Genomic DNA, 62,389 nt, shown 5'->3' on the forward strand with positions numbered 1-62,389 from the left:
TGAGATAGGATCCATGTATGAAACAAAGTATGGACTTTGGTGGACTTGCTCGATGATCAGCAAACCATTGAGAATAAATGGATCTTCGAGAAGAAGACAGACACTGATGGTAATGTCACCATCTACAAAGCTCGACTTGTCGCAAAAGGTTTTCAACAAGTTCAAGGGGTTGACTACGATGAGACCTTCTCACCAGTAGCGATGCTTAAATCAGTCTGAATCATGTTAGCAATTGCCACATTTTATAATTATGAAATCTGGCAAATGGACGTCAAAACTGCATTCCTAAATGGATTTCATAAAGAAGAGTTGTATATGATGCAACCAGAAGGTTTTGTCGATCCTAAGGGTGCTATTGAAGGAAATATGCCCTAGAGGCAATAATAAAGTTATTATTTATTTCCTCATATCATGATAAATGTTTATTATTCATGCTAGAATTGTATTAACCGGAAACATGATACATGTGTGAATACATAGACAAACATAAAGTCACTAGTATGCCTCTACTTGACTAGCTCATTAATCAAAGATGGTTATGTTTCCTAACCATAGACATGTGTTGTCATTTGATTAATGGGATCACATCATTAGGAGAATGATGTGATTGACATGACCCATTCCGTTAGCCTAGCACTTGATCGTTTAGTATGTTGCTATTGCTTTCTTCATGACTTATACAAAGTTCCTGCAACTATGAGATTGTGCAACTCACGTTTACCAGAAGAACACTTTGTGTGCTACCAAACGTCACAACGTAACTGGGTGATTATAAAGGTGCTCTACAGGTGCTTCCGAAGGTGCATGTTGGGTTGGCATAATTCGAGATTAGGTTTTGTCACTCCGATTGTCGGAGAGGTATCTCTGGGCCCTCTCGGTAATACTCATCACCTAAGCCTTGCAAGCATTGTAACTAATGAGTTAGTTATAAGATGATGTGTTACAAAACGAGTAAAGAGACTTGCCGGTAACGATATTGAACTAGGTATTGGATACCGATGATCAAATCTCGGACAAGTAACATACCGATGACAAAGGGAACAGCGTATGTTGTTATGCGGTTTGACCGATAAAGATCTTCGTAGAATATGTAGGAACCAATATGGGCATCCAGGTTCCGCTATTGGTTATTGACCGAGAATAGTTCTAGGTCATGTCTACATAGTTCTCGAACCCATAGGGTCCGCACGCTTAACGTTACGATGACAGTTTTATTATGAGTTTACAAGTTTTGATGTACCGAAGTTTGTTCGGAGTCCCGGATGTGATCACGGACATGACGAGGAGTCTCGAAATGGTCGAGACATAAAGATTGATATATTGGACGACTATATTCGGACACCGGAAGTGTTCCGGGTGATTTCGGAGAAAACCGGAGTGCCGGAGGGTTACCGGAACCCCCCCCCCCGGAGAGTTAATGGGCCACATGGGCCTTGGTGGGAAGAGAGAGGGGCGGCCAGGAAGGGCCACGCGCCCCCTCTCCCTCTGGTCCGAATTGGACTAGGAGGGGGGGCGGCACCCCCCTCTTTCCTTCCCCTCTTCTCCCCCTTCCTTCCCCTCCTAGTAGGAGTAGGAAAGGAGGAGTCCTACTCCTACTAGGAGGAGGACTCCTCCTCCTAGCGCGCCCAACAAGGGCCGGTCGGCCTCCCCCTGCCTCCTTTATATACGGGGGCAGGGGGCACCACAAAGACACACAAGTTGATCTACGGATCGTTCCTTAGCCGTGTGCGGTGCCCCCCTCCACCATATTCCACCTCGGTCATATCGTCGCGGAGTTTAGGCGAAGCCCTGCGCTAGTCGAACATCATCATCGTCACCACGCCGTCGTGCTGACGGAACTCTTCCCCGAAGCTTTGCTGGATCGGAGCCCGGGGATCGTCATCGAGCTGAACGTGTGCTGAACTCGGAGGTGCCGTACGTTCGGTGCTTGGATCGGTCGGATCGTGAAGACGTACGACTACATCAACCGCGTTGTCATAACGCTTCCGCTTACGGTCTACGAGGGTACATGGACGAACACTCTCCCCTCTCGTTGCTATGCCATCACCATGATCTTGCGTGTGCGTAGGATTTTTTTTGAAATTACTACGTTTCCCAACAGTGGCATCCGAGCCTGGTTTTATGCGTAGATGTCATATGCACGAGTAGAACACAAGTGAGTTGTGGGCGATATAAGTCATACTGCTTACCAGCATGTCATACTTTGTTTCGGCGGTATTGTGAGATGAAGCGGCCCGGACCGACATTACGCGTACGCTTACGCGAGACTGGTTTCACCGCTACGAGCACTCGTTGCTTAAAGGTGACCAGCGGGTGTTTGTCTCTCTCGGTTTAGCTGAATCGAGTGTGGCTACGCCCGGTCCTTGCGAAGGTTAAAACAGCACCAACTTGACAAACTATCGTTGTGGTTTTTGATGCGTAGGTAAGAACGGTTCTTGCTAAGCCCGTAGCAGCCACGTAAAACTTGCAACAACAAAGTAGAGGACGTCTAACTTGTTTTTGCAGGGCATGTTGTGATGTGATATGGTCAAGACGTGATGCTATATTTTATTGTATGAGATGATCATGTTTTGTAACCGAAGTTATCGGCAACTGGCAGGAGCCATATGGTTGTCGCTTTATTGTATGAAATGCAAACGCCCTGTAATTGCTTTACTTTATCACTAAGCGGTAGCGATAGTCGTAGAAGCAATAGTTGGCGAGACGACAACGATGCTACGATGAAGATCAAGGTGTCGCGCCGGTGACGATGGTGATCATGACGGTGCTTCGGAGATGGAGATCACAAGCACAAGATGATGATGGCCATATCATATCACTTATATTGATTGCATGTGATGTTTATCCTTTATGCATCTTATCTTGCTTTGATTGACGGTAGCATTTTAAGATGATCTCTCACTAAAATTATCAAGAAGTGTTCTCCCTGAGTATGCACCGTTGCCAAAGTTCGTCGTGCCCAGACACCACGTGATGATCGGGTGTGATAAGCTCTACGTCCATCTACAACGGGTGCAAGACAGTTTTGCACACGCGGAATACTCAGGTTAAACTTGACGAGCCTAGCATATGCAGATATGGCCTCGGAACACGGAGACCGAAAGGTCGAGCGTGAATCATATAGTAGATATGATCAACATAGTGATGTTCACCATTGAAAACTACTCCATCTCACGTGATGATCGGTTATGGTTTAGTTGATTTGGATCACGTGATCACTTAGATGACTAGAGAGATGTCTGTCTAAGTGGGAGTTCTTAAGTAATATGATTAATTGAACCTAAATTTATCATGAACTTAGTACCTGATAGTATTTTGCTTGTCTATGTTTGTTTGTAGATAGATGGCTCGTGCTGTTGTTCCGTTGAATTTTAATGCGTTCCTTGAGAAAGCAAAGTTGAAAGATGATGGTAGCAATTACACGGACTGGGTCCGTAACCTGAGGATTATCCTCATTGCTGCACAGAAAAGTTACGTCCTGGAAGCACCGCTGGGTGCCAGGCCTGCTGCTGATGCAACTGACGACGTTAAGAACGTCTGGCAGAGCAAAGCTGATGACTACTCTATAGTTCAGTGTGCCATGCTTTACGGCTTAGAACCGGGTCTTCAACGACGTTTTGAACGTCATGGAGCATATGAGATGTTCCAGGAGTTGAAGTTAATATTTCAAGCAAATGCCCGGATTGAGAGATATGAAGTCTCCAATAAGTTCTACAGCTGCAAGATGGAGGAGAATAGTTCTGTTAGTGAGCATATACTCAAAATGTCTGGGTATAATAATCACTTGATTCAACTGGGAGTTAATCTTCCGGATGATAGCGTCATTGACAGAATTCTCCAATCACTGCCACCAAGCTACAAGAGCTTTGTGATGAACTATAATATGCAAGGGATGAACAAGACTATTCCCGAGCTCTTCGCAATGCTAAAAGCTGCGGAGGTAGAAATCAAGAAGGAGCATCAAGTGTTGATGGTCAACAAGACCACTAGTTTCAAGAAAAAGGGCAAAGGGAAGAAGAAGGGGAACTTCAAGAAGAACAGCAAGCAAGTTGCTGCTCAAGAGAAGAAACCCAAGTCTGGACCTAAGCCTGAAACTGAGTGCTTCTACTGCAAGCAGACTGGTCACTGGAAGCGGAACTGCCCCAAGTATTTGGCGGATAAGAAGGATGGCAAAGTGAACAAAGGTATATGTGATATACATGTTATTGATGTGTACCTAACTAGAGCTCGTAGTAGCACCTGGGTATTTGATACTGGTTCTGTTGCTAATATTTGCAACTCGAAACAGGGACTACGGAATAAGCGAGCACTGGCCAAGGACGAGGTGACGATGCGCGTGGGAAACGGTTCCAAAGTCGATGTGATCGCGGTCGGCACGCTACCTCTACATCTACCTTCGGGATTAGTTTTAGACCTGAATAATTGTTATTTGGTGCCAGCGTTGAGCATGAACATTATATCTGGATCTTGTTTGATGCGAGACGGTTATTCATTTAAATCAGAGAATAATGGTTGTTCTATTTATATGAGTAATATCTTTTATGGTCATGCACCCTTGAAGAGTGGTCTATTTTTATTAAATCTCGATAGTAGTGATACACATATTCATAGTGTTGAAACCAAAAGATGCAGAGTTAATAATGATAGTGCAACTTATTTGTGGCACTGCCGTTTGGGTCATATCGGTGTAAAGCGCATGAAGAAACTCCATACTGATGGACTTTTGGAATCACTTGATTATGAATCACTTGGTACTTGCGAACCGTGCCTTATGGGCAAGATGACTAAAACGCCGTTCTCCGGAACTATGGAGCGAGCAACTGATTTGTTGGAAATCATACATACTGATGTTTGTGGCCCAATGAATGTTGAGGCTCGCGGCGGGTATCGTTATTTTCTCACCTTCACAGATGATTTGAGCAGATATGGGTATATCTACTTGATGAAACACAAGTCTGAAACATTTGAAAAGTTCAAAGAATTTCAGAGTGAAGTGGAAAATCATCGTAACAAGAAAATAAAGTTTCTACGATCTGATCGTGGAGGAGAATATTTGAGTTATGAGTTTGGCCTACACTTGAAACAATGTGGAATAGTTTCGCAACTCACGCCACCTGGAACACCACAACGAAATGGTGTGTCCGAACGTCGTAATCGTACTTTACTGGATATGGTGCGATCTATGATGTCTCTTACTGATTTACCGCTATCATTTTGGGGTTATGCTTTAGAGACGGCCGCATTCACGTTAAATAGGGCACCATCAAAATCCGTTGAGACGACGCCTTATGAACTGTGGTTTGGCAAGAAACCAAAGTTGTCGTTTCTTAAAGTTTGGGGCTGCGATGCTTATGTGAAGAAACTTCAACCAGATAAGCTCGAACCTAAATCGGAGAAATGTGTCTTCATAGGATACCCAAAAGAGACTATTGGGTACACCTTCTATCACAGATCCGAAGGCAAGACATTCGTTGCTAAGAATGGATCCTTTCTAGAGAAGGAGTTTCTCTCGAAAGAAGTGAGTGGGAGGAAAGTAGAACTTGATGAGATAACTGTATCTACTCCCTTATTGGAAAGTAGTTCATCACGAGAACCGGTTCCTGTGACAACTACACCAATTAGTGAGGAAGCTAATGATAATGATCATGAAACTTCAGATCAAGTTTCTACTGAACCTCGTAGGTCTACCAGAGTAAGATCCGCACCAGAGTGGTACGGTAATCCTATTCTGGAAGTCATGTTACTTGACCATGATGAACCTACGAACTATGAGGAAGCGATGATGAGCCCGGATTCCGCAAAATGGCTAGAAGCCATGAAATCTGAGATGGGATCCATGTATGAAAACAAAGTATGGACTTTGGTTGACTTGCCCGATGATCGGCAAGCCATTGAGAATAAATGGATCTTTAAGAAGAAGACTGACGCTGATGGTAATATAACTGTCTATAAAGCTCGACTTGTTGCAAAAGGTTTTCGACAAGTTCAAGGGGTTGACTACGATGAGACTTTCTCACCCGTAGCGATGCTTAAGTCCGTCCGAATCATGTTAGCTATTGCTGCATTTCATGATTATGAAATTTGGCAAATGGATGTCAAGACTGCATTCTTGAATGGATTTCTAGAAGAAGAGTTGTATATGATGCAGCCGGAAGGTTTTGTTGATCCAAAAGGTGCTGACAAAGTGTGCAAGCTCCAGCGTTCCATTTATGGACTGGTGCAAGCATCTCGGAGTTGGAATAAACGCTTTGATAGTGTGATCAAAGCATATGGTTTTATACAGACTTTTGGAGAAGCCTGTATTTACAAGAAAGTGAGTGGGAGCTCTGTAGCATTTCTAATTTTATATGTAGATGACATATTATTAATTGGAAATGATATAGAATTTCTGGATAGCATAAAAGGATACTTGAATAAAAGTTTTCAATGAAAGACCTCGGTGAAGCTGCTTACATATTGGGCATCAAGATCTATAGAGATAGATCAAGACGCTTAATAGGACTTTCACAAAGCACATACCTTGACAAAATTTTGAAAAAGTTCAAAATGGATCAGGCAAAGAAAGGATTCTTGCCTGTGCTACAAGGTGTGAAGTTGAGTCAAACTCAATGCCCGACCACAGCAGAAGATAGAGAGAAAATGAAAAATGTTCCCTATGCTTCAGCCATAGGCTCTATCATGTATGCAATGCTGTGTACCAGACCTGACGTATGCTTAGCAATAAGCTTGGCAGGAAGGTACCAAAGTAATCCAGGAGTGGATCACTGGACAGCGGTCAAGAACATCCTGAAATACCTGAAAAGGACTAAGGATATGTTTCTCGTATATGGAGGTGACAAAGAGCTAGTCGTAAACGGTTACGTCGATGCAAGCTTTGACACTGATCCGGACGATTCTAAATCGCAAACCGGATACGTGTTTTTATTAAACGGTGGAGCTGTAAGTTGGTGCAGTTCTAAACAAAGCGTCGTAGCGGGATCTACATGTGAAGCGGAGTACATAGCTGCTTCGGAAGCAGCAAATGAAGGAGTCTGGATGAAGGAGTTCATTTCCGATCTAGGTGTCATACCTAGTGCATCGGGACCAATGAAGATCTTCTGTGACAATACTGGTGCAATTGCCTTGGCAAAGGAATCCAGATTTCACAAGAGGACCAAGCACATCAAGAGACGCTTCAATTCCATTCGGGACCAAGTCCAAGTGGGAGACATAGAGATTTGCAAGATACATACGGATCTGAATGTTGCAGACCCGTTGACTAAGCCTCTCTCACGAGCAAAACATGATCAGCACCAAGACTCCATGGGTGTTAGAATCATTACTATGTAATCTAGATTATTGACTCTAGTGCAAGTGGGAGACTGAAGGAAATATGCCCTAGAGGCAATAATAAAGTTATTATTTATTTCCTCATATCATGATAAATGTTTATTATTCATGCTAGAATTGTATTAACCGGAAACATGATACATGTGTGAATACATAGACAAACATAAAGTCACTAGTATGCCTCTACTTGACTAGCTCATTAATCAAAGATGGTTATGTTTCCTAACCATAGACATGTGTTGTCATTTGATTAATGGGATCACATCATTAGGAGAATGATGTGATTGACATGACCCATTCCGTTAGCCTAGCACTTGATCGTTTAGTATGTTGCTATTGCTTTCTTCATGACTTATACAAAGTTCCTGCAACTATGAGATTGTGCAACTCACGTTTACCGGAAGAACACTTTGTGTGCTACCAAACGTCACAACGTAACTGGGTGATTATAAAGGTGCTCTACAGGTGTTTCCGAAGGTACATGTTGGGTTGGCATAATTCGAGATTAGGTTTTGTCACTCCGATTGTCGGAGAGGTATCTCTGGGCCCTCTCGGTAATACTCATCACCTAAGCCTTGCAAGCATTGTAACTAATGAGTTAGTTATAAGATGATGTGTTACAGAACGAGTAAAGAGACTTGCCGGTAACGAGATTGAACTAGGTATTGGATACCGACGATCAAATCTCGGGCAAGTAACATACCGATGACAAAGGGAACAACGTATGTTGTTATGCGGTTTGACCGATAAAGATCTTCGTAGAATATGTAGGAACCAATATGGGCATCCAGGTTCCGCTATTGGTTATTGACCGAGAATAGTTCTAGGTCATGTCTACATAGTTCTCGAACCCGTAGGGTCCGCACGCTTAACGTTACGATGACAGTTTTATTATGAGTTTACAAGTTTTGATGTACCGAAGTTTGTTCGGAGTCCCGGATGTGATCACGGACATGACGAGGAGTCTCGAAATGGTCGAGACATAAAGATTGATATATTGGACGACTATATTCGGACACCGGAAGTGTTCCGGGTGATTTCGGAGAAAACCGGAGTGCCGGAGGGTTACCGGAACCCCCCCCCCCGGAGAGTTAATGGGCCACATGGGCCTTGGTGGGAAGAGAGAGGGGCGGCCAGGAAGGGCCGCGCGCCCCCTCTCCCTCTGGTCCGAATTGGACTAGGAGGGGGGCGGCGCCCCCCTCTTTCCTTCCCCTCCTCTCCCCCTTCCTTCCCCTCCTAGTAGGAGTAGGAAAGGAGGAGTCCTACTCCTACTAGGAGGAGGACTCCTCCTCCTGGCGCGCCCAACAAGGGCCGGCCGGCCTCCCCCTCCCTCCTTTATATACGGGGGCAGGGGGCACCCCAAAGACACACAAGTTGATCTACGGATCGTTCCTTAGCCGTGTGCGGTGCCCCCCTCCACCATATTCCACCTCGGTCATATCGTCGCGGAGTTTAGGCGAAGCCCTGCGCCGGTAGAACATCATCATCGTCACCACGCCGTCGTGCTGACGGAACTCATCCCCGAAGCTTTGCTGGATCGGAGCCCGGGGATCGTCATCGAGCTGAACGTGTGCTGAACTCGGAGGTGCCGTACGTTCGGTGCTTGGATCGGTCGGATCGTGAAGACGTACGACTACATCAACCGCGTTGTCATAACGCTTCCGCTTACGGTCTACGAGGGTACGTGGACGAACACTCTCCCCTCTCGTTGCTATGCCATCACCATGATCTTGCGTGTGCGTAGGAATTTTTTTGAAATTACTACGTTCCCAACAGTGGCATCCGAGCCTGGTTTTATGCGTAGATGTCATATGCACGAGTAGAACACAAGTGAGTTGTGGGCGATATAAGTCATACTGCTTACCAGCATGTCATACTTTGGTTCGGCGGTATTGTGAGATGAAGCGGCCCGGACCGACATTACGCGTACGCTTACGCGAGACTGGTTTCACCGCTACGAGCACTCGTTGCTTAAAGGTGACCGGCGGGTGTCTGTCTCTCTCACTTTAGCTGAATCGAGTGTGGCTACGCCCGGTCCTTGCGAAGGTTAAAACAGCACCAACTTGACAAACTATCGTTGTGGTTTTTGATGCGTAGGTAAGAACGGTTCTTGCTAAGCCCGTAGCAGCCACGTAAAACTTGCAACAACAAAGTAGAGGACGTCTAACTTGTTTTTGCAGGGCATGTTGTGATGTGATATGGTCAAGACGTGATGCTATATTTTATTGTATGAGATGATCATGTTTTGTAACCGAAGTTATCGGCAACTGGCAGGAGCCATATGGTTGTCGCTTTATTGTATGAAATGCAAACGCCCTGTAATTGCTTTACTTTATCACTAAGCGGTAGCGATAGTCGTAGAAGCAATAGTTGGCGAGACGACAACGATGCTACGATGAAGATCAAGGTGTCGCGCCGGTGACGATGGTGATCATGACGGTGCTTCGGAGATGGAGATCACAAGCACAAGATGATGATGGCCATATCATATCACTTATATTGATTGCATGTGATGTTTATCCTTTATGCATCTTATCTTGCTTTGATTGACGGTAGCATTTTAAGATGATCTCTCACTAAAATTATCAAGAAGTGTTCTCCCTGAGTATGCACCGTTGCCAAAGTTCGTCGTGCCCAGACACCACGTGATGATCGGGTGTGATAAGCTCTACGTCCATCTACAACGGGTGCAAGACAGTTTTGCACACGCGGAATACTCAGGTTAAACTTGACGAGCCTAGCATATGCAGATATGGCCTCGGAACACGGAGACCGAAAGGTCGAGCGTGAATCATATAGTAGATATGATCAACATAGTGATGTTCACCATTGAAAACTACTCCATCTCACGTGATGATCGGTTATGGTTTAGTTGATTTGGATCACGTGATCACTTAGATGACTAGAGAGATGTCTGTCTAAGTGGGAGTTCTTAAGTAATATGATTAATTGAACCTAAATTTATCATGAACTTAGTACCTGATAGTATTTTGCTTGTCTATGTTTGTTTGTAGATAGATGGCTCGTGCTGTTGTTCCGTTGAATTTTAATGCGTTCCTTGAGAAAGCAAAGTTGAAAGATGATGGTAGCAATTACACGGACTGGGTCCGTAACCTGAGGATTATCCTCATTGCTGCACAGAAAAGTTACGTCCTGGAAGCACCGCTGGGTGCCAGGCCTGCTGCTGATGCAACTGACGACGTTAAGAACGTCTGGCAGAGCAAAGCTGATGACTACTCTATAGTTCAGTGTGCCATGCTTTACGGCTTAGAACCGGGTCTTCAACGACGTTTTGAACGTCATGGAGCATATGAGATGTTCCAGGAGTTGAAGTTAATATTTCAAGCAAATGCCCGGATTGAGAGATATGAAGTCTCCAATAAGTTCTACAGCTGCAAGATGGAGGAGAATAGTTCTGTTAGTGAGCATATACTCAAAATGTCTGGGTATAATAATCACTTGATTCAACTGGGAGTTAATCTTCCGGATGATAGCGTCATTGACAGAATTCTCCAATCACTGCCACCAAGCTACAAGAGCTTTGTGATGAACTATAATATGCAAGGGATGAACAAGACTATTCCCGAGCTCTTCGCAATGCTAAAAGCTGCGGAGGTAGAAATCAAGAAGGAGCATCAAGTGTTGATGGTCAACAAGACCACTAGTTTCAAGAAAAAGGGCAAAGGGAAGAAGAAGGGGAACTTCAAGAAGAACAGCAAGCAAGTTGCTGCTCAAGAGAAGAAACCCAAGTCTGGACCTAAGCCTGAAACTGAGTGCTTCTACTGCAAGCAGACTGGTCACTGGAAGCGGAACTGCCCCAAGTATTTGGCGGATAAGAAGGATGGCAAAGTGAACAAAGGTATATGTGATATACATGTTATTGATGTGTACCTAACTAGAGCTCGTAGTAGCACCTGGGTATTTGATACTGGTTCTGTTGCTAATATTTGCAACTCGAAACAGGGACTACGGAATAAGCGAGCACTGGCCAAGGACGAGGTGACGATGCGCGTGGGAAACGGTTCCAAAGTCGATGTGATCGCGGTCGGCACGCTACCTCTACATCTACCTTCGGGATTAGTTTTAGACCTGAATAATTGTTATTTGGTGCCAGCGTTGAGCATGAACATTATATCTGGATCTTGTTTGATGCGAGACGGTTATTCATTTAAATCAGAGAATAATGGTTGTTCTATTTATATGAGTAATATCTTTTATGGTCATGCACCCTTGAAGAGTGGTCTATTTTTATTAAATCTCGATAGTAGTGATACACATATTCATAGTGTTGAAACCAAAAGATGCAGAGTTAATAATGATAGTGCAACTTATTTGTGGCACTGCCGTTTGGGTCATATCGGTGTAAAGCGCATGAAGAAACTCCATACTGATGGACTTTTGGAATCACTTGATTATGAATCACTTGGTACTTGCGAACCGTGCCTTATGGGCAAGATGACTAAAACGCCGTTCTCCGGAACTATGGAGCGAGCAACTGATTTGTTGGAAATCATACATACTGATGTTTGTGGCCCAATGAATGTTGAGGCTCGCGGCGGGTATCGTTATTTTCTCACCTTCACAGATGATTTGAGCAGATATGGGTATATCTACTTGATGAAACACAAGTCTGAAACATTTGAAAAGTTCAAAGAATTTCAGAGTGAAGTGGAAAATCATCGTAACAAGAAAATAAAGTTTCTACGATCTGATCGTGGAGGAGAATATTTGAGTTATGAGTTTGGCCTACACTTGAAACAATGTGGAATAGTTTCGCAACTCACGCCACCTGGAACACCACAACGAAATGGTGTGTCCGAACGTCGTAATCGTACTTTACTGGATATGGTGCGATCTATGATGTCTCTTACTGATTTACCGCTATCATTTTGGGGTTATGCTTTAGAGACGGCCGCATTCACGTTAAATAGGGCACCATCAAAATCCGTTGAGACGACGCCTTATGAACTGTGGTTTGGCAAGAAACCAAAGTTGTCGTTTCTTAAAGTTTGGGGCTGCGATGCTTATGTGAAGAAACTTCAACCAGATAAGCTCGAACCTAAATCGGAGAAATGTGTCTTCATAGGATACCCAAAAGAGACTATTGGGTACACCTTCTATCACAGATCCGAAGGCAAGACATTCGTTGCTAAGAATGGATCCTTTCTAGAGAAGGAGTTTCTCTCGAAAGAAGTGAGTGGGAGGAAAGTAGAACTTGATGAGATAACTGTATCTACTCCCTTATTGGAAAGTAGTTCATCACGAGAACCGGTTCCTGTGACAACTACACCAATTAGTGAGGAAGCTAATGATAATGATCATGAAACTTCAGATCAAGTTTCTACTGAACCTCGTAGGTCTACCAGAGTAAGATCCGCACCAGAGTGGTACGGTAATCCTATTCTGGAAGTCATGTTACTTGACCATGATGAACCTACGAACTATGAGGAAGCGATGATGAGCCCGGATTCCGCAAAATGGCTAGAAGCCATGAAATCTGAGATGGGATCCATGTATGAAAACAAAGTATGGACTTTGGTTGACTTGCCCGATGATCGGCAAGCCATTGAGAATAAATGGATCTTTAAGAAGAAGACTGACGCTGATGGTAATATAACTGTCTATAAAGCTCGACTTGTTGCAAAAGGTTTTCGACAAGTTCAAGGGGTTGACTACGATGAGACTTTCTCACCCGTAGCGATGCTTAAGTCCGTCCGAATCATGTTAGCTATTGCTGCATTTCATGATTATGAAATTTGGCAAATGGATGTCAAGACTGCATTCTTGAATGGATTTCTAGAAGAAGAGTTGTATATGATGCAGCCGGAAGGTTTTGTTGATCCAAAAGGTGCTGACAAAGTGTGCAAGCTCCAGCGTTCCATTTATGGACTGGTGCAAGCATCTCGGAGTTGGAATAAACGCTTTGATAGTGTGATCAAAGCATATGGTTTTATACAGACTTTTGGAGAAGCCTGTATTTACAAGAAAGTGAGTGGGAGCTCTGTAGCATTTCTAATTTTATATGTAGATGACATATTATTAATTGGAAATGATATAGAATTTCTGGATAGCATAAAAGGATACTTGAATAAAAGTTTTTCAATGAAAGACCTCGGTGAAGCTGCTTACATATTGGGCATCAAGATCTATAGAGATAGATCAAGACGCTTAATAGGACTTTCACAAAGCACATACCTTGACAAAATTTTGAAAAAGTTCAAAATGGATCAGGCAAAGAAAGGATTCTTGCCTGTGCTACAAGGTGTGAAGTTGAGTCAAACTCAATGCCCGACCACAGCAGAAGATAGAGAGAAAATGAAAATGTTCCCTATGCTTCAGCCATAGGCTCTATCATGTATGCAATGCTGTGTACCAGACCTGACGTATGCTTAGCAATAAGCTTGGCAGGAAGGTACCAAAGTAATCCAGGAGTGGATCACTGGACAGCGGTCAAGAACATCCTGAAATACCTGAAAAGGACTAAGGATATGTTTCTCGTATATGGAGGTGACAAAGAGCTAGTCGTAAACGGTTACGTCGATGCAAGCTTTGACACTGATCCGGACGATTCTAAATCGCAAACCGGATACGTGTTTTTATTAAACGGTGGAGCTGTAAGTTGGTGCAGTTCTAAACAAAGCGTCGTAGCGGGATCTACATGTGAAGCGGAGTACATAGCTGCTTCGGAAGCAGCAAATGAAGGAGTCTGGATGAAGGAGTTCATTTCCGATCTAGGTGTCATACCTAGTGCATCGGGACCAATGAAGATCTTCTGTGACAATACTGGTGCAATTGCCTTGGCAAAGGAATCCAGATTTCACAAGAGGACCAAGCACATCAAGAGACGCTTCAATTCCATTCGGGACCAAGTCCAAGTGGGAGACATAGAGATTTGCAAGATACATACGGATCTGAATGTTGCAGACCCGTTGACTAAGCCTCTCTCACGAGCAAAACATGATCAGCACCAAGACTCCATGGGTGTTAGAATCATTACTATGTAATCTAGATTATTGACTCTAGTGCAAGTGGGAGACTGAAGGAAATATGCCCTAGAGGCAATAATAAAGTTATTATTTATTTCCTCATATCATGATAAATGTTTATTATTCATGCTAGAATTGTATTAACCGGAAACATGATACATGTGTGAATACATAGACAAACATAAAGTCACTAGTATGCCTCTACTTGACTAGCTCATTAATCAAAGATGGTTATGTTTCCTAACCATAGACATGTGTTGTCATTTGATTAATGGGATCACATCATTAGGAGAATGATGTGATTGACATGACCCATTCCGTTAGCCTAGCACTTGATCGTTTAGTATGTTGCTATTGCTTTCTTCATGACTTATACAAAGTTCCTGCAACTATGAGATTGTGCAACTCACGTTTACCGGAAGAACACTTTGTGTGCTACCAAACGTCACAACGTAACTGGGTGATTATAAAGGTGCTCTACAGGTGTTTCCGAAGGTACATGTTGGGTTGGCATAATTCGAGATTAGGTTTTGTCACTCCGATTGTCGGAGAGGTATCTCTGGGCCCTCTCGGTAATACTCATCACCTAAGCCTTGCAAGCATTGTAACTAATGAGTTAGTTATAAGATGATGTGTTACAGAACGAGTAAAGAGACTTGCCGGTAACGAGATTGAACTAGGTATTGGATACCGACGATCAAATCTCGGACAAGTAACATACCGATGACAAAGGGAACAACGTATGTTGTTATGCGGTTTGACCGATAAAGATCTTCGTAGAATATGTAGGAACCAATATGGGCATCCAGGTTCCGCTATTGGTTATTGACCGAGAATAGTTCTAGGTCATGTCTACATAGTTCTCGAACCCGTAGGGTCCGCACGCTTAACGTTACGATGACAGTTTTATTATGAGTTTACAAGTTTTGATGTACCGAAGTTTGTTCGAAGTCCCGGATGTGATCACGGACATGACGAGGAGTCTCGAAATGGTCGAGACATAAAGATTGATATATTTGACGACTATATTCAGACACCGGAAGTGTTCCGGGTGATTTCGGAGAAAACCGGAGTGCCGGAGGGTTACCGGAACCCCCCCTCCCCCCGGAGAGTTAATGGGCCACATGGGCCTTGGTGGGAAGAGAGAGGGGCGGCCAGGAAGGGCCGCGCGCCCCCTCTCCCTCTGGTCCGAATTGGACTAGGAGGGGGGCGGCGCCCCCCTCTTTCCTTCCCCTCCTCTCCCCCTTCCTTCTCCTCCTAGTAGGAGTAGGAAAGGAGGAGTCCTACTCCTACTAGGAGGAGGACTCCTCCTCCTGGCGCGCCCAACAAGGGCCGGCCGGCCTCCCCCTCCCTCCTTTATATACGGGGGCAGGGGGCACCCCAAAGACACACAAGTTGATCTACGGATCGTTCCTTAGCCGTGTGCGGTGCCCCCCTCCACCATATTCCACCTCGGTCATATCGTCGCGGAGTTTAGGCGAAGCCCTGCGCCGGTAGAACATCATCATCATCACCACGCCGTTGTGCTGACGGAACTCTTCCCCGAAGCTTTGCTGGATCGGAGCCCGGGGATCGTCATCGAGCTGAACGTGTGCTGAACTCGGAGGTGCCGTACGTTCGGTGCTTGGATTGGTCGGATCGTGAAGACGTACGACTACATCAACCGCGTTGTCATAACGCTTCCGCTTACGGTCTACGAGGGTACGTGGACGAACACTCTTCCCTCTCGTTGCTATGCCATCACCATGATCTTGCGTGTGCGTAGGAATTTTTTTTGAAATTACTACGTTTCCCAACAGCTAACAAAGTGTGCAAGCTCCAGCAGTCCATCTATGGACTGGTGCAAGCATCTCGGAGTTGGAATATACACTTTGATGAGGTGATCAAAGCATATGGTTTTATACAGACTTACGGTGAAGCCTGTATTTACAGGAAAGTGAGTGGGAGCTCTGTAGCATTTCTGATATTATATGTGGATGACATATCGTTGATTGGAAATGATATAGAATTTCTGGATAGCATAAAAGGATATTTGAATAAGAATTTTTCAATGAAAGACCTCGGTGAAGCTGCTTATATATTGGGCATCAAGATCTATAGAGATAGATAGAGACGCTTAATAGGACTTTCACAAAGCACATCCCTTGATAAAGTTTTGAAGAATTCAAAATGGATCAGTCAAAGAAAGGGTTCTTGCCTGTGTTACAAGGTGTGAAGTTGAGTAAGACTCAAAGCCCGACCATAGCAGAAGATGGAGAGAGAATGAAAGTCATTCCCTATGCCTCAGCTATAGGTTCTATAAAGTATACCATGTTGTGTACAAGACCTATTGTGTACCTTTCCATGAGTTTGGCAAAAGGAGGTACAATAGTGATCCAGGAGTGGATCATTGGACATCGGTCAAAATTATCCTTAGAGAACTAAGGAAATATTTTCCCGGTTATGGGGGTAATAAAAAGTTCATCGTAAAGAGTTACGTCGATGCAAGCTTTGACACCGATTCGGATGACTATGAGTATCAATCTGGATACATATTGAAAGGGGAGCAATTATCTAGAGTAGCTCCATGCAGAGCATTGTAGACATAGAAAATTGCAAAATACACAAGGATCTGAATGTGACTGACTCATTGATTAAACTTCTCTCACAAGAAAAACGTGATCACACCTTAATACTCTTTGGGTGTTAATCACATGGTGATGTGAACTAGATTATTGACTCTAGTAAACTCTTTGGGTGTTGGTCACATGGCGATGTGAACTATGGGTGTTAATCACATGACGATGTGAACTAGATTATTGACTCTAGTGCAAGTGGGAGACTGGTGGAAATATGCCCTAGAGGCAATAATAAAATGGTTATTATTATATTTCCTTAATCATGATAAAGGTTTGTTATTCATGCTAGAATTGTATTGACAGGAAACTTAAATGCATGTGTGGATACATAAACAAATACCATGTCCCTGGTAAGCCTCTACTAGACTAGCTTGTTGGTCAAAGATGGTTAAGGTTTCCTAACCATGTACATGTGTTGTCATTTGATAACGGGATCACATCATTAGAAGAATGATGTGATGGACAAGATGAAGGAAATATGCCCTAGAGGCAATAATAAAGTTATTATATATTTCCTTATAATCATGATAAATGTTTATTATTCATGCTAGAATTTTATTAACCGGAAACATAATACATGTGTGAATATAGACAAACAAAGTGTCACTAGTATGCCTCTACTTGACTAGCTCGTTAATCAAAGATGGTTATGTTTCCTGACCATGAACAATGAGTTGTTATTTGATTAACGAGGTCACATCATTAGTTGAATGATCTGATTGACATGACCCATTCCATTAGCTTAGCACCCGATCGTTTAGTATGTTGCTATTGCTTTCTTCATGACTTATACATGTTCCTATGACTATGAGATTATGCAACTCCCGTTTGCCGGAGGAACACTTTGGGTGCTACCAAACGTCACAACGTAACTGGGTGATTATAAAGGAGCATTACAGGTGTCTCCAAAGGTAGATGTTGGGTTGGTGTATTTCGAGATTAGGATTTGTCACTCCGATTGTCGGAGAGGTATCTCTGGGCCCTCTCGGTAATACACATCACATAAGCCTTGCAAGCATTACAACTAATATGTTAGTTGTGAGATGATGTATTACGAAACGAGTAAAGAGACTTGCCGGTAACGAGATTGAACTAGGTATTGGATACCGACGATCGAATCTCGGGCAAGTAACATACCGATGACAAAGGGAACAACATATGTTGTTATGCGGTCTGACCGATAAAGATCTTCGTAGAATATGTAGGAGCCAATATGGGCATCCAGGTCCCGCTATTGGTTATTGACCGGAGACGTGTCTCGGTCATGTCTACATTGTTCTCGAACCCGTAGGGTCCGCACGCTTAAGGTTTCGATGACAGTTATATTATGAGTTTATGAGTTTTGATGTACCGAAGGAGTTCGGAGTCCCGGATGAGATCGGGGACATGACGAGGAGTCTCGAAATGGTCGAGACGTAAAGATCGATATATTGGACGACTATATTCGGACTTCGGAAAGGTTCCGAGTGATTCGGGTATTTTTCGGAGTACCGGAGAATTACGGGAATTCGCTGGGAGAAGTATTGGGCCTTGATGGGCTTTAGTGGGAAGAGGAGAAAAGGCCTGCTGCGCCCCCCCTCCCCTCTAGTCCGAATTGGACTAGGGAAAAGGGGGCCGGCCACCTTTCCTACTCCTCCACTTCCTTCTCCCTTCCTCCCCTCTTGATGGACTCCTACTAGGACTTGGAGTCCTAGTAGGACTCCACATCCTGGCCGCACCAACCTTGGCCGGCCTCCTCCTCCTCCATCCTTTATATACTGAGGCAAGGGGCACCCCAAAAAAAAAGTTGATCCACGTGATCTATTCCTTAGCCGTGTGCGGTGCCCCCTGCCATCATATTCCTCGATAATACTGTAGCGGAGTTTAGACGAAGCCCTACTGCTGTAGTTCATCAAGATCGTCACCACCCCGTCATGCTGACAAAACTCTTCCCCGACACTTTGCTGGATCGGAGTCCGGGGATCGTCATCGAGCTGAACGTGTGCTCGAACTCGGAGGTGTCGTAGTTTTGGTGCTTGATCGGTTGGATCATGAAGACGTACGACTACTTCCTCTACGTCATGTCATCGCTTCCGCAGTCGGTCTGCGTTGGGTACGTAGACAACACTCTCCCCTCGTTGCTATGCATCACATGATCTTGCGTGTGCGTAGGAAATTTTTTGAAATTACTACGAAACCCAACAGTGGCATCCGAGCCTAGGTTATTTATGTTGATGTTATATGCACGAGTAGAACACAAGTGAGTTGTGGATGATACAAGTCATACTGCCTATCAGCATGTCATACTTTGGTTCGGCGGTATTGTTGGACGAGACGACCCGGACCAACCTTACGCGTACGCTTACGCGAGACCGGTTCCCTCGACGTGCTTTGCACAGAGATGGTTTGCGGGCGACTGTCTCTCCAACTTTAGTTGAACCAAGTATGGCTACGCCCGGTCCTTGCGAAGGTTAAAACGGAGTCTATTTGACAAACTATCGTTGTGGTTTTGATGCGTAGGTGAGATTGGTTCTTACTTAAGCCCGTAGCAGCCACGTAAAACTTGCAACAACAAAGTAGAGGACGTCTAGCTTGTTTTTGCAGGGCATGTTGTGATGTGATATGGTCAAGACATGATGCTGATTTTATTGTATGAGATGATCATGTTTTGTAACCGAGTTATCGGCAACTGGCAGGAGCCTTATGGTTGTCGTTTTATTGTATGCAATGCAATTGCGATGTAATGCTTTACTTTATCACTAAGCGGTAGCGATAGTCGTAGAAGCAGAGGCTTGGCGAGACGACAACGATGCTACGATGGAGATCAAGGTGTCACGCCGGTGACGATGGTGATCACGACGGTGCTTCGGAGATGGAGATCACAAGCACAAGATGATGATGGCCATATCATATCACTTATATTGATTACATGTGATGTTTATCCTTTTATGCATCTTATCTTGCTTTGATTGACGGTAGCATTATAAGATGATCTCTCACTAAATTATCAAGAAGTGTTCTCCCTGAGTATGCACCGTTGCGAAAGTTCTTCGTGCTGAGACACCACGTGATGATCGGGTGTGATAGGCTCTACATTCAAATACAACGGGTGCAAAACAGTTGCGCACGCGGAATACTCAGGTTATACTTGACGAGCCAAGCATATACAGATATGGCCTCGGAACACGGAGACCGAAAGGTCGAGCGTGAATCATATAGTAGATATGATCAACATAATGATGTTCACCGATGAAACTACTCCATCTCACGTGATGATCGGACATGGTTTAGTTAATTTGGATCACGTGATCACTTAGAGGATTAGAGGGATGTCTATCTAAGTGGGACTTCTTAAGTAATATGATTAATTGAACTTAAATTTATCATGAACTTAGTACCTGATAGTATCTTGCTTGTTTATGTTGATTGTAGATAGATGGCTCGTGTTGTTGTTCCGTTGAATTTTAATGCGTTCCTTGAGAAAGCAAAGTTGAAAGATGATGGTAGCAATTACACGGACTGGGTCCGTAACTTGAGGATTATCCTCATTGCTGCACAGAAGAATTACGTCCTGGAAGCACCGCTGGGTGCCAGGCCTGCTGCTGGAGCAACACCAGATGTTATGAACGTCTGGCAGAGCAAAGCTGATGACTACTCGATAGTTCAGTGTGCCATGCTTTACGTCTTAGAATCGGGACTTCAACGACGTTTTGAACGTCATGGAGCATATGAGATGTTCCAGGAGTTGAAGTTAATATTTCAAGCAAATGCCCGAATTGAGAGATATGAAGTCTCCAATAAGTTCTATAGCTGCAAGATGGAGGAGAACAGTTCTGTCAGTGAGCATATACTCAAAATGTCTGGGTATAATAATCACTTGATTCAATTGGGAGTTAATCTTCCAGATGATTGCGTCATTGACAGAATTCTCCAATCACTGCCACCAAGCTACAAGAGCTTCGTGATGAACTATAATATGCAAGGGATGAACAAGACTATTCCCGAGCTCTTCGTGATGCTGAAAGCTGCGGAGGTAGAAATCAAAAAGGAGCATCAAGTGTTGATGGTTAACAAAACCATTAGTTTCAAGAAAAAGGGCAAAGGGAAGAAGAAGGGGAACTTCAAGAAGAACGGCAAACAAGTGGCAACTCAAGAGAAGAAACCCAAGTCTGGACCTAAGCCTGAAACTGAGTGCTTCTACTGTAAGCAGACTGGTCACTGGAAGCGGAACTACCCAAAGTATTTGGCGGATAAGAAGGATGGCAAGGTGAACAAAGGTATATGTGATATACATGTTATTGATGTGTACCTTACTAATGGTCGCAGTAGCACCTGGGTATTTGATACTGGTTCTGTTGCTAATATTTGCAACTCGAAACAGGGGCTACGGATTAAGCGAAGATTGGCTAAGGACGAGGTGACGATGCGCGTGGGAAACGGTTCCAAAGTTGATGTGATCGCGGTCGGCACGCTACCTCTACATCTACCTTCGGGATTAATATTAGACCTAAATAATTGTTATTTGGTGCCAGCGTTAAGCATGAACATTATATCTGGATCTTGTTTGATGCGAGACGGTTATTCATTTAAATCAGAGAATAATGGTTGTTCTATTTATATGAGTAATATCTATTATGGTCATGCACCCTTGAAGAGTGGTCTATTCTTATTGAATCTCGATAGTAGTAATACACATATTCATAATGTTGAAGCCAAAAGATGCAGAGTTGATAATGAAAGTGCAACTTATTTGTGGCACTGTCGTTTAGGTCATATCGGTATAAAGCGCATGAAGAAACTCCATACTGATGGACTTTTGGAACCACTTGATTATGAATCACTTGGTACTTGCGAACTGTGCCTCATGGGCAAGATGACTAAAACACCGTTCTCCGGTACTATGGAGAGAGCAACAGATTTGTTGGAAATCATACATACCGATGTATGTGGTCCGATGAATATTGAGGCTCGTGGCGGATATCGTTATTTTCTCACCTTCACAGATGATTTAAGCAGATATGGGTATTTCTACTTAATGAAACATAAATCTGAAACATTTGAAAAGTTCAAAGAATTTCAGAGTGAAGTTGAAAATCATCGTAACAAGAAAATAAAGTTTCTACGATCTGATCGTGGAGGAGAATATTTGAGTTACGAGTTTGGTGTAGATTTGAAAAACTGTGGAATAGTTTCGCAACTCACGCCACCCGGAACACCACAGTGTAATGGTGTGTCCGAACATCGTAATCGTACTTTACTAGATATGGTGCGATCTATGATGTCTCTTACTGATTTACCGCTATCATTTTGGGGTTATGCTTTAGAGACGGCCGTATTCACGTTAAATAGGGCACCATCAAAATCCATTGAGACGACGCCATATGAACTATGGTTTGGCAAGAAACCAAAGTTGTTGTTTCTGAAAGTTTGGGGCTACGATGCTTATGTGAAAAAACTTCAACCTGATAAGCTCGAACCCAAATCGGAGAAATGTGTCTTCATAGGATATCCAAAGGAAACTATTGGATACACCTTCTATCACAGATCTGAAGGCAAGACTTTTGTTGCTAAATTCGGAAACTTTCTTGAGAAGGAGTTTCTCTCGAAAGAAGTGAGTGGGAGGAAAGTAGAACTTGACGAGGTAATTGTACCTACTCCCTTATTGGAAAGTAGTACATCACAGAAAATTGTTTCTGCGACACCTACACCAATGAGTGAGGAAGTTAATGATAATGATCATGAAACTTCAGAACAAGATACTACTGAACCTCGTAGATCAACCAGAGTAAGATCCGCACCAGAGTGGTACGGTAATCCAGTTCTGGAAGTCATGCTACTAGATCATGATGAACCTACGAACTATGAAGAAGCGATGATGAGCCCAGATTCTGCAAAGTGGCTTGAAGCCATGAAATCTGAGATGGGATCCATGTATGAGAATAAAGTATGGACTTTGGTTGACTTGCCCGATGATCGGCAAGCAATTGAGAATAAATGGATCTTCAAGAAGAAGACTGACGCTGATAGTAGTGTTACTATCTACAAAGCTAGAATTGTCGCAAAAGGTTTTCGACAAGTTCAAGGTGTTGACTACGATGAGAGTTTCACACTCGTATCTATGCTTGAGTCTGTCCGAATCATGTTAGTCATTACGGCATTTTATGAAATCTGGCAAATGGATAAACAAAACTGCATTCCTTAATGGATTTATTAAAGAAGAGTTGTATATGATGCAACCAGAAGGTTTTGTCAACCCGAAAGGTGCTAACAAAATGTGCAAACTCCAGCGATCCATCTGTGGACTGGTGCAAGCATCTCAGAGTTGGAATATACACTTTGATGAGTTGATCAAAGCATATAGTTTTATACAGACTTGCGGTGAAGCCTGTATTTACGAGAAAGTGAGTGGGAGCACTACAGCATTTCTGATAAGTATATGTGAATGACATATTGTTGATCGGAAATAATGTAGAATTATTCTGTAAAGCATAAAGGAGTGTTTGAAAGGAGTTTTTCAAAGAAAGGCTTCAGTGAAGCTGCTTACATATTGAGCTTCAAGATCTATAGAGATAGATCAAGACGCTTGATAAGTTTTTTTTTCAATGAGTACATACCTTGACAAGTTTTTGAAGTAGTTCAAAATGGAGCAGTCAAAGAAAGAGTTCTTGCCTGTATTACAAGGTGTGAAGTTGAGTAAGACTCAAATCCCGACCATGGCAGAAGATAGAAAGAGAATGAAAGTCATTCCCTATGCCTTGGCCATAGGTTCTATAAAGTATGTCATGCTGTGTACCAGATCTATTGTACACCCTGCACTGATTTGGCAAGGGAGTACAATAGTGATCTAGGAGTAGATCACTGGACAGCGGTCAGAATTATCCTTAGTGAAATAAGGATATGTTTCTCGATTATGGACGTGACAAAAGGTTCGTCGTAAAAGGATTACGTCGATGCAAGTTTTTGACACTAATCCAGATGATTCTAAGTCTCAATCTGGATACATATTGAAAGTGGGAGCAATTAGCTAGAGTAGCTCCGTGCAGAGCATTGTAGACATAGAATTTTGCAAAAAAAATACGGATCTGAATTTGGCAGGCCCGTTGACTAAATTTTTCTCACAAGCAAAACATGATCACTCTTTGGGTGTTAATCACATAGCGATGTGAACTAGATTACTGAATCTAGTAAACCCTTTGGGTGTTGGTCACAAGATGATGTGAACTATCGATGTTAATCACATGGTGATGTGATCTAGATTATTGACTCTAGTGCAAGTGGGAGACTGAAGGAAATATGCCCTAGAGGCAATAATAAAGTTATTATATATTTCCTTATAATCATGATAAATGTTTATTATTCATGCTAGAATTGTATTAACCGGAAACATAATACATGTGTGAATACATAGACAAACAAAGTGTCACTAGTATGCCTCTACTTGACTAGCTCGTTAATCAAAGATGGTTATGTTTTCTGACCATGAACAATGAGTTGTTATTTGATTAACGAGGTCACATCATTAGTTGAATGATCTGATTGACATGACTCATTCCATTAGCTTAGCACCCGATCGTTTAGTATGTTGCTATTGCTTTCTTCATGACTTATACATGTTCCTATGACTATGAGATTATGCAACTCCCGTTTGCCGGAGGAACACTTTGGGTGCTACCAAACGTCACAACGTAACTGGGTGATTATAAAGGAGCATTACAGGTGTCTCCAAAGGTAGATGTTGGGTTGGCGTATTTCGAGATTAGGATTTGTCACTCCGATTGTCGGAGAGGTATCTCTGGGCCCTCTCGGTAATACACATCACATAAGCCTTGCAAGCATTACAACTAATATGTTAGTTGTGAGATGATGTATTACGGAACGAGTAAAGAGACTTGCCGGTAACGAGATTGAACTAGGTATTGGATACCGACGATCGAATCTCGGGCAAGTAACATACCGATGACAAAGGGAACAACGTATGTTGTTATGCGGTCTGACCGATAAAGATCTTCGTAGAATATGTAGGAGCCAATATGGGCATCCAGGTCCCGCTATTGGTTATTGACCGGAGACGTGTCTCGGTCATGACTACATTGTTCTCGAACCCGTAGGGTCCGCACGCTTAAGGTTTCGATGACAGTTATATTATGAGTTTATGAGTTTTGATGTACCGAAGGAGTTCGGAGTCCCGGATGAGATCGGGGACATGACGAGGAGTCTCGAAATGGTCGAGACGTAAAGATCGATATATTGGACGACTATATTCGGACTTCGGAAAGGTTCCGAGTGATTCGGATATTTTTCGGAGTACCGGAGAATTACGGGAATTCGCTGGGAGAAGTATTGGGCCTTGATGGGCTTTAGTGGGAAGAGGAGAAAAGGCCTGTTGCGCCCCCCCTCCCCTCTAGTCCGAATTGGACTAGGGAAAAGGGGGCCAGCCACCTTTCCTACTCCTCCACTTCCTTCTCCCTTCCTCCCCTCTTGATGGACTCCTACTAGGACTTGGAGTCCTAGTAGGACTCCACATCCTGGCCGCACCAACCTTGGCCGGCCTCCTCCTCCTCCATCCTTTATATACTGAGGCAAGGGGCACCCCCAAAAAAAAAGTTGATCCACGTGATCTATTCCTTAGCCGTGTGCGGTGCCCCCTGCCACCATATTCCTCGATAATACTATAGCGGAGTTTAGACGAAGCCCTGCTGCTGTAGTTCATCAAGATCGTCACCATGCCGTCGTGCTGACAAAACTCTTCCCCGACACTTTGTTGGATCGGAGTCTGGGGATTGTCATCGAGCTGAACGTGTGCTCGAACTCGGAGGTGCCGTAGTTTCGGTGCTTGATCGGTTGGATCGTGAAGACGTACGACTACTTCCTCTACGTCGTGTCATCGCTTCCGCAGTCGGTCTGCGTTGGGTACGTAGACAACACTCTCCCCTCGTTGCTATGCATCACATGATCTTGCGTGTGCGTAGGAATTTTTTTGAAATTACTACGAAACCCAACACAAGACCCATCTGTTAGCTTAGTATAATGATCGTTCAGTTTATTGCTATTGCTTTCTTCATGTCAAATACATATTCCTCTGACTATGAGATTATGCAACTCCTGGATACCAGAGGAATGCCTTGTGTGCTATCAAACGTCACAACGTATCTGGGAGATCATAAAGATGCTCTACAGGTATCTCCGAAGGTGTTTGTTGGGTTGGCATAGATCGAGATTAGAATTTATCACTCCGAGTATCGGAGAGGTATCTCCGTGCCCTCTTGGTAATACACATCATAAACTTGCAAGCCAATGACTAAGGAGTTAGTCATGAGGTGATGTATTACGGAACGAGTAAAGAGACTTACCGGTAACGATATTGAACTAGGTATGAAGATACCGACGATCGAATCTCGGGCAAGTAACATAGTGATAGACAAACGGAATTACATATGTTGTCATAATGGTTCGACCGATAAAGATCTTCATAGAATATGTTGGAGCCAATATGGGCATCAGGTTCCGCTGTTGGTTATTGGCCGGAGAGGTGTCTCGGTCATGTCTACATAGTTCTCGAACCCGTAGGGTCCGCATGCTTAACGTTCGATGTCGATTTGGTAATATATGAGTTATGTATTTTGGTGACCGAATGTTGTTCGAAGCCCCGGATGAGATCACGGACATGACGAGGAGCTCCATAATGGTCCAGAGGTAAAGATTGATATATAGGACGATGCTATTTGGTCTCCGAAATGGTTTCAAAATGCACCGGAAAGTTATCGAAATACCGGAAGGGGATCCGGAGGCACCGGGAGAGTATTAGGCCTTATTGGGCCATGTAGAGGGAACACACCAGCCGACATGGGCTAGTGCGCCCCCCTAAGGCAGCCACGCCCAATTAGATGGAAGGGGGAGGCGCCACCTCCTCCTACCATATCTCCAAAAGGGAGAAAGGAAAGAGAAGGGCGCCTCCCCCCTTTCCTTCTCCCTTGTGCATTATATGGAAGGGGGGGGGGCACCACTGGGAAAACCCTAGGGTGGTCGCCGGACCTATTGAGGCGCCCTAGGGCTGCCTACCCCCTCCCACACCTATATATATGTGGGGAGGGGTGCCACACAAGAGATAGCTTATTCCACGTCGTGTGTCGGCACCCCTCCGCCTCTAGTTTACTCCTCTGCTCTAGATCGTCGCGGTGCTTAGGCGAAGCCCTGCAGGATTGCTTCACCACCACCGTCACCATGCCGTTGTGCTGATGGAACTCATCACCACCTCGCTACGCTTGCTGGATCAAGACGGCGAGGACGGCACCGAGCTAAACGTGTGCAGAACACTGAGGTGTCGTGCGTTCGGTACTTGATCGGGCGGATCGTGAAGGTGTACGACTACATCACCCGCGTTGAATAAACGCTTCCGCTTACAGTATATGAGGGTACGTAGACACACTCCCTCCCTCTCATTGCTATGCATCTTCATGGATAGATCTTGCGTGTGCGTAGAATTTTTTTGTTTTTCATGCAACATTTCCCAACACGTCATGCCGGGGATCACCGAACAGGAGTTTGGGTGGCGGAGTGGCTAGGGTTTGATCCGGAGAACAAATAAGGACGAATATATGTGGGCTCGGGTGGACCAGTAAGGGCCGGGTCCGACATGGCGGACGTGGCCATGCCTCCTCATATTTGTTCTGGATGAAGGGTGTCGGTCAACCCAGACGTTTGAGACCAGTTTAAGGCGTCCGTCTAGATCGAATTTTTTTTATCGGTCAACGACCGGGCCGTCCGCCTGGCGTACGAGGGATATGAGGCGCACGGTTGTAGTTACTCTAGCATCGAAGCAGCGGACACGCACACTGCACACACTGATTTGCTTTGGATGGGGCAAGGTCGGCGGGGGCTGGTGAGGCAGGGCGCATGGAGCCCAAAATGCATCCGATAGACTGAAGGGGTGTTTGGTTTCAGGGACTTTTTTGTGTTGGGACTAAAAAAAGTCCCTAGCAAACCAAACAGGGGGGACTTTTTTAAGACTTTTTGCTAAAAGTCGTTAGAAGCACCTTCTTAAAAGTTTTTTTAAAAAAATCCTAGGGACTAGAAAAAGTCTTGGGACTGAACCAAACACCACCTGAGACCTGCGCCAAACGGATCCGATTCCTGGAATCCTGGGGTGGAATTGTCCGCACGCGAGTTGGCATATTCGCAGGGCCGCGCGCGCCTCCTCCGAGACTCTGGGGCCAGCTTTGCTTCCCGGCGGACGCACCCAACGAACGGCCACTCCATCTGCCCGGAAGGAACCCGACAAACCGTAGATACGCGCACGCCACAGTTCATCAGCACCAATCGGTCGTTTCACGTTGCCAACATTTTTGAAAGAAGAAACGAAGGAAGCACCAGCCCATTTTGCTGCTCTTCTCCGATGCTACACTTGGTTATTCCAGCCATTTTTCTATGTTATATTGGGCAAAATCAGTCATAAGAACTTGATGTGCCACGCATTGGTCCAGTCACTGGTCCTGTCTCTGTGTGCTCTTCAATGGATGGTTTTTGGTCATTGTCTCCGAGTAAACAAGCTGATTTAGTTAATTGATTGGATACGCATCAAATCAAAGAAACTAATACAAAATCGAATCTCGTTTAAAACAAACAAACATGAATAATAGGACCCATGATGATAATAAAACTAAAAGGACGGAATTCTCCCTGCAAAAAGACTGTTTTTTATTTGCCTCTATTTTCTTTAAGAATTGCCCAGACAGCCTTTTTGCCCCCATCCGCCCTCAAAGCCTAAAAAAGCCCGAGCGAGCAATTTATTCATATAGTTGTCGCTAGGTGGTCTACGGATCTGGATGTGATTTCTATTATTTCTGGTATTCGTTGTACTGTCATGATTGAAGATGAATAGATCGGAAATTTTCTCGCAAAAAAAGTGCAATAATAGATTTTAATGCATCAATTATGTTTTTCGAGAAATCTCGCCCTCTTTATTGATTCGAAACAATGTCCATAGGTAGTACAAGGTTTGGGTCATGGGAGTTATAGCTAAATTACAAGCAAACTTGACGAGATTATGTGCTTCAAAACTAGTGTTCCTACGTTTGAAAACTAAATTACAAGTATGAAAACTATTCTTCCACAACATCATTTCATGGCTTTGGTAAGCTTGGTCCGACCCAGTCTATGCTCCGCTCTACTTGCAATGCAGGTTGTACAAATTGCTGCTTGGTTCCCCTGCTACCGTAGAAGAAAGACCACGGGCATAAAAAGAGTAGAACTAATGATCAATTAGCTAAAGGACCTAGCACTGCGACCGCTCTTAGGAAAGACGGAAGTATCATTCGTCGAGACGAGAGCCAGTGATCAGTTTGAGCAAAACACCACAACGTCAAAGGGATAGAACAATGGTACTCTTTATATTGTCGATATGCATCATCAAGACATCGCTGCCAACGACACATAGAAAGAACATAAGCCACACTCCTAAAACGCTTATCCTTGGTTTCCTCCAATCTTTGGTGCCAAACCATTCGCCAAAGGTGAGGAAAACCGGTGTCACCGGCGTCATCAGCTCCTTCCCATCCTCTCCCGGTTGCTTCGTGACTCGCTTCCTTTTTACATTTTAGAACTTGAGCTAATGCTAGCTTGTGGGTCCAATTCTTCCGCAATGCACAAGTGCACTGTTTTATTCACGATGAACACTAAGATTCTTGAAGATGATGAGAACAAACCATCGATCGACAGTTAGGGAGTGAGGGGGGAGGGGGGGGGGGAGTTGTTATGTTGATCAGGTCAAATGGCACCTCAAAATGACTCCAAATATAGATACCGATTCGAGTACTCGCGCATAAAAAACTTCAAACCAAACAAATTTTCTGTGGAATTTATATCAGGTCCTCTTTTTTTCAAGGAATTTCCAAAAGATAGGTGACACTTTGAATGTTTGATTTTGTCATAGTTTGCATTGGAAGGCGGCGAAGTGGGCGAGAGGCAGAAGCAGAGGAGAGGAGGATCCTCGGGACAAAAAAAGCAAAGAGAGAGAAGCAGAGGAGGCCCCTCGAGAAAAGGACTCGAATAATAAAAACTCATAAACAACTCCGCCCTCGGGACCGAGACCGAGACGCGAAGAAGAGGGAGATCGCTCGCTGCACAACGCCCGCCCGCCCGCCCACGCCGCCGTCCCCTCCCCCTCTCCCTCTCCGCCGCCGTCCCCTCCCCCTCTCCCTCTCCGCCTCCCTCCGTCCAACCGCAGCCCGCTCCCCCGGCCGGCGCCGGCGGCACCTCATGGCGTCGCTCTCCCTCTCCCTCCGCGCCAACGCCTCCGCCTCCCCGGCCGCCGCCGGATCCCGCGCCGCCGCCTCAATCAAGGTCTCGTTCACGCCCCCCATCCCGGATCTCCCAGCTCCCCCTGTTTGACGGAACCCATGTCGAACTCCGAAGTACTTACAGCCGGACTGTTGCTTTCGCGGCGAAAGTTGGCTGCCTGCATTTTTTTTCCTGTTGCGCCAACTTGTTTTCCTGTTGATATCCGATGAATGGAACCTGTCGTTCTTTAACCGCTTGATTGACAGTCGTATGCCGCCCATTCTAACAGCCCCCGATCCTGAATGTGTTCATGTTATCCTGAATCAAGGCCTAGATTGGTTCGTGTTGATTTAGCCAGAAATTAGCAGTTTTTTTTGGGGGGTTCAAACAGAGAGCCTGGTTTTCCTGAATGTATTCATGATGCCCTGAACCAGGTCTAGATTGGTTCGTGTTGATTTAGCCATTTTTTGGCTCACTCTTGCAACTAAAACTCGTGCACCGTAAATGTCCCACCTGTTGATCTATTCTCCGATATATGGCGCAGGCGTCGTGCGTGAGGAGCAAGGTTACCTTCAGCTTACCATCCATCAGAGCTACCTCCTCGCCGTGAGTTGTCTTCTTGTTGCCTTCTTTCATTCAGCTTGTTCAAATAGCCGTCAGCCTGCATTTTTTCGGATAGAAAAAAGAGTACGACTGAGATCACAATCTTTGGAGGATCTTGCAAATTTCCTGACATCGATCCCTCGTGTTCTCAGCTTGTTTTGTGATTTGACCGCACTAAGCACTCACAGTTGATGGTCATGGTTATTGCATATTATCTGCAAGACAACGTAACACTGTGCCTTCTTTTCTTCTGCATATTACCTGTAACACTGTGCCTTTTTCTTCAACTGCAGTGCTAGAAGCATTGAGCCCGTAAGAGCCACGGCCACACAGGCGCCCCCTGCCACCCCTCGTAAGTTCTTCAATGCACGAAACATCTCTACTCTGTAGAGATCGGTGCAGCCTGCAGTTGTGTCTGACACAGTTTTACCTTTTCACTTTCCGTAGAAACTTCTAGTGGGGAGAAAACAAAGGTCGGCATCAATGGTGAGTTCCTTGTTAGATAGAAAAAGAAATGGCATTACCAGACTATTCTAATTTAGTCAAGACACATTAAGATGTTTGTCAGGTGCATTTGGATAGTTGGGCTATACTTTGTAATCTTCGTTCAGTTTTTTTTCTTGTTGTAGGTGATCTTTAAAGTACAATGGTACACTTATGTTTTTGTTGCAGGTTTTGGGCGGATTGGGAGGTTAGTTCTGAGAATTGCAATCGATAGAGATGATATTGAAGTTGTGGCCGTCAATGATCCGTTTATCGATGCTAAATACATGGTAAGAAATCAGCACAAAATTATTCATTTTTAGGCTGCAGAACATCTGCTGGAATGCTTTGAAATGCCCGATACCGGCAGTGTGCTACTTGTGTTAGATAATGAGTGACCGGACTATTGTTTTTGATTTACAGTTGTTTGATTCTTCATGAAACAATATGCATATCGAACATGAGGAAGTAATGATCCGTTTTCAGATTTTCCATATGATTTTTAGTGAGCTGTTAGATGAGAACCTGCTGATCTTCAATGTACTTCTGAATAACTATTCACAATTCACCACCATATGTTTTCTCTAGAGATATTTCTTGAAACAGGACGAACCGACACACCCAACTAGTTTGCTTATGTGTACGGAAACTTGGACTGCACAAGCCATGGTGTGAGCTATATTATATGTTGGATGTATCTTGCCTAAATAGGAGCTCAGCTTGTGTCATTCATGCTCGTATAATCTGTTAGGTGCAGTCCTCAGTTAGAAAACTGTCATGTTTACTGTTCTTGTTGTACCTTTGTTATTTTCTTTCATTCAGTAGATTTATCTCAAGCTGTATCAGGTGCATCATATTTCATCTGAAGATCCCGTTTGATTCATTCACTATATTCATCCTTTTCTAGGCCTACATGTTTAAGTATGATTCCACACACGGTCCATTCAAAGGAACCATAACAGTTCTGGATGAGTCAACCTTGGAGATTAATGGGAAGAAAGTCTCAGTTACAAGCAAAAGGTAACAATAGGATTATAGGAATGCTCCAGGTTTAGCTGAATATATAATTATGTTTTCTAGTAAGTATTGCTCTCTATATGAATGATTCCTCAATGATTCATTTTGTCCTTACAGTTTCACTAGCGAGTCAGGACAAAGATCTTCTTTAGTTACTTACCTGTAATTTTATCTTAGGTGGTGTCACATATCTCTTTTCTTATCAACCCCAACGCTGACAAGTGTCAGATTCAGATATCAAGTGTTCTTTTCACTGTGAATACATGGACACTCTCAGTATACTTTTCATGTATCATCAGACCTTTATGAATTGGAAATAAGGAGCGTTGCTTGGCACCTATTATGGAAGTGGCTGAGTGCTCATCTGCAGTTTGGTAGTATTGCATACATGCATGTACATATAATAATCATTGAAAAATTAAAAGGCAATATATTATTTGATTAATGCTCACTTGGGTAAAATTATGGCATACATGTAGTTCCTAGAAATTTGCAAGCGATTTTCATCAACTCGTTGCTTGTGGTATTTTTATCTTGTGGCAATGTTGCTTGTCCCGTCTCCCCTAACGCATTGTTGGTTTGCTAACTTTGTTTTATGTGCTTTCACTTTTAATTTCAGGGACCCCTCAGATATCCCTTGGGGTAACTTTGGAGCTGAATATGTTGTTGAATCATCTGGTGTTTTTACAACAGTTGAGAAAGCTTCAGCACATTTGAAGGTCACCTTCTCATTTTTTGGACTATATATGTAATATCCTGGAAAATTTCCATTTACATACAACAAAAATGTTGAGATTCCATTGTGTCACTTAAACAGGGGGGTGCGAAGAAAGTGGTGATATCGGCTCCGTCAGCGGATGCTCCCATGTTTGTGGTTGGAGTAAATGAGAAGAATTACAACCCTAGCATGGATGTTGTCTCTAATGCTAGTTGTACCACCAACTGTCTTGCTCCTGTTGCCAAGGTATACACTTTATCACTTCATATTATATATGTAATACCGTCTTATTTCTTGCAAAATAGTGCCACCAGCTGCCTTCTTGATGATTCTTATGTTTATTGTTTGCAGGTTGTCCATGAGGAGTTTGGCATTCTTGAAGGCCTAATGACAACTGTCCATGCCACAACAGGTTTTCTTTCTCCCTGTTAATACTTGGTCATGGGCTGAGAGGTTCACCAATGCTCACATACCAAGTTGTAATTTGTCTGTAACGTAATAATTTTATTTGATGTGTCCAGCCACTCAAAAGACTGTTGATGGTCCTTCGATGAAGGACTGGAGGGGAGGACGTGGTGCTGGTCAAAACATCATCCCTAGCTCTACGGGTGCAGCAAAGGTTTATAATTTGCTCAATGAGAAAGAGCAAAATGTTTTGTTTTTGCAGGTTTCTAATGTTGAACTTCTTGCTTTGATACCAGGCTGTTGGAAAGGTCCTTCCAGCTTTAAATGGAAAGCTCACTGGCATGGCCTTCCGGGTTCCTACACCTAACGTGTCCGTTGTTGATCTGACCTGCCGACTTGAGAAAAGCGCTTCCTATGAAGATGTGAAAGCAGCTATCAAGTATGTACACCAATCTAACAGTTGTTCTCGCAATTTGTTAGCTCCTGATTGCTGGTTGCACCCCCTTTTCCATCAGTGCCTTGCTCTGTTCTTTCTGACCAAGTCAACTTCTCGTTAACTTTATTATTCCAAGTTCTCCTTATTGGTATAGTATGCGATCTTTTCTGAAGAAACTAGTATGCGATCTTTTGGCTGTAACTGTTTATAGGATTACTTCTATAGCCTGTTACTCTATAACCAAAAGTTCGAAGATTTAATCAATGTGATCAGAGAAGAAATTGCATAGGGTAGACAACTAGCTTTAGAGTACAATAGAGTTATCATGATGTTGAAGGTCAATAGTGAAATAGCACTAAAGAAGAGATATGAAAGGGTGTGTGCTGCCCTGGTACCAACCAAATTCATGTACATACTATCTGTGCCCTTTGATAATGCAATGGAGCAGTAGGTCTCAAAGCTTACAAAAACAAAGAAACATGGCAAGTTTTCCTAAATAAATGAGTATAAATTTGCCACAGCTGTTTCTTAAACTTTGTATTCGCATTATCCTGTGAAAAATTCTCAGTCCAACAATATGCTTACCCAACTCTGAAAAGAAAATCTTAACCATTTTTCCAGGGAAGCATCAGAAGGTTCACTTAAAGGTATTCTAGGCTACACAGATGAGGATGTTGTTTCAAACGATTTCGTTGGTGACACAAGGTAAGTATTTGTATCTGTTCCCATGACATTGTAACGAGCTGCTGGGAATTGGGAGTAGCTAAATCTCTCTATACCGCAGGTCGAGCATATTTGATGCCAATGCTGGTATGGGTCTAAGTTCATCTTTCATGAAGCTCGTCTCCTGGTACGACAACGAGTGGGGCTACAGGTAAATGTCCACTTAACCAGTTCAAGATTTTAATTTATTGTGCATCTACAGTGTACCTGAATATGCTGTTGTGTTTTCTTGATCCAGCAACCGTGTCCTGGATCTGATCGGGCACATGGCTCTTGTCAACGCCTAACGATGACGCCACGATACGATTTAGCACAGAAAAGGTCTCCTCGCGTAGTGTAGGAAGTGAAGGCTGCAATTTTGATGGCCATTTTCGAATCCTGGAATAATAATAATTCTGTATGATGAAAACAATCAAATCAATCGGCGTCGACTTGAAGCTGCAGAACGATCATGCTGGTATGTAAAACCCCACAATTGAACTGTTGTGGGTGGACAATAAACCCAATCCCCGACTCGTCGAGTCATAGTGCTGTTACTTTGGCCCTGTGGTGGCATCCGTGTTTTGTTTCCACCTTCAGGGAGGATAGGAAAATATGATGACGATGACTCTTTTGTTTGCAGTCTAAAGTTTTGCAATGCCATGTTGCTTGTTGCGCTTCGACACGCAGTTGAGAGGACCCTGGATCGATATCTCGGGAAAGATATCCGAATTTCCAATCCTGATGATATGATAGAAATTCAGGAAAGGTGTTCTGGATTTCAGATCCCGATGGTAGGAATTCGGATGCCGATTGGGCGACTCCGGTGACCGGCAGTGTCGCCGTCCTCATCACATCCCTTTCCTGCCTTGCCGTCAAGTGGGTTCTCCGGTGGAGGGGCATCACGTACGGCGGCCACCAAGATAACCCTGCGAATCACATCCGAACTCTCCTGCTTTACCGTGCCATCTGTTCTGACCGTGACTTCACTGCCTGTCCTGTTCCTATCTCCACGGCTAGTTGCTCAACGTCGCATTCCCCGTGCACTCACACAATGGATGCATGGCTAAGAAAGAACTAAAGTTAGTTCTTTTTTTTTTTCTGAAGAAGTCCTCTAATCTATTAACAATGTGCAACAGCAACGCAAAGATTTTGATATGTAACAAAAATTTCAACAAAAATTTCAACTAGGTCCATGAATCACCTATCGCAAGCCGAAGGTACGCCATCGTCATCGTCCCTCCCTCGTCGGAGCCAAAAGAAACTTTGTTGTAGACAGGTGAGAAAATGTGATGCTAAAGCTCCATAGCACCGGCACACCAGAATAGCAACCACCGTCGACGATGAGAAGTGTAAATTGAAAGGGTCATACCTGCAAATACACGAGCGAAAAACAAGGGGTCGGTCGGATCCATATGGATTTGTCGGAGACGAACGCGGATGGATCTAAGCAGATCCACAGATACCAATGCCGACGGATCTTAGAAGATCCATCGAAGGCTCATCTGCACACGCCCTTGCCCGAAGCAGGGATAGACAAGGAGGACATTATTGCAACCCTCTAACGTTGCGGCCGCCTCGCCAGCCCGTCCAAACCACTAAAACTACATAAGGAACTATAGGATTCCTCCCAACCAGCGGGGACTAGCACCTCCAAGTCACGTATGGCCACCGGAGGTGGGGCGGGCCAACGGTGGTGCTGGCGAGGGCTTGTTACTTGTTGACAAGATATTTGAAAATCAAAGTAAAAAAGGGGTCTCCTGTTTGTCAGTTGCAAGTTTTAATAGATTTTCTGGTCCGTAATATTCACCCCACAACCGCCGGCTTACCCCCCCCTCCCCCTCTTCCGCACCACCCACGACCAGTGGCGTTGCTGTGCACGCCTCGCCGTCCCTCCCTTTCCGTCGTGTTGCCGCCTCCCCAAAAGCCCCTCTTGACCCCGACACGATCTCCGTCACCAGCGACCTCCCCTACACCCAAACCCCGTCAACCTCTCACTCCCCTCCACCGATGACGACGGGGTCGGGTCGCCCCAAGTTGCTCTTGGTTAGGCCTAGCCGGCATCCCCATCTCGGCCTCGGTGCTTTGCCCAAAATCGACCAGTGCAGATAGGAGTTTCACACAAGCGATGAATAGCAAATACTCCCTCCGTTCCTAAATATTTGTCTTTTTAGATATTTCAAATGAACTACCACATATGGATGTATATAGACATACTTTAGAGTGTAGCTTCACTCATTTTGCTTCGTATGTAGTCACTTGTTGAAATCTCTAGAAAGACAAATATTTAGGAACGGAGGAAATATTAAATTAAAATTGATGACTTGTCAAAGAATACACAGGTAATGTTAAAACTCATGATGATCGTTTATTGTCAAAAATGAAAGCTCTCAAGATGGCCGGCAAAGCAAACCATCAAACAGGTTATAGCCGGAACCTGACATACAAAGTAGCACGCCGGAACAGTGATCTGAACTCTGAAGCGAATAAAAAAAGAGGCAAACTGATCGACCATATCACACGGCGTTCAGAACTTGCAGGACTTGGCGGTGGCCTTCTCCGGCGCCAGCGCAGTCGGCCGAGAGGCGGCGCCGGCACGTCGGGCACGAGCAGCGCGAGGCGAGCCACCTGTCGACGCAGGGCACGTGGAACCGGTGGCCGCACACGGGGAGCACGCGGATGGTCTCCCCGTCGGCGAAGTCCGACAGGCAGATGGCGCACCCGGCACCGGCCGACGCGTGCTGCTTCTCGCCGGCGTACGTGGCGACGGGCAGTGCAACGAGGGCCTCGCGCTTGAGCCCGGCGTTGGCGCGGCGGTGCGCCACCCATCCGACGGGGTCGGCCACGGCGCGGCGGGCGCACCGCGCCACGCACTGCTGGAGCACGGAGTTGAGCCCCAGCACGCACACCAGCGCGCACAGCATCGCCGCCAGGATCACCACCATGTCGTAGTCCAGCGCCGCCGTCGGCGGGGGCGGCTCCGGGGACGGCGTGGCCGAGACGTCCATGCAGTTGGACATGTTGGTAGATGCTCTAAATCTAGGATTGCCGAGGATCGAAGCTGGACAAGTCAGGCCAGCGAGAAGAAAAGCAGAAGAGAGCAAGAGATGACACAAGTGAAGACAGCAGGACTGTGGCGTGCTCCTGACCATGTCCAAATAGGCTCGGCGAAATCCTCCACTATATAGCACCAGCAGTACCTAGTCAGCACAGAACCTTCGTGTCAGTGTATTTGCAATGGTGTAACGAAATCCTACCATGACTTCTTTTCTTGACAACTAAATCCTACCATGACTTACTGTGATGCACTCAAAATAGACTGACAATCAGCATGGTGACTGTCATGCTGTACAGAATTGGAACCTGCAAAAAATACGTGTCGGCTCCCCACTCGCCACCCTCTGAATGTCACTGGGTGGGCCCGGTGCTTTTCAGTCAGATGACGCCACGTCAGTCCGTAACTTCCAATCCGTAAAAGTGTAGCACTACTAGCGTTACACAGTTACAGTAATGTTTTTGCTACTGATAGTTCTGTACAAAAGATGTTTGTTGAAGTATAGATAATAGTATTATATCAAGTATAATGTACAAGAACGTTACTTCATATTTGCTTTTTGGAAAAAGCTAATGCAGTAGCAAGCGAAGCCTAATTTAGGAGCATGATTGGTGACGAAGACGGCTCGGTTAGTGGTCGTGGTAATTCAGTGAAGGAATCAAAGCAATTTATTAGTTGCAATGCGCATCTATTCTTTCTTTCCTTGCAGAAAAGAAGGAAATGGACTTACAGTGACATCATGGCGGCACTCGCTTGCCGAAGATCAAACCAGTGACCGACACAACTATGGGTATTTTCCTTCAAGTTGAACCCCTAAAGATGCATGGAACACAAACACATGCACGCACGCGCAAAATGATACTTACTACTACAGTTAGGGATGCAGAAATCACTTGTGAAGATGGTGGAAGTTTACAGGAGAAATGGACAGCAGAAGGTGGAAAGCAACTTGAGTGTAAAATGCTCTTGTACATGAAATCAAAAGAGAATTACACTCGAACATGCATGTTTTTGAGGTAGTTAATTATCATGCCTTGGAGTGTAAAAATGTATTTCTTTCACAAAAGAACAAAAAAAAATTCATAATTAGGATGATGATAAGCAATGAAGAGTGCATGCGTAACTGGTGGCAAATGGTTGTAGTAAAGCAAGAGAATCAAAGCAACTCATCATCGGTTCGCTAGGCAGGCATTTGTTCTTTCTTTTCTTGCAAAAAGAGGAAAATGACTCATAGCTAAATAGGCCTGTACTTGATGATCAACCAATGATTAACACAACTGTGCGAATAGTTCAAGCTGAATCGCTAAAGAAGGAACATATGCAAGGAAGCTGATAATTAACCTACCTGTAAATATAACGGTGGGCCGCTACAGGGAAACTAAACTGTCTACGATGTAAAGGAAGAAAGCAACTTGACATGTTAAGAGCACTTGCACAGGAAATGTTATGCGTAGGAATATAGGAGGATGCAATATTCAGATAGCTATGGATCAGTCCAGTTAGCCTCTTAATCACTCCGTAGGTAACAGTGTTGTGGTCAGTGATGCCTCTTAATTAGTCGTATTTTTCATTGTTCTCCAGTCCAGTTAGCCAGTGTACTATTCTGTTTTGAAGCAAACAATACTGCTTCTACCGTATTCCCAGTGCACGTGCAAAAAATTCTCCCACTTCTGTTATTAAAGTTGTTCTCCCATACGTGATCATGCGGCCACTTCTATCCTCTCATGATTATGTCTCATGTACTCCCTGACCTAAAACATATTACATTTGTGTTCATTTTTCCAAAGAATACCGGATGGATCAGTCAAACTTCCACATGATTTCAGGGAATCTTTAAAGAGGCATGTGGAAAATTTGCTGGAGTCATGCTGTGAAAGAATCTCCTTTTGATAGAGAGCAGTTTTAACATGCTCCCTCTTACCCCCTCTTTTCACATGAGAGGTAAGAGTATATAATAGATCTGAGCTGTTAATCTCATTAATTAGTGGTCTGATTAACTCTTATATTCTTACCTCACATGTAAAAAGAGGGGGTAAGAGGAAGCATGTTAAAATTTACCCAAGATTTAATCCTTTTCAGGACAGCATGGCAAGTATAACATGCATACAAAGTTTAAACAGAAAAATTAAAACACACGTTCACAATCAACGAACTTATTTGGAATATGTGGATGCAACTCTGGCTCCATTGCCAGCCAGGAACTGCCTGTCTGCACAGAAAGGGAAATATGCAAGAGCCAGCTTTAATATGCAATGTTCTGCTTAGCACACTGCTATTTTAAATAGGTGCAAGTATCGATCTGCTAATATGGCAACTAAGAACGGAACTGCGATTTGAAGCACAGTTACTAATTGCGGACAAAAAAGAATACCAGATTAATTTCACTGGAGAGGCCGGCGGCCTGGTCTGATCTCCTTAGCTAGCTATCAGCCTATTACGCACTTTCTCCTTTCCTAGACCGCTGTTTGTAGTCGGTATGCTTCTTGTTCCTTGTTTCCATCTCCTGGACCGGATGCAACTGCTGCTGCTGCTTGTCGTTCCTCCTCTGCAGCCATTGTATCGCCTAAACAAACAAAGGTAAAATATATCCGGTCATCACGCAGTATATATGGACAAAAGGCAGGAGATAAAATCAAACTGTCTTATAAACTGGCAGAATCAGAGTGCTCAAACAAATTAAGACAAAACTTGTATGCTTGATTTTCTGTACCTTCAAATACGGTAGAGCTGCTAATATTGGACTCCAGCTTGCCATTGTCTCTTGTGTATAGAACGTACCATTTTCTTGGGTTGTTTCCATCACATGCATATGCCTTGACATACTCCACATGGCTGAACTTGTCCCACTCAGGACCAGATTGTCCCGCGGCTAATGAAGATAGCAGCGATATCCTTGGCTTTATATCTCGCATGTATTCTGGGAGTTCTTCCATGACATAATCCTGCAGGATCAACCTCTCAAGTGCAGGGATACTTTCTAGCACCTTCAGCTTTGGGCAATCGGTGATCGTGAGCTTCTGCAGATTGGGGAGATTAGTGATCCTCTCCATGTCGGGGATTCGAAGCATTGTAAGCTCAACAACAGAAGGAAGGGTCTCAAGGTAGTTGAGGTGTTGGACGTCTTGTAGAAATAATTCCTTCAAAGCCCTTGCATTGGTGGCAACGCCTGTAGGAATACGCCTCAGTTTGCATTTCCTGAGCATAAGCTTCTCCAACCTAGGCATGGCTTGTACTTGCTCCTCCCACTCCCACTCTTCCCATTGCACCATTCCTAGTAAGTACATCTCATTTAACCTCGGAAATGGAGTAGCCGCAGCCTGCAAGAATCCAGCCCCAACACGCCTGATGAATGGAGCACGGTCTACCTTAAAGAACTGCAGGTTCGGGAGCTGACACAACCCATCGGGAAGTTGTCTGCAGCACGCCAGGTCAACAAACATAATATATGTCAAGTTATTGAGGGGCACCATGGTCGGGATGAGACTTGCCTGCTCCCCGCGTGTGTGCCCATCCGTGCTCCCGCATACGTGGCATGATTTGATTGGAACAAAATAAGGCCCGGCCCCACCCCCTTAAAATCAGGGGGGGAGATGATTAATTAGAAAGGAAAAAGGGAAAAGGACAACCGTAGGATGAAGTGGGAGCACGGATGGGAGCATGGGGAGGGAGCAGGCAAGCCGGATCCCCATGGTTGCAGACATCATCCAAGTTGGGAGTTGCTTGCCAAAATAACCACCCATTATAATATTATCTATACTGGGTGGAGGGGAGAGCTCATTGAACACCTTCTCGATTCGTCGTTGCTCTTCCTCAGGGATACATTCTTTCTCTTTTATCAACCCATCATTTTCCAGTCTGCTGGTGCAGAATAAAGACAGTCTGATAAGATACTTTTTATCACCAAGCCTAGCATTAGCAGCACACGAGGCAGCAGATACGTTCTCCAATTTATATAAACTAAGGAACCTGAGTTGGGAAAGAGACTCTAACTCGTCCAAACTGCACCATTCACCATCCATATGGGCTCGAAACCAATTTAGTTTCCTCATATTTGTTAGGGTACGGAACCCTCCAGGTATCACACTTATGCTGGGAAGCTCAAGTAACCTCAGCTGGCCAAGTTTCACAATGCTACCAGGAAGATTCACCAAATTTTCACATCCATGAAGGTCAAGGAATTGCAATAGTTTCATCTTGCCAATGTTCCCTGGAAGTACAGATATATTGGTATTTACTAGCTTCAAATACCTCAGGTGCTTGAGTTGATGCAACGATTCAACCAATGAAACCACATTAGCAAATTCTATATGTAGAGTCCGCAGACTAGAAAACATAATCAATGAATCACCGGGTTTCATCTTGATCTGGATAGTTGAGATTAGTGTTCTCAACGATTGTTGCTCCTGTAGAGATTTCCAGTCAACTTCACCTGATTGCAATTGATTGCTTTCTATGGTCAACCGAAGAAACTTTTGCGAACTAAGTTTAGTAAGAATATCAGTGTCTCCATCTTGAGCTATGAGTGCTTCATACTTAGTCATGTAATGAGCAAATGAGCGAACAACATCATGCATGCTGGAAATCCATGGAGCAACATACAAGTTATCTGGCTCTATAAGGTTCCTGGATAGCAACTCCTCGTAGTAATTTCTTCCCAATTCTTCTAAATCACTAGAGTTTCCATGAAGAAAACCTTCGCTCATCCACATTGCAACTACTTGATCCATATTATAAGGTTTACTTTTAGGAAGAAGAGAGTAGTATAGAAAGCACTGCTTCAAATATGAAGGCATATATTCATAGCTTAAGTATACTGTATAGTTGATCTCTGGGGGCATTTTAGTTACTGACCATTTAGAATCTGTCATACACGTGCATAGAACCGCACAAGGCTTGGCTGTCATGGGCCGTGGCCCAGGTGGTCTTGGGCTTGTGTTGGCGCTGGAGAGGATAAAAGAATCAGCGACACCAGAAGTGAGGCATCGAACAGAATAGATTTGGCTTGGCCCTTCTTCCTCCTCCAGCTCCTCCCTTCCCTCGTACCAGACGAGTGTATCCCCTCTCCCTGATCCTCTCTTGCTGCCTACCTTGATTCTATGCTCTTCCCATCCTTGATTCTCTTCTCTGGATTGTAGTCCCTTTGTGAACTTTGGTTTGGTGATTTAATTCATACACCAGGAACACTTGTATCCATGGATTTGGTGATGTTCGGTATCGATTTGTCAGCTCCTGATCTAGGGGCGTGACAGTTGGTATTCAGAGCTGTTCGATCCCCCACCAGTTTGTCAAAAAATTCCAGAAAATTTGCCTCAAATTTTGGTGTTCCTTTCCACCGCTCACCACCTGTTCGACAAAATGTCAATACAACCAGAGGTGACCAGTAGCTGTGTTTTGCATATCACCATCACCCACTTGTTTTACCATGTAACAGAGGAGGTACTAGATGAGCTATTCGGTGCCTATGGGGTGCATGATCTGTGTGTGTCACATAAATCGACACACATGGAGGTGTTTGTGGAGTTCGAATCATGGCTGGAGGCGAGCCAAGCTAAGGGTGCACTGCATGGACGGTGCATCTATGATGGTTCCTGCCTTTTGGACATCCAGCACGCCCCATCATCGATCAGCGTCCACAGGCTGCCCAACTCTGAACCTGTCGTGGTCGATTGGGATTGTGTGGAGCTGGCGGATCATGTGGAGCTGGAACAACTCGTCTCTCTGCCAACTCCATCGGCTTTAACTTCTGCTCCGGCCTCCGCAACAATCACATCCATCGCAATATGTGAGGCGGCAGCCCATGACACCGCATCATCGACTGCCAATGATGTCGGGAGGGCTCATGGGGTCGAGGACGTCCTCCCTTCTTCCATCGGTTGCATCAGCATAGTGCCTGCAAGCTGCTCGGTGTTATGTCTCCAGAACAACTGTGACAAGCTGACGTGCACCTTCATGTCCCGCACTACTCTGAGTATCACTCATCAGGTGCAAGCGTATGGGCCCACAACTTGGCCGTTCCCTTCTCTGGTTATGTGCATAGGTGGTAGCTGTGTGCCACGGCCATTGCCATGCCCGTCCTTCATGTGTGACCGAGGAGGCGATTGTCGAGCTTTCCCATGGCCAGCACCTCAAGGTACATTAATGGGATCTTCCACTGCTATTGTGGTGATGAATTGCTTTCCTGGTGCGGGTTTGATAAATGAGGCACCATCTAGGAAACCTATGCTCACCTGGACACCATCTACTGGGTATGCCACTATGCCGAGGAAATCTGATGCACGGTCTGCACGACATGCTGCAAATATGCCTGGAATATGTATGTCGGTGCTTACTGAGTATTCAGTATTGCAAATGCTTTCGCATGGCTCTGCATGTGAGGAATGGTTCAACTCACCATGGGATCCTGGAAAGGGAACCAAGTATTATGTCCTATTTGTCCTGCGTACTCTTGTTGAAGAAAATCCAATAGTGCAGGGCACTATACAGTTCTTGAAGATATGTGTGCTGGGAATATATTTTTGTACCATGAAGCATAAGGCCAACGACACTTGGACCATCAGGTCTCTGCAGCATGGTTATCGGTTTGGAACAATTTCGATGCTATTCAGTCCATCTTGCAGCTTTATATCTGTCGAGGCATTGTTCACTCAATTGGCTGGGAGTTTCGGACACTTGTCTTATCGTGATTACCTGAACTTGCTTGGAAGCTGTTGCAAAATTGCTAGTACTGATCTGCTTCTATATGGGAATGCTTTGTTCATGGGACATAGCATTTCTGAATTGGTCGTACGGCCGAAATGGGATTTAGATGGTCAGATCATTAGAGATCAAGCATGGCTGAGTGTTGCGTATGAATTTGCAAGAGCATACATACAGTTTGTTCCCATCGATATATTTCTTGTTGTGCCCTTGCTTCCCGTACATTGGTACTGCACAATGGTGCACACAAGTAGGAAAGCTACAGAGGTTGCAGGGAAGTGCTATTTTGTGCAGCTTGAGGTTCTAGCAATGAAGAATAAAAATTTGGTTCTAGCAATTGATATTTTTGTGCAATAGGACCCAGGAATTAGGAAGATTGTTTTTAGGACTGCAATTATTTTGGGGAAACTGCAATCAATTTTTGGTCCAGATTTTCATGATAATACATCAACCGATCACTTGTTGGGTGAGATACTTCATTGTCAAGATTTTGGCCAGTATGGAATTGATCAAAATGGTTCACTAGTGCATCTCCAGAGGAGAATACATGTTATGGTTGCATCATACAATCACTATGGTCCTTCAGAGGAAGATGGTGTGAGTAGGTACTATACAGGACACATTTTTTCTACTTCCCCTTTGGTGATCTTGGGTCATGCAACTTCAGCAAAGTTGGCTCTTCTAGTTCTTCCTCCACATGATCTGGTGTTTGTGACCTTAGAGAAATATAGGGAGATGGACAAGTACATTCATGTAGAAGGGAACATGCCAATTATTTTCTTACAGCTACTGCAGCTCACACAAGAATTAGACGATGGAAGAGTTTGTGATCTTATGATGTTTTTCATTGGCGTGGGAGCAAGTATGTCATTGAAACAAGGAACTGAACATGCAACCACGTATCAGCAGCTCATTTGGGATCCCGGTGATGTATACAAGAATACATTGAGTTCAAGACTTGTTCCGTCCAAAGGATGTGTTCATCTGGAGCGGCCGTGGGACCCAGGTATTATTGCCAACTCGGAGTCGGCAAACCTGTTTGTGTCGAGGCCAGATGATCTCAAGGCTGAGGTGGGATCTACAAGGTGTTGCAGTCTGATCACGCCATTGCTTGGGGACAAGCAATGTTTCTTGGGGGCGGTAATGTCATACACGTGCATAGAACCGCACAAGGCTTGGCTGTCATGGGCCGTGGCCCAGGTGGTCTTGGGCTTGTGTTGGCGCTGGAGAGGATAAAAGAATCAGCGACACCAGAAGTGAGGCATCGAACAGAATAGATTTGGCTTGGCCCTTCTTCCTCCTCCAGCTCCTCCCTTCCCTCGTACCAGACGAGTGTATCCCCTCTCCCTGATCCTCTCTTGCTGCCTACCTTGATTCTATGCTCTTCCCATCCTTGATTCTCTTCTCTGGATTGTAGTCCCTTTGTGAACTTTGGTTTGGTGATTTAATTCATACACCAGGAACACTTGTATCCATGGATTTGGTGATGTTCGGTATCGATTTGTCAGCTCCTGATCTAGGGGCGTGACAGAATCATCCAAAACATGCTCCCAATCACGATGTAGCCCTCCTCTTTCACGCAATAGTCCTCCCATTACTTTAACGGCAAGTGGTAAATAACCACATTTTTCTATAATTTTCAGTCCGATATCCTTTAGCGTATTTGTGTGGTCTTCATCTATCTCACTTGAGAGTACCTGCGAACATGGTACAAGGGACAGATATAGTTAATTAACTATGTACCAAGCTCCTCTGAATAAGGCACTCAAATTTACTTCTTATAAGAGGGGAGCTCCTCTGAATAAGGCACTCAAATTTACTTCTTATAAGAGGCGAGAGGACTACTTGATGTATCTGTCCATTTACCAAGATAGGTTAGCCTATGTAAATATTCAAATTACAGAAAGTAAATATCATAAAGAATTTTTTGAAAATGTATTTACTTATCTTGCTCATACTCCCTCCGTCCGAAAAAGCTTGTCCCTCCGATGTATCTAGAACCAAGTTAGTGCTAGATACATCCATTTGAGGGACAAGCTTGGGATAACTTTTTCGGACGGAGGGAGTATATACCAAGATTTATGCAATTGATTCCATAAAGATAACTTTGTAAAACATTCAAATTACAGAAAGTAAATGCCATAAATAATTCTTTTTAAATGTATTGACTTATCTTGCTCCTACACACGCACAAAGCATACGTACATGCGTACATACACTTTATACCGCTCTCTCATCGCTGCTATAGAAACTTGTACTCAAAATTTAGCAGAAATTATATATCATTTATTGGTTTTCTTATATTTTACAGTCACGTGAAATTATTTTCTCCCAGTCACCTAAAATGCTCAACAGGTAGTAGCCCCAACATTGCTGGCTTGAATTTACGTGCAATGTCTCTAGCAAAACTAATACCAATTACCAACTTCTAGTCTAGTTAATTTTTGTGTTATATATATATATTTGTAGCGCTAGGGGTTAACTGAATTGTTATTTTTTCCATCTTAAAACAATTTTTCATTTATATTATGTCCTATGACATTGCTGAGTAGATGAACACTTAGATCTTCACCCGGAAGTTGGAAAACGAGATTGAATATTAGAAAAGTTTATTATCCATTACATGAATATAACCGATAAATCTTAACTAGTAAAAACGACACATGTGTCTTGAACGTGTATAATGTGTGTATAATGTGGGTATAAATAAAATATGGAAAACCCAATTGGTGTTGTGATGTATTTCCGCGTTTAGCGGCATGCTTTGTTGACACTATCAAAGTAACATTGGTCCTGTAAGATTATGATAACTCTTACCTTCCAAGAGGTGATATTAAGCCATTGAATTACATGTAACTAATTTGGAAGCATCCTATAATTTCCCTTAATTAACATAGGAATGTTAATAAATAGATGTAGATAGATTATTCACTTGATTTAGAGATCAGTGTTTAAATAAGTACGGACCTGCCTCTTGAGCAATGACCAAGCATCTTCAGGCAATAATGTGTTAACATGGTGGTAGGGCCATATGGCTATCATTTGTCGAGCTACACCTTCATCTCTAGTGGTGATAAGAACTCTGCTTCCCGAAGCAGCAACATTGACAAAGGGTATTTTGAGCACATTCTCCCATGCTCCATGGTCCCAGACATCATCCATTACGAGTAAAGTCTTTTGGCCAATCAAGGTGTCCTTGAGGGTTTGGTGAAGCATGGCCTTTACATTCCCAGCTGATGAGTGGTCTCCTCTGGCTTCGATGATGGCTCTTCTCAGCAGCTCAACATCACTGAAGTTTTGGTTGACGCTCAACCATAACTTTTTACTGAACTCACCTTGGATGGTCTCATCATTTAAAACCTTCTGCGCGAGGGTGGTCTTGCCAATCACGCCGGCACCTACGATGGCAACCACCATGATGTCATCATTGACCTTTCCGGTTTGCATGATCTGGGCCACTAGTGCTCTTGTGTCTTCTTCAATCTTGTCCCCAACTACAGCCGACTGGTCAAAGTCCCCTATCGTCTCCCGGCTAAGATTACCATGACTGCTATGATCCTCATAGGACCTGAGATTGATAAAGTTGAAAGCAGCACTGCGCTCCTTGATGGAGTCAAGCCTCTGGTTGAGAGCCTTGATACGGGTGCCGATCTCATGAGCATGGAAGGGATTGCGCATGCAGAAAAGCAAGGGATTAAAACACCCTGCATTTACGGTGGATGGTCCATGCTCCATGGCCTTGAGCTGGCAAAGGTCGAGGATGTCAGCAGCTTCATACGTGGCCCGCTTGAGCTGCCCCACCCACTCTTGCACAGTCTCGTCGGTGATGTTCCTCCTATCAGCGTCAGCGAGGAAGTTCTTGAGGTCCTGGAACTTGTTGCCCAACTTGTCGATCTCGTCGGAGACACCCAACATCGTTCCCAGCTCTTCCTCTACCACCTGCTTGAGCAAGTCCCCCAGGTAGGATGCAAATGCATCCAGCACCATCGTCATTGTACTTGCTAGATTTTGCTGCAATAGTAAAACTGAGGTCAAATTTAAGCAGGAGTACACTTGAACTGCCTCACCAACATACCTTTGGGATGGATGGATGGATGTCCTCCTGCTCATTCAGCTCTGGAGACTGGACAGTTTGCTGTATGCACCTCAATCATGTTGAAGAGGAAGATGGGGCTCCTGTTGTATATGAACGAAAGAAAGCTACCTAACTATTTATTTAACTCTATCATAGCATTGGGTTCTCATCATAGCATTGTCTTTAAATAAATAAATCAGAGCATTCTGGCAGACTGTATAACATACTGCCATGACAAACATCTTGTCCTTATCTACACTTGAACGCAATAACAGTGGCAGACAGCTAGTTAGGACAGAGCTAACTAACTAATTACAGAACGTGGGCTGTTGTCAGGTTGATAACCTTGTCTAATCTTTTTAGTCATTAGTTTAATTTACATCCATATTGTTAGTTCAAACAAAAAGATATCTGGCATGATGGATGGTGAAGTATTTGTCAGATTCATCCGCCGAAAGGTACTTGCTAAAACCTCAAAGCCTCAAAGGTATAATAAAGAACGTAGTATTTTTATCACCCAAAGTTCCTTTGAGGTTTGGGGGCTTAGTGGAACTTTACAGGTGTAAGCAGATTACATGTATTTTACTAAGCCCCCACCTTACAAAAAAGGTCGAATACATGGGATATTTATTTCAGGTTGGAAAACAATTTTTAAAACAAGTTATCACGTACGGCTTTATACTCTATGGTTTCGTATTTGGAACAGAAATTTTGAGCAAATCTGTATGTGCACCTGGCTAGCATAGGTGCACAAACATTACATAAGCCAACAAATAAACATAACTCAACTCATGTTTTACACGGTCGTCCACGAGAACCAAAATTCACATCAACAAGAGTCAAAAATCATGAACTATAATTACAAAATCATGAGGCACATAATGCATGCTCGCCTCGTCAACACACTACATAAACAGAGTTTGAAGTCAGCAACTATTGAATTGTGGCAGGTTTCGACAAACTATCCCCCATATATTCTTGCTAGCATCCTGAACTATTTGGATCTCAAACGTAGGCAAGAAAAGAAAAGCACATAGGAGAACTTCCTCCTCTAACACAGCTAGCTGTCGACATGGTAAGGTACACATTAAGGTGTGTAGCCTGCAAACAAAAAGAACAGAGTTTTGTCTCTAAGCCAGAGCAAATTTAAGGAGGCCCTAGCCTTTCCTTTCTTCCTTTCATAGAGAGAAAATACTCCACAGATAGTGAAGCCGAACAATAAACAGAACGAAATACTTCAATTTGTGAACAGTTTATGCATTTAAAAATGCAGTTTGCGGTTCTTCATTGGCAGTTGGGCTTATCTCTCCACAAAATTTTCTCTTGGCAGTTTCCAGTTCTTTATGGTTAATTGGTTATACATATCTACAATTTAGCCATCTCATGAACCTCTAGTCATGGTTACGAACATGTTATGGCACGTCATAAAAACGTGCTCATATTCACATTGGCTACAACCTATCATGACCCCTATGTCATGTTTACGGACATTTTGTTAGCAAGCACATGCAAAACTTTCTCTAGATCTGCGGGAAATTGTACGCTAGCTAGCCAAATAGTTTACTCTGTTCTTGTATTCCAGCTATCTTTCAACAATAAAACTCAAGGAGCATCTTTCTTATAGGCCTTGTAGCTTCAAGGGACCAGATTGAGGCAGCGTGCCAAAGAAAAGTAGATCGATCTGGCAGTTTGAAGAAGCTAATTAATCTAGGTGGAAGATATCAGTGTAGCAGTGGGGTGGATCTAGGTGCACCAGCACACCCAAAAAATCTGAGGCCAGTGGGGTTTCATGCTAACTAATCGTCAATGATGAAATTGCTGTACCGCTTTAACTTTGCGACAGCAGGGATGCGATGAGAAACAAAAGGAACAGCGATGGCGCCCTCTATAAGGTGCTCCCTAGGCATCAAAGATTCTCCAAACTGTGATGACGGATCTCAAATAATGTTGGACGTATCTGAAGCCCCTTCGAGCCAGGAGATAGTTCATTATTCCCTGGACAATCCACGCACATCTCAGGTGTAAACTGTGCAAGAAAGATCATAATGCTCACTGGTCAGTTCAGCAATAACCTTCTGTAGTTATTAGTAAAAATATACAGCATGATTTATAGTTGAAACTCTGTAATCGCTGTTCTCAGCTTGCAATACATATGTTTACTCCTCTGTTTAGCACAAAAGGTGACTCATCTAATACGCTCGCAACCCTATAGAACTATGATATAGCTCTACCGCATTGCTGTACATGTCCCTAGTTATTCCACTTACTGATAGCCGAGGCCGAGCTTGATAAAGCGGTGGAATAGCATGTAAACTACTGACGTGGGACTAATGCAGTGGTAACTATGGATCTGGTTCAACGTCCATGAAGACAAAACATACTCCGACGCAGCACCCATGGAAATCCAGATTAGTAATCTGCTTAAGTAACTATTTTATTACTATTCTGTGTGGGCTGCTTAAGTAGTTGTTGGGTGCATTAGTAGCTAGGTAACTAGTGCCAAACCGCGTCATTTATCCGAGACTAATAAAGTTAGGCAGGCAGCTGCAGTACTGGTGAGAATGCAATGTGCTTTTCTTAATTGAGATTTGCTAACTATAGGTCTACTAGTTTTTCTTCGGCCCAAGAAAATTTCTTCAGATTAGATTCATGCTATGGTCTGTATTGATCGATGCTATCAAAATCAACACAAAAGATTGATTGCTCCTGCGAAAGGTAGTATGGCAAAAAGGTAAAGAATCTACTCCCTTCGTTCCCAAATAATTGTCTTTCTAGCCATCTCAAATGGACTACAACATACGGATGTATGTAGACATGTTTTAGAGTGTAGATTCACTCATTTTGCTCCGTATGTAGTCACTTGTTGAAATCTCTAGAAAGACAATTATTTAGGAACGGAGGGAGTAACAAACAGTGATGTTAGGGGAGTACGGCTACTGACTGTGCGTACTTGGCCGCCGCCGCCGCCGCCATGCCACGCGCGCTCCTTTGTTGTGGAGGATGGGGACAGGGACTGGGGCGGAGAAATCCTGGTGCCCTGATATGGTGGCGAGTGGAGGTTGGGTCGCCGGAGACGGCGAGAAAGTGGTGGAGCTCCCCATTTGGATTTGGTCGTCGGGGAGGAAGCTGAAAGAAGAGTCGATGATTTTCTTTTTGAGTATTATAATTTTTTTTATGCTATTCTGAGGATTAGAAGAGTCGATGAGTAGGGAGGGGATGGACCCGGGGACAGAAAGCCCACTAGAAGCGCTATTTGCTTTCAACTGCCCACGGCCCATAAGCCCATTTGCCTGCCATGAATTTTAATCTACGAAATCTTCTATATCGCGCTTCCTATTATACCATTTGCCTGCCATGAATTTAATCTACGAAATCTTCTGTATCGCGCTTCCTATTATACCATTTGCCTGCCATGAATTTAATCTACGAAATCTTCTATATCGCGCTTCCTATATGGCGCATACCCCCCCCCCCCCCCTTGCTGTTTCAATGGACCGGCCCATTTCAGGGTTACACCCCAAACCAGTTTTGGGAAGGTTCTGGAACCTTCCCTGAATCGGGCTTTTCTGTTTCTTTCTTTCGGTTTTTTCTTTCTTTCTTCCTTTTTATTTTTTATACTCTTTTTGTTTTCTCTTTTCTTTTCTTTTCTGTTTTCACTTTTATTATAGTTTTTCAATTTGCGATAATTTTATAAATTCGCAATTTCTTTCATAAATCATGATTTTTCACAAATGATGAACATTTTTTACATATGTGAATTTTTAATCATGATTTTTTTACAAATTCGTGAACACTTCCTTAAATCATGTATATATTTTTTAAACCGTGAACATTTTTTAATAAATTTATGAACGTTCTCTTCAATCATGAACTTGTTTTCAAATTTGTGAATATTTTTTTGAATCATGATTTTTTTTAAATTCAAGAATTATTTTGAAATGATGAATATTTTTTACAAATTCGTGAGCATTTTCAAATTCACGAACATATATTGAAATCATGAACATTTTCTAGACTCAAGATAATTTTTTGAAATCATGAACACTATTTTACAAATTTGTGAACTTTTTTAGAATTGATGAACATTTTCTGAAATCATGTACGTTTTTTAATTTGTGAACTTTTTTTACAAGTTCGTGAACATTTTTGAGTTCCCGAGCATCTTTTTGAAATCATGTATTTTTTTATAAAATCATGATTCTCTTATTTAAATTTAACAAATCTTCCTGAATTTTAGAACCTTTTGTTATCCTGAATTATTGAAAAAAAGAAAAAAATAAAAAAATAGGCGGTGTCCCGGCCGCATATGGGCTGGCCCAGAAGGGCACGAATGGGGCAGCGGGGGTTGCGCCCCCGCTTCGTTCGCAGCGCATGCTGCGTCGTATAGGAGGACTCAAATAAGAGCCCCCAACTAAGTGATTTTTCTGACATCAACTTATTGACGAGCACTCCTTCGAAAGCCTCTCAACGATCATTTGGATGGACCGAGAATGCACCACTTGGCGCGCTGAGCCACTGCCACGTGTCGTGCTTTGGGCACTTCCTCCGAATTTTGTTATTTTATTTTTCCGCACGTGTTTTTGGCTTTTAAAACTTTTTTTGGCTTTTTGTTTTTTCATTGGTCTTTCTTACCATTTGGACGAATTGTTTTTGAAAAATATTTTTGCGTGCATTTTCTTTTTGTTTTGCTTCCGCCAGAGGCACGGATTTGCATATGCGAGAGGCACGGCCGTGCCTTTCGTAAATGAAAAAACATATTATTTTTCCTTTCGCGAGGGGCACAGAAACAAAAAAAAAATATGTTTCCCCTCTTTCGTGAGAGGCACGGATTTGCTTACGCGAGAGACATGACTATGCCTCTCAAAAACGAAAAAAAATGCATTTTCTATCTTTTTTTTCCTTCTGCGAGAGGCACGGTTTTGATTCCGCGAGGGTTGTGCCTCTCGGTAACGTAAAAGGGCGTTTTTTTTTTCCTTCCGCGAGAGGCACGAGTTTACTTCTCGTGGAGGCACGAATTTACTTCCGCGAGAGACACAGTATTACCGCACCGTCACTCTCCTATCCTAGTGATAATAGTAAGTGTTTTGTCATGCCAAGTAATTATCCCTCGGCCGCTGGAGCCACACCAACACTCACCTGGGCGCCATAACATCTTGTTTCTCAAGAGTACGTAGCAATCGTTCCTTCTTGGAGTTCAACAAAATGACTCCCATTTTGGCTTTTCCGTCCACTTTTTCGTCAAAATTCATCAACATGGAATCTAATTTTAAAGATCTCGATGCGACGAATCCAATGGTGAAAATGATTTGACATTTGGATGCACAGTGTAAGCGATAAAACATATTGAATAAACGGATCTACGAAAAAAGAAAAAAACTCACAGGCTGATAAAACATATTGAATAAACTCATCTGAAGAGATGAGATTGATCTTTGGAAGGAGTACTCCTCAATTAGTGATTCCTGCGCCATGTCATCACTGTTTCTCATGGTATTGCCGCTCGCACAATGATAGAGACCTCCTATTTAGCACTGTACGTGCCAGCAAACGACGGAGCCCCTAACCCCCGCTCCCCCGCGCTCCCTCATGGGCCGGCCCATGTGTGGGGCGGGAAAGCGGAAGCATCATTTTTTTGTTTTCTTATTGGTTTTCCATTGTAAGACTAATTCGGGATTTCAAAAAAGTTACAACTTGTGAAATGTTCATGAATTCAAAAATTGTTCATGATTTGAAAATATGTTCCCGAGATGATAAATGCTCGCAAAACTAAAAAAAAGTTCATCAAATTCAAAAAAAATTCTTGAATTCAAAAGATGTTCATTATTTCAAAGGAATGATCATTTTCTTGAAATTGATGAACATATTTTGAACATCAATGAACAAATTTGGCGTTTGATGAAACATTTTTTAATTTGATGAACAAAATTTGTATTCAAGAACATCTTTTGAAAAATTTATGAACAAATTTGAATTTGACGAACATTTTTCAAAAAATGATGAAACAAAATTTTAATTTAGTGAACACATTTAGAATGTGATGAGCAGTTTTTTAAAACAATGAACAAAAAAAGATCTGATGAACAGTTTTTTAGTTCGATGAACAAATTTTGAATTTTGATGAACATTTTTAAAATCTGATGAACAAAAAATTGAATTCGATGAACTTTTTTAAATGGTTGAACATTTTTTGAATTCAATGAACAAAAGAGTGTTAACGAACTTGAAAATAAAAAAAGGCCAAAAATAGTCAAAAAGTGAAGAAGAAGAAAATAGAAAGAAAAGAAAAAGAAAAGAGGAAAAGAAAAATGAAAAAAAAGAAAGATAAAATACAAAAGATAAAAAACGAAAAGCTAGTATAGAAAACATAAAAAACAAAAAAAGGGCTGGTCCATACCCTGAACGGGGAGCCCGGGGGGTGCGTGCTATGTCGCTAGCGGGTGACCTACGCGTTGTATAGGATCCCGCATGATGATATAGTGGGAGCAACTAGTTAACGAGCGCTCCTTCGGGAGCCTCATAATCATTACTTGCGGGTGGCTTGTTGGCGCACTCTCAGCCGCTGCCACGTGTCGCGCTCTGGGTGCTCCCTTCCAATTTTATTTTATTTATTTTTTCACATGCGTTTTGGGCTTTTAAGCGGGTTTTTTGACTTTTTGGTTTTTCACCGGTCTTCCTTAGCTTTTGGACCAATTTTTTTGCATGCAAAAATCAATTTTTTTGCTTCTGCGAAAGACACGGTTTTGCTTCCCGAGAGACATGGTTTTGCTTTCGTGAGATGCATGGCCGTGCCTCTCAAAAACAAAAAAACGTGTTTTCTTTCTTTTTTCTTCCGCAAGAGGCACGGTTTTGCTTTCGTGAGAGGTATGGCTGTGCCTCTCAGAAATGAAAAAAACGCCTTTGCTATTTATTTTTCTTCCGTGAGAGGCACGGGTTTGCTTTTGTGAGAGGCACGGGCGTGCCTCTTGAAAACAAAAAAAAAACACATTTTCTGTTTTTTTTGTTCCGTGAGAGGCACGGTTTTGCTTTCGCGAGGGGCACGGCCGTGCCTCTCGGAAAACAAAAAAAAAACATATTTTCTGTTTTTTTTCTTTTTGCAAGAGGTACGGTTTTGCTTCTGCGAGAGGCAAGGTTTTGCTTTTGCAGGAGGCACGGCCGTGCCACTTTCGAAAAGGAAAAAAACCGTGCTCTCGGTACATTCTTTTGTCCAGTTTTTTGGTGAAAAAAAAGTTCGTCAAAACCTATCAATATGGGATCTAGTTTGAAGATCTTGATGCGAGAAATCCAACAGTGAAAACGGTTCGAGATTTGGATGCACGGTTAAGAGACAAAACATTTTGAATAAACAGATCTACGAAAAAAAAGAAAAACTCCCCGGTTGCGACAAGTGGCGCACATACAGCGCGCCACTTATCATAACCTGAGAAGATGGAAGTTATCTTTACAAGAAGTACTCCTAAATTAGTGATTTCATGGTATGGCTACCTTACTGGAATTTCCTGCGTCTGGGCCGTACGAAGCCGACCTAGGCTCCACCTGGGCTATACCAAGCCTACAATTTTTGTACCTGGGCTGCCCTACTGTAGCCTGGCTTAAGTTGGCTTCTTTTAACGTTTCAAGCCCATTGGTGTTAGCCTTGACAACTGAATCTCAGGAAAAGAGAAATCAGCCCATGTAAGTATCTGTTTTAGGTACTTCCTTCGTCCGAAAAGCTTGTCCTAAACTTATTTAGCACTAACTTGATACTAGATACATCCATTTAAGAAACAAACTTTTCTGAGTAGATCAATATTTGTTTTCCTAAAAAAGAAAATTAGATCATGATTTCACTCCTAAAAAAAGGTAATAGATCACGATTCATCTTCCACGATGCAATTCTTATTGCCGCCGCTCTTTCTTCTGCCGCCATGATCGATCCTCTCCCAGCAACAAATGCAACCAGAAATGTCGGAAACCACATCATTCATTCATTACATGGTGCTCCATTACATGCAACACCCCCTCAGGGCATGGCCAACGCATTCAGGGTGATGCCCCATAGGTCACGTAGGATCGGATGTCTGGAAAAGTAGGTTCGCGTGGAGCAGCGGGATCCCCTGTAGGAGGCAGGTGCTTGGGGAGAAAAAATATGGTCCGATGCATAAAGCTGGAAAAGTTGAAGTGGAGAGTAGAGATGCATGTGTAGTGGGAGTCTTTATTTCCTGTTCTTTGATGAGGCCCGCTAGTGGTAACTTGCATTAGGAAAAAAAATCAATATAGATGCCTCAAGATACTTTTTTAGGGGCATCTGTATCTATTTTTTTTTCTCGAATACGCACGAGCGTGCGTACTATATATTAAAAAAGAAGAGCCAAGACGGCTGGTACAACGCCTTTCGGCAACGTGCTACCACAGAAGATAGCACCCACATCCACCGTGACAACACCGGCAACTAATCCGCCTTGACTATACTCAAGCCAACAATGGCGAAGAGGACGGTCACAGAGCACACAGGCCGCGTCCCCCTATACCAAACAACTCAAAAGACAACAAAAACACCTAACCAAACTAGCTCAACGCACTCTCCACCCTTGGTGCCTAAAGGATCGGCGAGCAGACAACGGGAGATAGTCTGACTCAGAGAAGACGCCGTCAGAGAGGTGTTGATGATGGAGTACATAGCGCCCGGGAAGCTCATGTCCCCAGCAACACCCCGCGCATGACAACTTGGCACCCCAAGCCTCACCGCCGAAGCGGGCGAGGCAACAAACCAGCTGCTCCTCCGGACGCACCCTGAGCACCTAGGCAGCGCCTCCAAGAAGGGGACGGCGCCGAGACACCGCCACTGCCTGGCCCGGCGAACCGAGCCTAGGGTTTCCCCCGATGACAGAACATGGGCTGGACATGCCATGACAACGCCCCCAGGAAGGAGACGGCGCCAACAAGCGTTGCCATTGCCCGCAGCCGCAGCCACGCCGGATTTCTCCTTGGCCATGTCCATCAACGTCCCGAGCGCAGCAAACTGGAAGGGAGGGCAAAGTTAGCACCTTGGGCCATCACTGTGGAGAGGGGGGGCGGAGCCGAATGCCGTCGCGCCGCCAACCGGCGAGTCCACCGCAGCCACCGGCCGGGGAAGACTAGGGCCTGCATCCACACGCTACAGCCCCGCCGCCCTCACGGCCAGGGAATGCAGCGCCGCACGGACAACGCAGCACACAACCATGATGCCCGGCCATCCACCTCATCGCGCCTCCGCCCCAGGAAGAGGAGGGCAAGTCCAACGCAGCCTGGGGCCGCCGCCCCAGCGTACCATCCCCGGAGCACCGGCAAGATCCCCAGCGCCGCCCGCAGGACGACGACCAGATCCGACCGAGCCAGAGCAGGCCGACCCGGCGGCCACGCGCAGCCCTTCGCACCAGCAGCCGTGCTGCCAGCCCTCGCGCCGCACACGCTCCACCCAACCACCAGCGAGCCGCCCATCCCATGGCCATGACGCCAGATCCGAGCAAGCCGGCGCGGCCAAACCACCATCCAGCACCACCAGATCCAGCTGTCGTGCTGCCCCAGCGGCCACAGCAGCCGGCACACCACCGCCAGGTCCTAGGGCCGCCGCTCCGGCGTCCGCCCGCCGTCGATCGAGCGCCTTGTCCAAGGCCAGCGCGCCACACCAACAGGGGGCTCCCCACGCGAGAGAAGAGGGCCCGCCGCCGCCGGCTACCGCGCGGGCTTTGCCCGGCGACGTTGCCCAGCGGCGGCGAGGGGAAAGCCTGGAGTAGTGGGTGGCGGCGGCGGCGGTAGGGTTCGCCCGAGCCGCCCCCGGGAGCGACGCGGACGCATCTGTATCTATATGCCACCGTTATACATGTCCTCATTACCTCCCCTTCATTACCTACAGTGCCTTTTACTCCCTCTGTTCAAAAAAACTTGTTTCAAACTTGTCCCTCAAATAGATATATCTAACACTAATTTAATGCTAGATATATCCATTCGAGGAATAAGCATTTTTGAAGGAGGGAGTATAAAGGACACCACCGGTGGCTCCCGACGCTGGCCGCCTTAACGCCAGTCCACAGCCACGGCAACAAACCATGTGTGTAGGTTACCCCAAGCCAGCAGCAAGCACAGTTGCATTTCCATTCCTCTCACAATCGAAGATCGACAGGTACTACTAGAGGACACCACGTCACCACCACTAGCTAGGTTGTTCAGATCCTCTCACAGATTTTTGATCTTTTTTTCTTTTTTCTTTTTTTGAAATGGGACACAACGATCCCATACATCACACAGGCACAACACTACGGATGGCCCTCAACAGGTCTACATCGTCAGGTAAGCCCTCAGCCCATAGCTGCCTCACATCATGCCGTTCAGACCCCCAAGCAGCTAATGAATGTGCTAGCTTATTACACTCCCGAGGGGCAAAAGAAAAGCAACAGGAGATAAAGTTTTGACAAGCGAACATTCTGATCTCTCTAAAAAGAGTTCTTTCCCGGGTTAGATCATACTCAGTAGACTGGAATGCGCTGGTCAGATTCTGGCAATCGGACTCTATCTGAATTTTCATCATGCCCCAAGTTGCAGCAGCATGCATAGCCTCAAGGCAGGCCGTTGCTTCTGTCTGTATTGCGCTGCCCACATTCAACAGCCCGCCAGCGCCCGATCCCTGGACATCTCCCTCTGCGTCTCGAACAGCAAACCCCCACCTGCCTGTATTTTCTGCTGCTCTGAAAGCCCCATCGACGTTGACCTTCAGTGTGTCACCCACTGGCCTCGTCCATTCGAGATGTCTCTGCACAGGCTGTGCGCATTTTCCAGAACCACATAGCTGAATCGATTCCCTAGCCCAGTGTCTGATGTTTGATTCGAGCTCCTCCACTGGCCTCATCCTCTCTCCCTTGTTAATTTTATTTCTGTGATCCCACCATCGCCATAACATGCAAGTCACTAGCACACGCTTATCCTCTGGCAAGGCAACAATTGCGTGCACGAACTCCTTAGCATCTGTGCAAGTAGCCAACCGTTCACGCAGCCCTTCCATTTGAAGGCAACGCCAGAGCTTCTTGCCTTGTTTGCAATGCACAAACAGGTGTGCACCGTCCTCACCAAGACGACTGCAGCAGACACAAGTGGTCTCACAATCGATTCCTCTCCTTTTCAAGGTAAGTTTGAGTGGCAAGCTGTTATGGGCTAGTCTCCAGAGGGACTGCTGGATTTTTGGTTCACAAGGAATCTCCCAAATCCGCTTCCAGGGAAAATCTTCTTTAGCTGCTCCTGATGATGAAGGCAGGCTTGCATCCCGTCCCTTGACATATAACTTATATGCAGATTTCATTGAGAATTTTCCCTTGTTGTCAAAAAATCATGCATGAAAGTCATTGTATTCATCATTTATTGGAGTAGTCAGAATCACCTTAACGTCCTCCTCAACAAAGATGCTTCTAACAAGTGGTTCATCCCAGCCTCCCATCTCTGGGTCAATGAGCTCGCACACCCTAGTTAACAGTCATCTCCCCCTTCTTGTTATGGGAGTCCTAGATCCCTCTCTGTTCAGCCATGGATGGTTCCAAATTCTCACCTCCATACCATCTCTGATTCTATGGACCAGGCCTTCCTTCAGAAGTTGCACACCCTTTAAAATACTTCTCCATGTATAAGACATGCCGCTTGTTGGTTGTGCTTCCAGGACCGAGCTGTTCAGGAAATACCGGGCTTTCAAGACTCTAGCACAGAGAGAGTCAGGCGATGTCAAGATCCTCCATGCCTGGCATGCTAGCATGTCATTATTGAACCCGTACAGGTCCCTGAAGCCCATACCCCCTCCTTCTTAGGCTTTGTTATTAGCTCCCAACTTAGTAGATGCATAGTGTTTTGCTTGTCTTACTTTGCCCACCAGAAACGACAAATCATAGAACCCATTTGCTCACATAAAGTTTTAGTGAGGTCAAAACATGACATAGCAAAGGTTGGAATTGCTTGAGCACACGCCTTGATGAGAACATCTTTCCCCATTTTAGATAGGAGCCTTTCCACCCATCCCTGTATCCTTTGCCATATCCTATCCTTTAGATACTCAAAAGTCTTTGCTCTCGCTTGGCCTACGTACACAAGCAAACCCAAGTACCTCTCAGATCTAGCTTCAATTTTGATGTGCAACTCATTCAACACCCCTCTTCTGCACTCCGTACTCGTGTTTCTACTGAACATCACAGAGGATTTGTCATAGTTAACGACCTGCCTAGAGCAAACCTCATATAGTTGTAGAATATTTTGCAGATGTCTGGCACTTTGACGCGAAGCTTTAACCAGTACCAAAGCATCATCCGCAAACAGTAAGTGGTTGAAACTCGGGGCTGCATTGCATATACAGATCCCTCTTAGATCACCATCCACCTCAGCCTTATTCAACATGGAAGACAAGCCTTCAGCACATAATAAAAAAGGTAAGGTGATAATGGATCACCTTGCCGAAGACCTCTCTGAGGGATCAACACCTCGGTATACTCCCCATTTACCTTAAATCGATAAGCAACAATGGAGACACACATCATGATCTTCTTTATCCATTCTTCATCAAAACCCATTTTTGCATCACCATTTCCAGAAAGCCCCATTCGACCCTATCATAGGCCTTGCTCATGTCCAATTTAACCGCTGCATACCCCTCTTTTCCTCTTCTTTTGTTTTGCATATAATGTGTGCACTCATAAGCTAGCAAGATATTGTCTGTTATCAACCTACCCGGTACAAATGCACTTTGGTTGGGGGATATAATTTCAGGAAGGATTTGTTTCAGCCTATTGGCCAGTACCTTAGACACTAGCTTGTACACCACATTGCATAGACTAATGGGCCTGAGATCCTTCATACTCTTTGGATTCTTCACTTTTGGGATCAACACAACACAAGTATCATTCCATCCTTCCGGCATTGGGCCCCCATTGAGCACACTAAGCACTTCTCCCACAACCTTCTCTCCTACAATGTCCCAACATTTTTTTGTAGAAGATAGACGGCATGCCATCAGGCCCCAGCACTTTAAGATCACCAATACTCTCAAGGGCATCAAAGACTTCCTTCTCAGAGAAAGGCAAGTTTATAGATTCATTCATCTGAGGCGTAACTTGAGACTCAACTTGGCTTAACAGCTCGCCCATCCGAGTACCTTCATGAGAAGTAAAGAGGTTCAAAAAGTAGTTAGTCACTACCTCCTTCATAGCCTCCTTCTCCACCACTGTACCATCCTCCCTCCTCAATCTTTTAATATGGTTCCTTCTCCTTCTCTCAGAAGCCGTCGCATGAAAAAATTTCGTGTCACAGTCTCCTCCTTTCATCCATAGCACGTGTGCTCTTTGTTTCCAGTATGTTTCCCTCTATTCTTCCAGCCTTTCAAGCTTAAACTTTAGCACTCCCTCTCTTCGAACCATAGCTGGGTTAATGTTCCCTCTCCTGCACCTCTCCAAATCCTTCTTTGTTTTGCTGATTCTTTTCTCAAGATCACCAGGATATTCCTACTCCAATCTATCATTTCTCCGAGAACTCCTCTCACCGCCCCCACCACGTCCTTTCTCTCCACCTGCGTGCCCAGGTTCCAAGCATTCTCTATCACCTCCCTACACCCCTCTTCCTTCAGCCAGCTTGCTTCAAATCGAGGTACTAAACACTGTGCTAGTCCATCCGCTCGTGATGGCTAGGTTTTCCTTTCTGACGATCCTGAGGCGATTCGTCCCCTGTCCCTGTTCCCCCGCCGCCGCCTTGGGGTCCCCTGGATCTTCTCACCCGCCCCTGGATCTCCCTCTCGTTGATTTCGTGCGCAAGGGGCTTCCTTTCTCAGTCTCCCAGGAGCTTTTCTCTCCACTGTTTCCACTCAAATCCACCCAAAATACTTCCCAGTGTGGCTGGGGCATCGGATCGAAAATAATTTCTTCCTAGATCGGGGCGATTCAAGGAGCTTGAGTCCGGGTAGTCATGGAAGGCGTGGAAGGAATGCTCAAGAAGATGAATCTATTTGAAGCAGAGAAGAAGGGGGTGAAGGTTGG

The 62,389-nt window shown here is 44.3% G+C and overlaps 3 protein-coding genes across 3 annotated transcripts; 1 reads left to right on the top strand and 2 right to left on the bottom strand.

Annotated features, from left to right (window-relative positions):
* The first annotated feature begins 30,064 nt into the window (after positions 1 to 30,064).
* On the top strand, positions 30,065 to 35,193 carry LOC123157430 (glyceraldehyde-3-phosphate dehydrogenase GAPCP2, chloroplastic). Its single transcript, XM_044575712.1, has 14 exons — positions 30,065 to 30,250; positions 30,732 to 30,793; positions 31,084 to 31,142; positions 31,238 to 31,276; positions 31,463 to 31,563; positions 32,181 to 32,293; positions 32,910 to 33,009; positions 33,108 to 33,254; positions 33,360 to 33,420; positions 33,530 to 33,627; positions 33,710 to 33,852; positions 34,471 to 34,554; positions 34,634 to 34,723; positions 34,811 to 35,193. Exons 1-14 carry the CDS (start codon positions 30,167 to 30,169, stop codon positions 34,857 to 34,859), a joined length of 1,230 nt encoding a protein of 409 aa, XP_044431647.1. The 5' UTR covers positions 30,065 to 30,166; the 3' UTR covers positions 34,860 to 35,193.
* A 1,701-nt stretch (positions 35,194 to 36,894) lies between these two features.
* LOC123161232 (RING-H2 finger protein ATL74) lies at positions 36,895 to 37,756 on the bottom strand. The gene has a single exon (XM_044579079.1). The coding sequence runs from the start codon at positions 37,701 to 37,703 to the stop codon at positions 37,068 to 37,070; it is 636 nt and encodes a 211-aa protein (XP_044435014.1). The 5' UTR covers positions 37,704 to 37,756; the 3' UTR covers positions 36,895 to 37,067.
* A 2,224-nt stretch (positions 37,757 to 39,980) lies between these two features.
* Positions 39,981 to 59,820, bottom strand: LOC123158374 (putative disease resistance protein RGA3). The gene is made up of 9 exons (XM_044576393.1): positions 59,764 to 59,820; positions 58,806 to 59,151; positions 57,664 to 58,196; positions 48,378 to 48,437; positions 47,270 to 48,313; positions 45,838 to 45,999; positions 41,302 to 42,468; positions 40,317 to 41,094; positions 39,981 to 40,169 (listed from the first exon to the last, which is right to left on the bottom strand). Exons 1-9 carry the CDS (start codon positions 59,818 to 59,820, stop codon positions 40,060 to 40,062), a joined length of 4,257 nt encoding a protein of 1,418 aa, XP_044432328.1. The 3' UTR covers positions 39,981 to 40,059.
* Positions 59,821 to 62,389: the final 2,569 nt, after the last annotated feature.

The sequence above is a fragment of the Triticum aestivum genome, chromosome 7B (genome assembly GCF_018294505.1).
Source record: "Triticum aestivum cultivar Chinese Spring chromosome 7B, IWGSC CS RefSeq v2.1, whole genome shotgun sequence".
Lineage (NCBI taxonomy): Eukaryota > Viridiplantae > Streptophyta > Magnoliopsida > Poales > Poaceae > Triticum > Triticum aestivum.

What these genes read in the sequence shown, in the direction of transcription:
- LOC123158374 (XM_044576393.1), bottom strand. Translation starts at nt 59,820, where the DNA reads ATGGGAGGCTGGGATGAACCACTTGTTAGAAGCATCTTTGTTGAGGAG. An exon ending in TTGTTGAGGAGGACGTTAAG is followed by an intron (nt 59,152 to 59,763) that starts GTGATTCTGACT and finishes AAATGCGCACAG; the next exon opens with CCTGTGCAGAGACATCTCGA. An exon ending in AGAGATCAGAATGTTCGCTT is followed by an intron (nt 58,197 to 58,805) that starts GTCAAAACTTTA and finishes GGTGGCATATAG; the next exon opens with ATACAGATGCGTCCGCGTCG.
- LOC123157430 (XM_044575712.1), top strand. Translation starts at nt 30,167, where the DNA reads ATGGCGTCGCTCTCCCTCTCCCTCCGCGCCAACGCCTCCGCCTCCCCG. An exon ending in GGCGCCCCCTGCCACCCCTC is followed by an intron (nt 31,143 to 31,237) that starts GTAAGTTCTTCA and finishes CACTTTCCGTAG; the next exon opens with AAACTTCTAGTGGGGAGAAA. An exon ending in GATTTCGTTGGTGACACAAG is followed by an intron (nt 34,555 to 34,633) that starts GTAAGTATTTGT and finishes TCTATACCGCAG; the next exon opens with GTCGAGCATATTTGATGCCA.
- LOC123161232 (XM_044579079.1), bottom strand. Translation starts at nt 37,703, where the DNA reads ATGGTCAGGAGCACGCCACAGTCCTGCTGTCTTCACTTGTGTCATCTC.